Genomic DNA, 72,089 nt, shown 5'->3' with positions numbered 1-72,089 from the left:
AATAACGGGATGCAGGTTCCAGCGAAAGGTTGGAACCGGCTGAATCTCATCACTTATACTATATGTGCTCTTATAGCAGGATTTGTCCTCTCACGAAAAGTAAGTGGTCCTCCGAGGACGCTCAAAAATGCCCAAATGTCCCTTTTTTTCGCATTTCGAGTTGGTTGATTATACTTTCAACAAGACTTTTAGTAGCCATGAAACGTGCTGAATTGCTGGTTTGATAAGGTATTCCAACCAATTGCTATACTGGCCCCAGATTTGAAACTTTGGATTTTGCGCGGGGGAGACGATTTTGCAGCTTGAAATTACGCGGCTGTAATAACATTTCCGCCCAAATTTGCGTGGCTGTAATAGCGTTATTTGTAAAATTTGCATGACTGAAAATGGAGTAGCCTACTTTACCGAAAACCGTTAGCGCGACGAAAGTTTTGCGCATTTAGGCGGTTTTCCGCACTTTACGTTGATTTTACATAAAACATAAAACGCGCGGGTATGACCGCGGCCTCAGTGTTACTCCATGGCAGGCTATGTTCTTATTTCTTGCAGAAGCTTGTCTAGTTAGTCTATAGCAGTGGTTCGCAAACTTTTGTTAAAAAATTACGCAACGGTAAACTCAAAATAACACGTTGTTTTTAATTGTATCAATGGGACGGGTGCACTTGCTTCTTTGCTTATCAGTTATGTTAACCTCTAATTAACGAATCACTTTATTTGAGTATAGCAATCACGAACAGTTTTAAAACCGTGCCCACAGTGGCAGCGCAGCGCAAGCTGTAAAAACGTAATTCTCACTAGAACAACGCAACACTATGACGTCACAATAGACAATTTAACTTAAGCGTGCAATAACGTAAATGAACAACTAATCAGCTTGGTTTGGAAAAGTAAGTTGTCTGAAAATTTTATTGCACAAAAAATTATCTTCTTTAGGAGCGTCGTGTTCATTTTTTTGTTAGGTGCTTCGCGGTCCCAGAAAATTGTCTCGCGGACCCCAAAAGGACTGCGGACCCCAGTTTGAGAACCACTGGTCTATAGCATACAGGTAATTTCAATGATATTTTGTGTATACAATTTCATGATCTCGTTAAAAATGATCATTCCTTATTGGCAAAAGTTAAGGGAACCGCAAAGTATTCATGGGCTAAATCTAAAAAATAAATTTGATTTGTTGTTTTTGTACCTTTTGTCTGCAACTATTAAAGAAATGTAAAGCATCATCAAACTCAAACGTAGCAATTCTACTTTAGTTTTAATTGCCGGCAAAAAATGTCCTCTTTTTGAGTTCTGCAAATATGGTAGTCCTATCATCACTGCTAACAGCCACACTAAAAAGCAGCGGTCGTCCCACGACTTGTTCTTACGACGCAACAATGCAATTTTCAGACAAACTACCACAAAAGAAAATTATTACAGTTATAAAAAGTTAACACTATTTTACGTGCGAACTTCAGCATTGCACATTTTGAATAAAAAACACGTGAACTACTTTCTAGATAAGATGCAATATTCCATTGACAATAACCAGTAATGCTAACCGGTTCGCTGATCTCATAAAATTTTGTGAGACGGTTCGATAGAACCGGTACGAACCGGCTAATCCCACCACTGTCTGTATTACGTTAAAGTAAGATTGTAAATGCTTGTCTGCCATAGCCGCGTATGACGTCATAATCGTACGTTACGTTGATTTTCGTACTGTTTAACACAGGGGTTCTTAAACTTTTTTTACCGCGGACCCCTAAAATTTTTTTTGCTTTGCATGGACCCCGGTAGGCAGGAAATGCTCCAAAATGACGTCATATTATGACGTCACAATACAAATAGACTTCATAACTCTGTTAATTCGGTCAGAAAAATGTGAAAGGTAAATGGAGTCTAACTAAGCATTCAGTGCAAAACCGTTTAATTTTTAATTAAAGTGTTTTCTTTGAAAAATTAATTACTTAAGTATACACTAGACTAGTTCTTTAATTAGTCCTTCATGGACCCCCTAAAACTAGTACACGGACCCCAGTTTAAGAACCCCTGGTTTAACAGGATCGTCACCGTGCACTGTGTGACAATCATATAGGCAGTGCTGGCACAAGAGGACGGGGACGCGTTCCAACTAAACACCCATGCAACGGTTGATGTAGGCCAGGTTACATAGGTCGCTTAGTTGCAGCCACGATCGTTACAGTATGCTTCTTTCAGTTTATTTTTTAGCATAGAAGTAACTTTCAGTAAGACGTTTCGGTTGCTGCGCTACTCATCAAAAAACATTTAAAAAAACTCGAAAAATAGCATTTATTCCTTAAGGGGTCCGTTTTGCCCCGCCTTCCCCTATATATTAATTTTTCATTTTCTACTGTTTCAACACGATACAAAAATATGTGAGTATTTTATTTTACGAAGACGAAGAATTATATATTTTAAAGTTACGCAGATAAAAATAATTTATACCGCAATATTTTAATAAATTCCGCGTTTGAGGTGTTACTCTAACACTGTGTATGTATGGTTGCAGTGTTGTAAGAATCTGTGAAACTGTTTCAAACTGGTTAGTTTTAAGCTTATTCATTGTACGATCTTGTGAATAATGGGCTACATCATTTTTATAATATCACGGGGCAAACTAAAATGTTTAACAAGCGTTTATGGCAAAATTGTAGCAAGTAGACATAAAATCATTGTATACGGCATGCCAAACATCCCAACCGACTGATTAACAAATCTTGACAAATAAATATTATACAAACGTAATACGACACAGGAAATATGCATTATATCTACTTTGAGTTAATTCGTCTACTTTTTTTTAAGTTTAGAAATACCTCGCCATAATTGTCGAGGTTTACACCTAGTGGAATACAGGTATAATTTTGCAATGTAATTTAATGTACTTGAATGGACGCTCGCTTGATTCGGTTATCGCTGTATAAGTCGCAAATATTTTAACAGTTTCGAAATACAACAAAATGTCTGCAGTTCACTTGCTGCTTTTAACACATTAATGATGTAGCCTATGTTGAATTGACTACCATTGTTTTTTGTCATCACGATAACACATTTCATGAAATATTTTTAAGCCACTTGTAGGATCGTGACATAGTAAAGCAATTATAAAATCTATTTTACCGTCATAGACGCAGTTGTAACCCGAGTGGCCTAGATCAGGGCTTCCCAAACTGGGGATCGCGTAACGAACTTCAGGGGTCGCAGAGGGTATACCAAGTTTTCAGAAGTTTAATTCGAAACACGGTTGCTAAAACTGGTGTAGTTACGCAAAACATATTCTACATAAATAGGTTGAGCTCTGTTACTAAATAGTGGGACTTCGTAATTGACAGCGGACGAACGTTATCACGTGGCACAGCTGGATGCATAACTTTTTGTTTCGTCAACTCGGTTTATGACGCAATAACTCTGCGGGTCGGGAGGCTAGCAATGTTACTAAAAACACAGTTTAAACTAAAGCAGTGCATGCTAGTAGCTAAATATTAAAAAAATAATAGATAGCTGGTTAAAAAAATCGAACGATAAGGGTAATAAGCCTACGGCAGATGGTGTTGAAGCAGCGGTAGAGGCAGATACAACAGCGACTTGCACATTGAAAAAGCGCAAGTTCAATGAGAAAAACGAGGCTAGTCATGCCAAAAAGAGAATGTATAACGAAAGTTTTTTGCAATATGGTTTCACTTTCATTTCGGAAAACAATGAACACCGTCCATTTTGTTTGATTTGCAATCAAGTGTTGGCAAGTGAGAGTCTTAAGCCTGCGAAGTTGAAACGACATCTTCAAACCAAGCATGATTCTCATAGCAACAAGCCTGTGGAGTTTTTTCGTCGCTTACTGCTAACATCGGAAAGACAAAGACAATCATTTGAAAGTGAATTTGTAAATGAAGGGAAGTATACAAGAGCATCGTTTGAGGCTTCCTTGTTGATTGCAAAAAGCAAGAAACCTTACAACATCGGCGAAGAACTAATTCTACCAGCTGCAATTAAAATGAGCGCAATTGTTCACGGCAAAAAAGAGGCTAATGAAATGAGAAAAATTTCATTGTCAAACAATACTGTGTCAAGGCGAATTTCCGAAATCAGCGAAGATCAACGCGAGCAACTCATTCTACGAATTAAAGAAAGCCGTAAATTTGCCATTCAACTTGATGAGTCGACGGACATTACCAATATGGCATATCTTTTGTCATATATTAGATACATTTACAATAACGACATTCACGAGGATTTACTGTTTTGTCAACCATTGCATGAACGTTCTACTGGGATGGATATTTTTCAAAAAGTTGATGATTTTTTCACGGAAGTGGGGCTATTTTGGACGGACTGTGTTGGTGTGTGTACTGACGGAGCTGCTGCGATGACAGGACATACAGCTGGGTTTCATGCACGAGTGCGCGCTGTGAGTGATACGCCTATTACTTTTACACACTGTATGATTCATCGAGAGGCCTTAGTAGCTAAAAAAATTTCTCCTAATCTAAATGCTGTTGTGCAAAATGCTGTGAAAATTATCAACTTTATTAAGAGTCGTGCACTCAATACCCGTATTTTTGCAAATTTATGTGGTGAAATGGAATCGGAGTTTAAGACTCTTTTACTGCATTGTGAAGTAAGGTGGCTTTCAAAAGCCAAAGCTTTAAAAAGGCTATTAATGTTGAAAAATGAAGTCGTGATTTTTTTAACGAAAAAAAATTCAGACTTGGTCTGCTATCTTCGCAATGACAGCTGGCTGTTGAAATTATGCTATTTGCCAGATTTGCTTGAAAAGCTGAACGAACTTAATTTGTCCCTCCAAGGAGAAAACACCCATATTTTTACACTGAAATCTAAAATTGAAGCGTTCATCAAAAAATTAAACATCTGGAAACAAAAGGTTGAAACTGATTCATTTGAAATGTTCTCATCAACAGAAGAGTTTTTGGCTAACAATGATGTGGAATCAAACGTTATTAAGCCTCTTGTAATCGACCATTTGTCAAATCTGTTGAAACAGTTTCAGAAGTATTTTCTTCCAGAATTGAACAATACCAAATTAGATTGGATCCAAAACCCATTTGCAATGCAAAAACAAAGTACCGAGTGTTACGTGTGTATCAACACAGTAAACACCACCTAAACTTGTTAATTGTCACAAGCATATAATCTCAAAGTTCCACTATCATTAGGAGTTATTACGAATTGTTAAATAGGTTTTAAGACGGCGATAATTCTTAAGTGTTTTTGTATTTCGAAATTAATGTAGTTATTGTCTGTTTCTTTCTATCTTTTTCAGGTGTACATTACCACGACTTTATTTCGGTCATTTAGAGCATACAATGTTAATGTAGCCTGTGCGTGCGAGCGACATTCGCTGCCCGAAGCGATGGCCACTCGGGCGAGATAAGTGGACCTGTGTACTGTTTATCTTAGAAAATTCCTGCTGGCCTAGTCTGCAGGTCTTTGAACGACTGATGGACTTTTTTGTGTTTCTAAATTTCCAACTTGGCCAGAAATAGAATTGTTAGCGTGATGACTTAGCTAAATTGAATTGCATTTTGTGCTATATATTTGAGAACGATTCGGTTCTAATATGCCAGTTTTTGATTCGTGGTTATTGCAGTAACACCGAGCACCTCACTCTTAAATCTCAGGAAGAGCTTGCTGATCTATCTTCTGACTCGAAGTTGCGGCTTGAATTTTCTGGAAAAAAGCTTCACACTTTTTGGCTTAGCGTTAAAGCGGAATATCCATCATTATCTGACTCAGCAGTAACCGCACTCCTACCGTTTGTCTCGACGTATCTGTGCGAGTCAGCGTTTTCAACATTCACAGCAATCAAAACAAAATACCGTTCCAGCTTGAGTAACATTGAAACCGCCTTGAGGCCAGCATTAACAAACATTGAGCCAAGGCTGGATTTGCTTTGTAGCAGAAAGCAGTCGCACCCATCACATTGAATTATTATGTTTGTTTTTTTGTTTTGTTTGCAATAATTAAGCTACCATCGTGTAATCGTAATGTAGTAAGCTTTGAGCATCTGTAGCTTGTTTTCAGTTTCTGCCTTTCAATAATTATCACAAATGCATATTTCGCACTGTTTATCATTTTAACCGTGAAGGGTCGCGAAAAATTTTAGGAGATTAAAAGGGGTCGCGAGCGAAAAAGTTTGGGAAGCCCTGGCCTAGATCACCCGATCCGACTAGTTTGCATCGCTTTAGGCCGACATATAACTTCACTTCTTCGACCTTGAAGTCGTCCAGTGGATGACCACGAATTCAATGGTGGATGAGGCTTACCGCTTTATGCAGCTAGGTTATTCATCCCGAACTATCACAAATCTCCGTAAAAGTGATTTACCGGCAAACGGCTGACGAGGAAAGCAGTATTTGTTTGTTTGTTTGTTTTCATTCCACTCAGGTAACGATTTTACCCGGAAATGTGCAATGATGAACTACTAAAGTAAAAACACATAAAACCAGCAAAAAATAACTTCAGTTGTGGAATAAATTGGAAATACGAAAATGTAAACTTTTTAATATACCGGTATTACTTAAATGCAGAAAACTTATATTCGAGTTAAAGGAGACTCCCCATTATAGCGACCGGAAAGCCAGGAAAAAATGGCCTGAAAAGTTGTTTTATCTGTCAGCACAATTTTTTAAATTATTAAAAAGGCTGAAAGTAATTACATGATCAGACAATCCTGGCAGTCAGGGGAGGCAAGTGAGGCACCTCACCTGCCAAAGCAAAAGTTATATCAAAGAGATGTTTATTACAGAATAAATATTATTTGCTAAAGTAGTAAATATTGCAGGTTTTTAGGTGCTTTAATGTGTGTGAATTGCTGTGGCGTACTCCCTCTCCCACAAATGTTACGTTTCTATACCCGAAGCGTGCTTTATTTTTTCTATTTCTGTAATTGCGTTATTCATATCGAGCGTTCACGAGGCCAAAATCGTTAAAATAAGCGAAGAGAGGCAATGCCAAGCTGTGTCTCTCTTTAGATCTCAAAAGTTCCATACACTGCATTATGCGTGCCTTTTTTTCTAAAAATCGCCTATAAATTATGATGAACTCTTTAGCTATGATTTAGGCAGGCATGCCTCAACTGTGACGTCGCAGCTATGAAATCATTCTTCGTCCAGCTTGAATGCCCGCATAGTAGGTTACGTGTACGTACAGTCACTTCTTGCATTGTAAAGGATTGTTTTTTATCAAATTTATCTAAAATGGAGGAAGATTTAGTATCAACGCTAAGAGATTTTAAAAAAATAAACTTTCAATCCAAAGTTAAAGTTTGAAGGTTTGCATCAGACGACTTAACCAAAAAAAAAAACTCGCAAATTAATTTTTTAATACATGCTGCTATTTTTTCTTTTCTTTATTAGTAGGCTACTATACCGTTTTTGTAGTTAAAGAAAAATTATTGTAAACGTGACTTAAAAAAATATAGTGCCTCACCATCTAGGAACTTCACCGCATGTTACTGCTGGCAGCTATGTTTTAGTTATGATGAAGGTACTTAATTCGGCAAGGAAGGTACTGTGGCATGTAGGTAGGCTTTCAATCACTAACGTCGTCTGTTAGATGTATTATACAGAACTTTTGTAAAAGATTTAGTACATATTCAGATAATATGTTCCAACCAACTCATATTACAGTTTTCGGTAGTAATTCATCTAAATTCTAAACCGTAATTGCATAGTAACGTCATTACAGCCTATTCCCAGGACAGGTGCACATCATATGCACACCCAAATTAATAAATTAAAGAAAAAGGTTTAGTTGTGGTTGGATTCCAAACTTTAAATGTACATAATGGCACAACTGACAGTTCTAAATAGTTATCAAATAGAACACCGAAAGCCATTGCAGACTCACCGAATCTGTCGATCAATGATGCACGCAGGGCAGGCTAGAAAAGCGACTAGCCTGCAGTGAGGTTTGAACTCACGAACTCCGGTCAAGCCGGGACCTCTTTCGGTGTATTAATTATACGTAAGCCGTAATCGTTGGTCTAAAACAGGGGTGTCCAACAAGCGGCACGCGTGCCAAATGTGGAACGCGACCAAATAAAAAATGGCACGCATGTGCCCCTAAATTACTTATTTGCTATTTAGCCAATTGTAAAAAAATACCTTATTTTTATACAGTAAATCACTGCAATCACGACAACTAACAATTACTTCTAATACTATAACATTATATTGTAGTGGAGGCTAGTGTATATTTCAACAGGTTAGATATGACCACCGTGCTATCTGAACTCCACTAAATCGAAACTAAACAAACTGTCATAGCATTTCAAAGTGCATACTGTCAGGTCGCTTATAGATTTATTGTACATTCACATAATTTAGCATAGCTCGCTTTCAATAAAAGATCTTACAGCGCAGTAAAAACGGGTCTCGCAAGTAAGGCATGCATCAGTTGACTGTAGTGTTTAATCCAACAGCAGCGTGACACTATATAGCACAATAGCGACTGCGATGGAGATTAGCTGAGTCGAATGTCGGCTAGATTTGCCAGAACGGCCACGAAAGGAAATGAGTATCTAGGTGAAATATTTAACACTTTACCAGGCAAACACGCTATAATTACAAGCACAAACAGACATGCGTCGATTCTCTACATCATTTTCTTCCTCCCTGGAAAACAAAAAAGGTCTCGAGCAGTTCGTTGGGCCGCCCTTATTCTTTAAAATCTTCCCAGGATCCGATCACGAGTCGACCAGCAAACGCAGAATGTGTGACATTTGTGCAATATCGATCCAGCACGTATTGGAAATCGTGGTGTTCAATAGAGCGAAAAATGTTCATGAATTCCTTGTCTTGGCGGCAAACGGACAATTCCAGGGGTAGCTGATCGTACGACACGATGCAAGTCTGAAATTGTACTTAAAAGGCACAATAAACAACAATGCAAAACACTTTTGAATAGCCTATAATGCAGAAACTTATCGTCTTAAAACGCAGTTCGAATTTCAAGTCGCAAAACTGAAGTTAGTTGCTTAGAGTCTTTTGCTCTAGAATACCAATTAAAAGGGGGTAAGGTGCTAATCTCAAAAACGCGAAAACAAATTACATCGCCTAGTCCACATTAGATGGGTTCCCTAAAGCAGAGATAATAACCTTGGCGCAAAAGGTTATTCTAGAAAGTTACTCTCTGCATGCTAGTAACTTCATGTGGGCTATATGACGGTTATTTCACACCGTCTGAAAGGTAAATGAGGCATCAAAGGCCTTAAAAATCATGGGCTTATAATACCCAGAGCATGCTCGCTTGCAGTCACAAATGAGATAAATCTCACGTTATGTTGGGAATTGGCAACAAGGTTTGGCCTTCTGCTCTGTTTTCCTTCTATAAATCATAACGGTTAAGTGACGCAGGAATTTCAGACAAAGTGATCAGTTTATTTTGGGTGAGATATAAAACATCAATCACCATAACACGTGACCAGAGACAGTAGCCGCAGTGGCTTTGACACTTTAGAAGTAACGACTTCTGTAAGTGCTGGTTGAGATAGAATCTATCCGTTTATTGGTTTTGAGATTAGATATCACGAGAGGTGTTCGCAGTCAACCTCGATCGTAATATTTTCACCTTAAAAACTTTACCAAAAAAGGGCCATAATTTCGCAACAATAACTATAACAGTCTTGCGTAACCACTAATTTAAAGCGTCAAACGATTTTTTTCTGCATTACGGCTAATCAAATATCAAATTGACAAGCAATAAGGCTGGCATAAACTTGTTAACAAACGTTTCAACAAATCATAACTGATCGGCGTAGCTTAAAAATACTTACAAGCGAGAAACTGCGCTAGCAAACCAAATGAATACATACTTTCTATGCAACCTGACAGTATGCGTAAAATTTAAATCAGAAGGGTTTAATTGCGTGTCCATATCACGTCGGGGTCACCAATGTATATTTCAACAGGTTAGACATGACCACCGTGCTATCTGAACTCCACTAAATCGAAACTAAACAAACTGTCATAGCATTTCAAAGTGCATGCTGTCAGGTCGCTTATAGATTTATTGTACATTCACATAATTTAGCATAGCTCGCTTTCAATAAAAGAGCTTACAGCGCAGTAAAAACGGGTCTCGCAAGTAAGGCATGCATCAGTTGACTGTAGTGTTTAATCCAACAGCAGCGTGACACTATATAGCACAAGAGCGACTGCGATGGAGATTAGCTGAGTCGAATGTCGGCTAGATTTGCCAGAACGGCCACGAAAGGAAATGAGTATCTAGGTGAAATATTTAACACTTTACCAGGCGAACACGCTATAATTACAAGCACAAACAGACATGCGTCGATTCTCTACACTAGCATTCACATAACTATAAAGTTTGGTGTGAAGAGACAAAAAGCAAAAGTCAGTCTGCTAAGTTTTATTATTTGTAAAAAAACGCTTTTATTATTAGAAAGAATTATATTACTAAACTTTGGCAAGGGAAGAAGTTATAGCATAAAAAGTGGCGCGCCGGCATGTTTGAGTTGGACACCCCTGGTCTAAAAGCAGCTACAGAAGGGCTAGATCTCAGTTGTTAACACACGTATGTGTGTGTATGTTTCATTAAATAGTTTTCAAATAGTAACAATATACGAACTTTTTTGCTTTACATGTTAGGCACGAGCAATTGTAGCGAAAAGACAACGAAAACTATAGCATGACATCAATAGTTTGACACAGGGACTTCTAAAAGCTTAAAGAATGGCCATGAACACGAAGACGTAGTTGTAACAAAGGCATTTTTTCTTGACAACCCTGATCAGTGAGGCTACAGTAATTGTCGTTTCACATTAAGGACTCTGTAACCTAAATATTGGGGAAGGTTCCCGTTATGGTACCCTTTTTCAATTTGTTAAATTGTACGATAATTTATAGTTGCTGTCTCGAGCAAGACATTTATTGTACAGAGCGATAATCAATATAATGCAAACCCATGCACACCAAGTGCTCACATAAGGCTGCAGCTTGTCTCTAACCACGAGTGTAATAATTTCTCCACGCTCCCCTATTGTTTTAATATTACATGTGACGCATGGTTGCGCTTCGTGATACCATATCATTTCGTTTCGTCATTTTTGTAGGCTGTTTCAGTTGAATTCGTTAAAAGTTATTTTGCTTGTTGTTGACTGGTAAATGTATACCTAAAGGTGTTTAAGTAAAAGTAAACCATCAAGATAAGTTTATTTAAGTATCTGTATTTGTATACTGCAGATGTACAATATGTAAATTGTGGCTGTAAATGCAGTTAACTGTTATGCCTGAAACTGTCGATAACTCGGTAAGATAGTTTGCATTTTTACTAATTCTTGGTTGCTACATAAGTGACTTAGTTAAACTGAATTTGTGATTTATTTCCAGTTTGAAGTTTTGTTGACCAAACTCTTTACTGTTTCGTTATTTTCCTTCCACGTTTTTGGTGAGTTGAATTGTGCATTGTGACGTCATAGTGTTGCGTTGTGCTAATTATGTTTTCACAGCTTATTACGCTGCCACTGTGGGCTATATGTCACGGTTTTGAAACTGTTGGTGATTACTTCACTGAAAATAAAGTAATTCGTTTGAGGCTTTACGTTTTCCGTGGAAACTTCGATCACGATTGATATTAAACCTTGAAAGCAGAGGCAGCGTGTGGCGCAGCTAGGAACCTAGCCACTTCCAATACAGGCCGCGTTACAACGAGATTACAAACTGTGCTAAAAATGCGTCCGATAAAGGCCTACAATAACTAAATTTGTGACAGTAGCCTAATACCATGCCTACTTAATACCTCCTTCCAAAACGCTTAAACACGAATAGCTTTGCCTCTAGCTTTTTAATTTTTTTAATACCGTAATCGCTTATAAAAAAAACGTTGCTATGTCCAGCCTTGGATAAATTTTCTAATGATGGGATAGTGTGATTCACATGATGGGACAGGAAGCATCCGTTGTTTTACAATTACATTGATTAATGTAGCCTATACCACAAGGATTAAAACACATTTAACTTCACCTGCTTAAACAACTAACTTTAAAACTATCAGTTTAAATTTAAACAAATTTTACAGAAGTTTAGAAGGAATTTGTTGTGTTAAACGAAAATTCTAAAATAACGGGACAAGTGCGAACTTACGTGAATTAGTCGGCACATTATTCTCATTCTTTACCTTGACTCTGTTTTCAATAATTTCCTATATTTAATAGCTTTCAACATACAGCTTCATTTTTGTAATCAATTAAAAAAAAAATTGTTTTAATTCGAATGTTTTTTTTACGTTTAGTGATGGTTTTACTGCATTTGCAATTTTTCTTACAAACAGGTTGATACAGTCACATCTTTTAGTTGGTTGTATGACTGAACTTATTCTATGGCGAATGGAAACGCACGGCAGGCTTTACGTTTAGCAATATTTGACATTCCCAAGAGACAGCGAAAGACCGTAAGGTTCATCGAGTCAGCTGTCTCCTGGTTTAGATTCAATTCGAAAAAACTGTTAGAAAGGATAGGTGAGGATGCCTTACGAGAGTAATGTATTCAATAAAATATTCTGAAATCAATAAAAAATGTCAAGGCTTATTTTTGCCGAAAATAGTTTCATTGAAAATTAGCCGCGGGACGTAGTTTGCCCAGGTCTTCTTAACGTCAGAAATCGAAAATAATTTCAAACCAACTATACTAAAGTTTTGCTGACAAAAAACTTGCGATTTTTTTTGTATTTCCATATTTTAGTATCATCCCGGGGTTCTCAACTTTACCCCAGTTAGTTGAAACTAAAGCCTTATAAGCCGCTCTTGCTTTTAAATATCTTTAAAAATAAATCAAGTTACAATTAAAAACAGACTTTTTAAAAATGGGCTTTTATTTACCTCGCAACAATAAATCTTTGAAAACTACACTATTGCACTACAAAAACGGTAATATACTAAAATAAACAATACACATAATAAATTGACAAAATGGTAACTCACAACAACGTTAATGGGTTGCACATTCATTTTCATAATCATCACGCAAAAAATGGGTATATGCTTAATCTTCTTTAAATTATTTTTTTTAAAAAAAACCGTATGTCTAAATGTACACAATCAGCCCGGACATTAGCATACAAATGTACAACGTCAACCGGAAGCCCTAGATGTTGTTCAAACTGAAAAGTTTACTTTATGACAATGCACGCGCTACCACGCTGTAGACCTGTGGTACCCCCATGAACTTCCAATGCACTGAGCACCATGCATTATTTCTAACCCGTTGGGGTCCTTGCTCCTGGTTGATAACCACGGCTGTAAAAATATTAGTTCAAAAATACAATACCAAAAAGCACATTTAGATTTACGTTTATAAAAAGCACCAACGCTTTGTAATTATATGGTTAGAGCAGGAAAAAATACAACTTTTAAACCCGGCCTCGAGGATAAGGAGTGTTTTTTTTTACCGGCACGCCATTTCGGAAATAATTTTGTTTTAACGGAACCCCGTTCCGGCGAACTTTTTTACCCCTAAGACTATTGCAAAGAAATATTTAAATGGATGTAGATTAAGGTTTTTGAAGACTAATTAGGCACGCAACGTAAAATTCAGCACTATTCTTAGGAAAAACGCAATATTATTTTGTGACACTGTACTCTAAAATAATCACAAATCTTAGATATATTACCGGAATGGTAAATCCTGCTATAGAATATTTAAATGTTTGTACTTTTAATACATGCAATATATCTCACCAAACCAAATCCAAAACGGTTTTAAAAAAGTGAATAAATTTGGCCCAAATAAGGTAATAACTGCTTTCAAAAAAAAAATTCGCCATTAGTTACAAATGTATTGCCCACTATAAGTTGCGGTATAAAAAAAGGTGCATGCAACAAAGATATATATATTGTACACTATAAATCCCAACTGAAGAGGTGGTGTTTCACCAGCATGTCTCTGACGCCTTCTTTAAGACTTTCGGACGACTTGAAAAAAAAAGGATTATACAGTATTAAATTGAAATACAGAAAGGGTTTATTATACAGGGTAAATATAGTGGTTTAGGCTTTTTACGTTGGTTAGACATAATTGTAAATCTCCCCGGCTTGCAGACCTACTGGTCAGTTATAACACTTAGCAATATCTTTTGCTAATTTTGAACTTTCGCCTTTTCTATGTGTGTATCCACAGCTTAGCGCTGTGTGGAATCCCTGGACAATACAAGTTCTGCCAAAATATCTATTTAACAACAATGTTTGCTGCTTGTGCCACGTGGCCATTATACCACGATTAACACCTATTTATCCAAGTTATGTATGTTGTAGTTTAAAACGGAGTGAAATACTGCCCGTGTTTTCTTGAAGTAATAATAAATGTGAATGTATTTCTTTAAGGAGATTTTCCATATTCTCAGAATTTAAGTTCCAATTTCCTAATTGCACAACGCCAAAATGCAGAATCCGATACAGTTTCACTGTATTACACTCATCATCCAGTACGGCCCCTTATTATTGGGGGTGTCAGATAAAACGATACATCAGTTTACGTCTATCTACTGTTTATGTTATTTATTACACATTTGTAAAATTGCCTATAACCACAATTTTTATACATAAAATAGAATGCTTTCTTGGTTTAATTTTGTATTGTAGGTTTAATAGTTTGTGATTTACTTTAATAGTTGTTGACTTGGTATAAAAAGGCAACAACACTGTACATACCTCTAATGTTGTTGGTAGTTCAGAATCTGGGGGTAGATAGAAAGTGAACTTTGACAACAACCTTAGCTCACATTTAATTTGCACCCATCCAGGAGATAAAATAAATGACCATGGATGATACCACTTTTCAACAGTTGGCAGGCATGAGCACAATACTTCAAACCATAAATGTAAAACTTGCTCACTAAAAAAAACTTTGTTTATAAATGGGTGGCTAACCATAATAACAAGTATCTTACTTGAGGCCATGGCATATAAGTGATCGAAATTTCACATCCATTTGAGCATGAACATTGTTGTGTGACATGTTTACTGCTTGAATGCACTGCAAAAATACCTATATTTAACATTTAACAAATCAACCAGGTATGGCTATAAGTGATTTTTTTGCAAATGAAATTAATTGTCATGAAGAAACAGCTGCAATCATAACTGACATTATGATTCTACTTTTTTAGTAATAAATAGTAATCACTGTTGTGTTTATCTAGCCTAGAGAGATGAGTTTGAATATCACCCAAGTAGCATTTTTCTAGACTGGCTGCTAAATTGCCTGGTGTCTTGATATCATTCAATTATGGAAACATTGGATAAAATAATAGTTGTTTTTATACCCTGTAAAGTAATTCCTCGGGTGTCAAAACTTTGCCATCTTCATCCAATCTGGAACGTAAAAAATAAACTATTGGGGATACATCTAGATTCTACAATATAGATGTGTCCACATCCTAAAATCACTTTACAGAAGTTTTATGAAGCAAAAATTAAAATGTGATTGTTTTTTAATGTGCAATGAAAAATATTCTCCACCATAACAAAACATCAAATAATATCACAAAAATCTAATAATAGTACAACAATATTTGTGTGGTAGTAAACTAAAAAAAAATTCCTGGGTAAGTAAATATAATTTTTACTTCATACAGGATTTCTATCCAATTAAGGTAAGATAGTAGCCTGCAGAAGGATTAGAAATAAAGAACTACCTGTCTGCGCTATACCCATCGAGTTACTGAGGTATAGCAATGTGAGGGCCAGCCAATACAACCCTGCTGGGGTTGGGGTAAGCGCAACGTGTGTTGAAGGCATAGGTGTCGACGTGGGTATGCAGAGCATTTTTAGACGGCCTAGATTTCTGGTAGGGTGTTAGAATGCCCTGGAATTTGACCAAGTTACACTTGCAATAAGTGTGCAAATTTCACTTCTGAAAAACCATAGAGGATGTACCCAATATATTTTTTAGAGGTAATTTAACTATGTAAATGCAATTGTTTTGCGCTTTGCAAGAGTCGTACTTATGCATCTAGTAAGCAGCGTTTTAAGGGACTTTTTTATCCTAAAGGCGCCATGAATACCCTGAAACTATAACAATCATAGTTTTACTAATCTTGAATATCTTCATGCACTTTTCGAAGCGGCCCTAACCTTCCCTGAGAAAAGGGGAATAAAAAACGTGTGCATAAGACTTTTTGCATCAAGTATAAAGTAAAATAATACAACAGTGGCAATATAAAATACAAACTGGAACTTTCTGAATGAGTCAGGAATATATTTAAATCTGGCCTCAGCTTCTTATAACATCTTGAATGATAATACTGCATAAGTGTTGCGATAAAAGTAATCGATAGCGAGCATAGGTGTAAATTAGAAGGTAAGCAAAACATTGTTTGTAGGTCTACTTAGCCTATAAGGTTCTCAAACAGGGAGAATTTCGAAATCACATTTTTTTACCGTCAGTGGCCATATTAATGTTTTAAAAAGTATATTTTTGAGTTTTGGTATTTTATAGGCCAAGCGTCATCCGCAGCAATTTTATGCACATGTTGTTTTGCTTGACCTAAGACGTTAAGCTGAACTAAAATTATATAGAGCTGTCACGTCAATACACAACTTGTTTGAAATTATCCTAAAATCTTGCTTAAATTTCCATTATATCGAGTAACCAGAAAATACTTTTTTTTCTTGTGCTTTCCAGAGGTAGTAGACGTAATGTTAAAAATCCAAAGTATATTGGGTATAACTAGATGATATTTACTAACACCAATTTAAACCAAGTGTGCTCTTGGTTATTAGCTGCCACAGCTTATATTATTTTCGTTAAAGTATCATTTGTTAGGTTTATTACTAATAATTTGGTATTATACCGCCTAAAAGGCTCGAGGTTTTTTAAAGGTGATATAATCTCTTTGTATATTGACAAATTTACAGGTGTTGTTTTTCTTAGGGGGGAATTGAGTTTTTAATAAAGGTTAAAGGGTTTCACATGAAGAAAAAGGTCGAGTACAAAATTTAGGGATGCTCAAAGTGGAATATCGAATCCTTGGATTCGAATCCAATTCTGCCGTTTATTTCGGGTAATTGGAACCGATATAATTTAATGTTTTACCGCGGATTGTTGCGCATAATTGCACAAACGCGTGTGGTAAGTTGGCCTGTCGCCGCGGCGACCAATTTATAGTGCTTGCTTTAAATGTAACCTGGTAGTGCAGTGTCAGCGTTTTTTCGGGCGACCAATTACTTCGCGTCTGGCGATAACGTTCGTCTGATAATTAAGTGTCAATCGAGCGTTATTGGGCGAGCGACTAACGTGTAATGTCGAAGCGGAGTTCGCAATTTCCCTAAATGCGTTAAGTTGCAAAAGTAACACGTGCTGGCCATCGAGAAAATGCGTGCGCTATAGGGTTACTTAAGGTCAACTTTAGGCCAATATTCAGCGAGGTTATGCAGTTATGCACAGCGTAAATTGTCAAGTATTCGTTATGTCAATAGTAACTTTGTATTCTTTGCAGTACATTATTTGACTGCATAACAGATCAATTAGTCAAAAAATAAGCACTAAGACCCAACAATGCTTCTAAAAACTGTACCGAATTGCTAAAGAGTTCTGTGTGCAGTGTTCCATTGTACTCACTATTGGCAAAAATATAAGTTTTGGCAACAACCTGGACAGTGGACATGTATTACAGTTTACACAACTGCTTCAAATGACAGTTGTTAAGAATGTAAAACATATTTTATTATAATGTACACATGTTAGCAATTTGTTTGGGCGATTTATTGCTGTGATTGTGGGCCCTGTCCTGTGGGGTAGATTTAGATTAATCCATTCCCCAAACAAAATCAAGGTTTAATAAAAATATACTAGGATTCGCTATTCTCGATTCGTTATTCTAGATTCAAAACCTATTATTCTAGAATACTTTGGTATTCTACTTTGAACATCCCTAAGTACAATGACTTAAAATAACAAATAATTATTTTATGTGAATTTTTAGAAAGAGAAAATTTGGTTGTCACAAATAGTTAATTATTTGATATTTTAAGGTCATTCAATCACCAAGTTAGGTTATTACAGACTAAAAAATAATACGAATAGCTATGTTTCGGTGACTGTAGCCAATAAGCTCAGAAAAAGTGGACTTTGTAATAAACATTTCAAAGATGTATCATAATGCATGTATAGTAGTTCATTACCCTTTTAATTTATAGGCTTGATAAGTAGTAAAACTGCCAGACAGTTTACTGTCAAAAAACTTTCCTAAGATTCCTCTGCCAACCAGGAACTAAATAAATATCTTGTGATAATGGTATAAACAAAAAAACTTCTAACCTGAAAGTTTTGCACAAAACCAGTCTAGAAAAAACTGAATCGTAATCCTTTTCAATTTCTTGTGTAGCTGCTTCTTCAATGAATTGCCATGCATGGCAAACACTTCCGAGAAAAACTGGCCTTCTTAGGCCATGTTCGAATATAGCAGCAAGTGCTGGACATAACCTTAAAAAAATGACTTTTGTGTTATGTTTAAAATAAAACAAACAATGATAAATAAATATATATAACAACATATCTAAATTATGTAATGTTGCACGCAGCCCACTGTACTACAAAGGGTCATATCCTAAATGAGCAAAATTGATGACCTTACATTATTGCACAGTTTTGTGATACAGTGTCAAAAATGTTCAATTAAATAGAACAAAATGCTTAGTATGCTCAGCTGCTCACTGACATGCGTTTTTTCTTGTTTTACCCCTTATATAACATGTATAGGTAAGGTTATAAAGCAATGCTTTCCAGTCGTCGGTTTATGTCTAGTCCAGTCCTGCACAAACTTTTTCATTTTCGGCACTAACAAGGTTTACCATTTTTTGCAGCACAACTATAGAAATGTATTTTAAATGGGTTGAAAAGAGTAAGTTGGTCAACAAATTATTCTAAATTAAATAATCTTTCTTGGTCATAGATAATTATAAATAAATAAAGATGTTGCTGACAACATGTGGCCGGATGGTCTGGGTTCAAACCACTCTGCAGTAGATACCTAAAAATGTGAGTTTAAAAAAAAAATTATTAGAACAAAAATACTGAACTAAGGTGCTGGGTCTTTCTACAGCCCAGCTTGTAAGGACAAGTACCCAAGTCGTTGACCCAAAGGGTTCACTCGCCTACAGTGACCGGGATCTATACCTTCTGCCATTCAGACAAACTGGAACTGGAGAGGGAGGCTCGAAGGTTGATTGCACTTGCCCAAGGTGCCTCAAACTAACAGAAAACAATGAGTCACCGCAATTGTAACATAATAAGATCAAAACACCCAAAACGGCAGAAACCCCATACAGTTTGGGATCAAGAGACAACCCAAACTGTAGACCAGGGGTGGGCAATTATTTTTTTAATGCGGGTCGCATGAGCAACATAAAATGTGTGACGGGGCAGGTCAAAAAAAAAAATAAAAAAATAAGATCTCAAGTACACATAATTCAATGTTACATGTTTATCAACACAGTAACCACCTAAATTGGTTAATTGACATAAGCCTATAATCTCAAAGTTTTTATTATCATTAGGAATTATTACAAATTGTTAAATAGGTGTAGGATGGCGATAGTTTAAAAGTATTAAAAGTATTTTTGCATTCCGAAATTGCTATCGGTTTTTTGTCACATGACTTCTCACCTTTTTGTGACGTAATTTCCTAGCTTTGCGGTTAGCATGCAAAGGAATTGTTTATACTGGTTGTGCACTGAAAGCGGACGCACTTTCCGTCTTTGTATGGATATCTTGTAAAAACAGATTTGGCGTTCGGGGTGTGTTGCGGATTGCAACATTAATGCAATCATTAATTTACAATGCCCCTTTCATAATTAACTTAGGTGAATTATATCTCATATACCTAATATTCAAATCAAGTTTAATTCTTAATGCTTCTCGCGGGAGATGGTGAAAGTAGTATTCGCCCCAGGCTTTTTGGTGTTTACTACCGGCTTTTAATTACTGTATTTCTAAACTATCGCCGGTCATGTCAACATGGCGACGTAGCCTACAATGGCCGTAGCGTCCTTGTAAATACCATCCTTCAGATTAGCGTGACCGACGGGTTTGCGTGTTCGTCTTGCCGCCGATCTAGCCTTAACATACCGTCCGTGTTTGTGTCAGCCATTTTTATTGCCTGTCTGAATACAATAATTTGTACATTCAGCTTTCGTTTGGTATTATTGTGAGAGTAGACAGTCATTTAGCTAAACAGAGCATTTAACATTAGAAGTCACGTTATTCTAAATAAAACCTTATTAACGTTAAAAGTAACCAAACAAAGACGTTAAAGGGTCAAAACAGGTATATGGCGTCCGGTCAAAGCAGGTTTGCAGCCTGCCAAAACAAGGTTTCGCTTGCTAGGGCAGAGCAAAAACATGTTTATCCTATATATTGAGGGTAATTTGTGTTGTGTTCGCCAGTTTTGATCGTGTTAAATGCAGTAGCATGTTATGGTTTGATGAAAGTATTGTAAATAGATTTGTGTAATGCCAATATTAATGTTGTTTTTCTTTTCAAATAAATGGTATTTTTTAAAATATAGGTATAACTGTTGTGTCGTTGTGTAAAATGTGTTAAATTGTACACGGGTGACCTGTAATTGTAATTTGTTGGACCTGTAATTGTAATTTGTCGGAGCTGGAGCCGGAGCCATTTAATAATTGCCTGATGGCTCTGGAGCCGGAGCTAATGCTATTTTACGGTGGCTCCCAAGCCCTGGTTTAAAGAATTAACTTATTAAGTACTGTATTAAGTACTGTTTATTTTTCCTGTGTGTGTTATATTTTTTTTAGTAACCAGTTTCTTACCTTTTTTTGTAAATAGAGTTAAAATAATGTAATACTAGGTTTAGAGCAGGGCTTTCTTAACGGGATGCACATAACAAGTTTAAGGGGTACAAGTAAGCCATACAAAATAAGTGTTACATCCATAAAACGTATTTTTTCTGCATGCTCGCCAATTTGTTGCGCCAAAAATGCTGGATCCTCTACTTAACGGCCTGTCGGATGCCTGAACACTACAGGAGGCGTCTAATATAATTGTATTAAATGCAGTCTAAATACATGCTAATGCGAAAGGCGTAAAACGATATGTGGCCAGGGACATAAAGAGGGCTTGAACGTTTAGTGGCAATTTCTAATGGCAAACCTAATGCAAAATAAACGTTTAAAATGTGCATTATCCCAACAAAAGCATGCCAAATCAGACAACAAGAAATATTATGATTTAAACTGTTTAAACTAGGGTTGCAGTGGAAACCCCTGGTTTAGGGTTGTTCAAGTCAAACATGCCGACGTGCCAATTTTATCTTATAACTTGTTGTCGTAATTGCTGGGATTGCTTTGTATTTTGAATAAACAATGACAATTGGCTGTATTTTTTTGGGGGGGGGCTTGCATGCCATTTTTTATTAGGTCGCGCATGCATGCCTTATGTTGGACACCCCTGCTGTAACGTAACAAATTTTGGCTAACCTGTGATGTATATTGATTGTAATAAAAAATAATAATCTTTAAAATAGTTAACAATTAACATTTTAGTCAACTGCCATTGTGTAAACCGCAATGCATAAGTACATAAAAACAAAAAATATGATACAAATCCCAGATTAAATAAAATGCATACATACACATATGTGTAAAAGCACTATGATCTACCCCTTCTGAATTTTGTTGTTTGAACAATAATAATGGCTTATTATAGTACATTGTAAGTCTTCAACAAACTGACCGAATCAGTCAATAATATATGGATATTCATACAAGCCAGGTTAGAAAAACAACTAGCCTGTTTTGTGGTTTGACTCATGAGGAAAAATTATATCGGTTGCAAATACTGAAATAAACGGAAAAAATTGAAGTCTAAAAATCGGATATTCTACTTTGAACCTCCCTAGCGGTCACCCACTCTATATTTTAAAAGAGAACGATCCAAGTTGATGTTTATTGAAGTAAGGCTTTCTATTAGGGATGTTCAAAGTAGAATCCCAAGCAGGGGCGTATCCAGAAATTCAAAAAAAAGGGGGGGGGGGTACGAATTTTCAACTTAGGGAATTCCCCGTTGTTTTTTGTCTGACGTCATAAAATAGCGATGGTAATGACGTCATAAACAAGAAAAAAAAATCATCCGAAACAGCCAATTAACGTCCAACAAAAGCGAACATTTAGACGGAAAGCGAACACGTGCGTTATCGACAATCCTACCAGCTGCGAAACCACTTAGTGTGCAATCGTTAACTTCAGGCGAAAAACTAAACCAAGACCGTGAAATATGTGTGATTGATTTTGGTAGATCCCATGTACGGGACTAGGCTATATTACAAGCACGTCTTTCGCCATCTGCAATACTAAACGGAGATCGTTTTTCCCGGGTGTTTTTTCGATTAGCGCGACATATAAAACTATTTCGAAAAAATGGTCTAACTTTAATAGTTAGTTAATTTAGTTCAGCGTTTGATAACCGTTTTAAGGTTGGGCGGACCTGGCGAGCGAAGCGAGCACGATTTTTTTTTTGGTATAACGGCGTTTCTTTTAAATTTCTTGCAAGTTTTTATTACATTGCAGAAAATGAAAAATGTTAAAAAATATATGTCAAATAAAAGGGGGTGGGGGGGGGGAGGGTCCAAACCCCCAACCCCCCAATATTTTTGCCAATAGTGATACAATGTAACACTGCACACAGAACTCTTTAGCAATTCGGTCCTGTTTTTTAAAGCATTGTTGGGTCTTAGTGCTTCTTCTTTTATTACATGATCTGTTATGCAGTCAAATAATGTACTGCAAAGAATACAAAGTTACTATTGACATAACGAATACTTGACAATTTACGCTGTGCATAACTGCATAACCTCGCTGAATATTGGCCTAAAGTTGACCTTAAGTAACCCTATAGCGCGTTTTTTCGATGGCCAGCATGTGTTACTTTTGCAACTTAACGCATTTAGGAAAATTGCGAACTCCGCTCCTGTACAGTGACAAAAACTTGACCTTACTGTTCGCAAGGCTTTCCACTCACTAAATTTATTGGGATGTGCATCTGCTGTATTTACATATGGGTTGCCCAATGATACAAGTGACTTTTGGCAAAAAACTAGAACGTAAATCAGCATTTTCACACTAATACCGGTTAAAGTACAAATCAAAAGATTTGTCATACATACATGTATCTTGAAAATATTTAAAATTATAGCAAAAATATTTAAATTATAGCAAAACTTACCATCCTCGTACAAGGTCGGTTATAGCTTTATTAATGTTGCCATCTCCTGCCACAGTGTACTAAAAAAGTATAACAACACACATCCATCAAAATGCTCAAATTAATTCTCAATAACAAAATACATACAGTTTTGCTTCGTTCATCAAGCAATTCTACAAATTTTGCTGGAAACCATCCTTGTAACCCATTAACCTCTCCTACCCAGCAATGCTCATCTTTCATGCTGATAATCTGAAAAAAAATCAATACAAGATTGCAAAAAAAATGTATTGATATAAATAAAGTTTGAGATATCAGTTTCAAGGGGTGTTTAGGGGTTTGAGGGTGGTCAATAGTAAGTTGTTTTAATTATTACTACAAGTTTTGGGTTGAGTTTAACTTTTAGCATCTAGATAAGTAATATGCACCACAGTAAAAAAAGAATTGCAGCAAAAAATAAAATCAACCGTTTCTACAAAATGACAATGTTATAACTTTAAAATCAACCTTAAGATTGGCAATGTAATAGGTGAATATCTACATACCATCAGGTTTGTAATGGATAGTGTGCATTCCAATCTCACTTAAGTTATATTATGTCAAGGCCGGTATGCACCTTTAACATACTTACTCTGTGATACTGCAATTTAATAGTGCATAACAGGCCACAGTTTCTAGGCTTAAACAGTCTTAAAGTTTTCAGTTAGTCCACTTTAGACAAAAATCAATACTTACTTTCTTGATACATGTTGAATAGCCACAATTATTTTGATAAATCATCAGCTGTAAACTGCAGCTTCAGCAAATTTACATATGGGAACAGGTAAAACTAGTGGGCTTTTTGTCATGTCGATTTTTGGGGAATTTTGTTTAAAAAAGTTTTACACTGTTATGCTGAGATGTGTTTCACATATGACCTTGAATTGTTTCACTTTGTTTACCAACATAAATTCAGGTAAATTTTGCAAATTATTGCACTTATTGCAGCAGTAATTACTAATGACATGCCTGTAGTCCAAGCATTTTTTATCATTCCAAGGCAACATAGTGTTAAATTGGTAATTACCCTATTTAAACTGGGCAATTTTGTCTAGTCTAATGTGTTTATTTGAGCGCTTTATCTGTTTATTGAAAGAGTAAAAAAGAAAAAAAAGAGTAAAGTGAAACTGATGGTCACCCTCTTTAAGTTGAAGGAGTAAAACTTACTGTTATATGCTGTCAGGTCTTTACAGTAATAGAGAAGAAGGGCTGCATGCCGAAGCAGAAACACTATCACTATGCAATTTCCAAACAAAATCATTCTTAAATGAACCAATAATAAGAGAGAAAACTTGTGAATTGCAGAACTTAGAGCCAAGAACGGTTGATTTAATAATTGTGACTAGTGACTAATAATTTAATTGCAGCCTAGTGCATCAGGATTATTTTATGTGGAAAACAGTTCAAACTTCTGAAATTTTTTAAACAAGTTACATGATTCAGCATATTATAAAATAAATTTATTCAATCCATAAAAAAAACATTGCCAAGTGGCTTTCTATAACCAGTAAGACAAATGCAGTGTGATGAGCTATGGTGATCCCATTATTTTACCAGTCACCAGTGGACTGTTGGTTTGAATGGCTAGTTGCCTGGATGGGCTCTTACTAAGGCACAATGTGTATGTCAGAAGGAAAAACAGACAGTACCAGAACGAAAAACGGACAATGCCAAAATCTAAAAAAGGACAAGAAGGCTACCTTTAAGTATTGTTTGGTTTCAAGAGTATATTTATATAATTAAATAGTTTAACACTACATTTAGTCAAGGCGAAGTTGGGTATTTAGATCAGTGCTCTGCAACTGTTTTTCATTTGCGGCAACCTGACAGAGCTAAAAATTTAGTGTCATACTAACCAAACATATCACATTCGACCATAGACACAGAAGCAATATTCTAAAAAGTCTATAGCATAAAAAGGATTTATGCTGAAAGGTGCCTGGGCGCTAAAAAAGCTGTATCACATTTCTTTACAATTCAAGTTTGCGGTCTTCCTAATGTAACATAAGCTGCAAAGTCCTAAAAATTGTCCTTCTTACCATAACAAATCAGAACAAAGTTAGGGCCTAATAATAGAATCTGGCAATTGTCCTATGTACTTCTGTGCTTAATATTTTTCAGTAGAACTCTGAAATGAATTTACACAATGTACAGCATCTCCGAGTTCCAATCATTTAACAATGGTATTAAGTGTGTATATTGTATAGTGTCCCTTTCTGCTTTGGTATAACACTATAATGAGTAAAAAACATTGTTGCATACTAAAGATGCCCTACTTGCTTGGTAGTTTATTTAAAAAAAAACTGTTTAGAAATAATGACTTTTAGCGATTGAATGTATCATAGGTATAGAAAAAAATATGAAATTAAACCTGGATTATTATTGCATATGGTCTACACATTATGAAACATAAAAAGTTAATAAACTAGAAAATAAATACAGGAGCATACAGTTATAATGTCATTTCTTTTGAAACCAAGTTCATCTTCATCATTTCTTTCAAAATCTAATAGTGCTTTTGCTCTTTGATATCGTTGTCTCAGAATGTTCATGTATTGAACATGATCTGCAAGATGACTTTCCGGTGAATAGTCTGGTCTAAAATCCTAAAAACAAGGGTGCATATTATTTTCACCATTAAAGGGTGCATATTATAGTTAAAACATATAAGTGTTGATATTGCTAAAAGCAATTCAAGTTGAGTTACTGGTTTGATAAAAAAAATAAAAATATAATCAATAGTATTTATCATCATTTGGCAACTTCTAAAAAACAGCTTTATGGTTTGATACAAAATCTAATGCTAGTTTTACTGAAGGAGCATTAACTCAAAATAAAGGATGTCATCAACCTATGCTTGACCTACATTATTTGAGTTTTTGCATTTTATGATTTTCAGGCCTCAATCTGAACAACTATTTTAGCTTGTATCTCCCATGGTGTAATTTATGTATTACAACTGGTGTCATATATTGCATGATCTTCATTAAGGTTTTAGCAGGAGAGGATTTTGCATACTAAACACAGGTGTAAATTGGTCAAAATTGCGAGAGTTAAAATCTCTCTGCCCGAGAGTTAAAAACTCTCTCTTTAACCTTCTATATGAAATGTACCCATCATCAATAAATATATCAGATTTTTTTCACGATCTTTTGTTAATAATAAGCCCGTTTATTTGCACGTTTAAGCCGGATTCGAATTCGAATCTATTTCGTTAATTCATTCTCTCTCGTTTTGGTTCTGGAATGAATTAAGTTCTCTTGTTTCTTAATCGGACAAAAGGAGTTGTTTTCAATCCGTCCTCCGCTTAATCTGGTCGTTTCGCGGACGGCCGAAATCGTTTAATGTAGAATGACCTGCTTTAACGCAGTAAACATCACGCCACTTTTGGGGCATTATGACGTAACACGAACGGCTAGTCGTAAACAAAACAACAAGTTTAGCGCATAAGGAAAGAATATTACATACACTCGTTAGATACTAATTTGTGACAGAGGCGCTTATGGTCTAGAATCTACAAAATCGAACTTTATGGCCCACCCTCACCCAAATATTGTACATTGCTTTATGTCAACGCTGTGGTAGGATTCTAGGTCAGCGCCCAATACAGTTTTCATTAGTCATTTTTGGTACGTCTTATCACCTTCTTTTGTCCACTCTGCCTTGTATATAGCGTTGACCAGCACACAAAAGCTTAACTTTCCTGCACTTCATTCTGTGTGCCAGGTAAACTGAAGCACTATACCAGGGATGTCCAACCTGCGGCCCGCCTGATATTTACGTGCGGCCCACCACTTATTGTCAATTTCAGTAGCCTTTAAAAACAATTGTTTCGACCATCATCAAAACGTGTAGAACGCGCAGTATTTGATGTAGGCCTAATCCCTCTTATGTTTTTTCTGAGACTATAATCAAGTCTAATGTCGCATTTTAAAATCCATCGAACACTTTGTGCACACACCATTGCTAAGTAAGATGTATGTTTTTCTAAATGTGTGTTTTTCCGGACCGTTTTAACGAAATGTATAAGCCCAAAGATGAAAAAACTCAAATTTTTGCGCTTCGCCATAATAAAACTAATAAATAAGGCCGCGATTACTTGCATATTCGCGCATAAGTTCACTCTCCAAGAGCGGGTGTTTATAAGTCAAGTTGTTTTATGACGTCACGATATGACATAACTTATGACGTCACCCCTTTAATTTGAGAGGTTTGGCGGCCCATCGAAATTTTTAAAGTGGCAATGCGGCCCACTCTGCTAAAAGGTTGGACATCCCTGCACTATACAGTCAAAAACGTACCTAATCGGCAAACCTAACTCAAGTAATTCTTGCTTTTTTTCAATTTTAGGTTAATAAAAAGGAACAAGCAGCAATAGATTGCTACCGCAAGGAGTAGCCTAAGCCGAAAAATAGGTTGTGCGTCAGAGGTTTATTGGAATATTACGTAATAATGCATATCTGTGCAGTTTGTACACTCAAGCTGGCTTGAATTTAGCGCCATGCAATTACGGCACTGTAACGGATTACTTTTCAATCCAGATTGAACCTTAATCTAATCTGCCCGCGAAAGGTGCATATAAACGGGCTTATTGTAATGTCATGTACAAAGAAACCATTTTCACCAGGGGTTCTTAACTTTTTAAACCGGACCAGCGACAGGTCCAGGATTTCAGCTTGGTTGATAATAACGTGAAGTTATACAACAAATAGTAATGAAATGACAATTTTTCTGTCTGCCAACTAAAGTTTCATTAATGACGTTAGCTTCATCAAAGCTCATGTATGCTCTTGGTGGCCACCCTTTTAACACCGTCATGTACTAATACACACTTTACACTTTTTGACCTGTCTATGAACAATCGCTACCCTTGACACTTTTTGGCAAACGGTACAATTTATTGGAAGCTCTTGTTTCAAGACAGCTTTCGTCCTTGGATACCAAAATTTGTGCTACTTGTTTTGATAAGTTTAGATCCCTGATAAGATAGCTCAGCTCCAGTTTAATCCAATTTAAATGTCTCTGGAATAGCTGAACTACTTTTAAACACACTTCCACTGCGGTAAATTGCAGAGCTTCCTAACTTTTCATGAAACTCATCACAATCCATTTGATAATTAGCTCAGATGGTCCTACTGTTATTTATTTCTCGGGGAGTAGTGCAGTATGTATATGAGTTAAGCAATACAAAGAAACTGTGGCTTAGAACTCCAAACCTACTATTACACCTGCATCACCTGGTTTGCTTTCTGATGGTGCAGAGTTTCCTGATAGCTGAGGAAATCTATTCCTTCGTAAAGAACTATAAGAACATATACATGCTGCACTAAATAACGAGTGTTTTTTAATAGTACTGAAGACATAGGAGGCTACAAGTACAATTAAACATACTCGAGTATCTTGTTGTAAATAAGGAATGCATATTGATTAAAGAACATTTACAAATATACATGTTACTGATAGTTATGTTTAAATTTTTTAGCAGCTATTAAGTTAGAAAATACCCTCTAGCCAAAATAAAAAAAATTGACATCTCAAATAATCGAGCCAACTCCAATAAATTGGTGTTATTTTTGGAATTACACCGTTAAAATATCTTTGCCATTCAAAAAAAAAGTTTTATTTTGTTGGCCAGGGTAACAATAGATATACATCAAATTATTTTTTGCAATGTGAGAGTAATCCCAATATATGGATTAAAATTAGTACATCCTGTTATATTCACTATTGAGAACCACTGAAAAGCAAAAGCTTAGTTTAGGGTTTCGTTTTTTATAAAACAAAGCATTTTTGTATCAACACCAAGCAAGGCTAGCATGGTTTTTCATCACTTTATTCCCAAGTGATTCTAAATAGAGAAGTAACTAGACGGAAGTCAATAGCTACAAAGAGCTAAAACGATGACGTCACAATATTTTATATTTTGCTCCCCAATCAAAGTCCCCTAGGGGGGCAGCCTTATAAACCTCTTATGCGCACCTACATACGTCATGTGACGGTCATGTCTGAAAATTGGAAAGTTCTTCGTTGTTCACTCTTTATATAAAGCTTCAAAATAAAATGGGACTGAAACATATCATAGCAACCAAAAAAAAAATAACAGCAACTAGACAGGGTGTGCGGTTTTTGTATATTTTGCTAGGGGGTTATAGCGCGGTTCTACTATATTATACCAGGGGGGGTATAGCGCAGTTCCACTATACTTTACCAGGGTGTTATTCCTTGATTATTCTATATTCTTTCAACGGGTCTTATTTGTCAGTGTCCATATACTCCCAATGTTGTGCTTCCAGTTTCGGTGCTTTAGCAGGCAAAAGCGGATGTGGCCCGAAGTTGCGTGTTATAGGTTGGACATGGTGCACTTTTACAAGATTGATTGCCAGTGGTCTTAATATAAATTTGGCTGAGAAGCAAACCTATAACTTGTCTTTATAATTGAAAAATATTTGACAATTTTTTCTTGCACCCCTATACGCCTCTAATTGGGGACAAAAATCAATAGTGTGATGTGTTCGATTTAGTTCTTTACAGCTATCTACTCTAATCTAGCGGCATAAAACCTTCAATACAGAATTTGTTCATATCGCTTGCCTTATTCTGGCCGCGAAGCAGCTGGCTCCCTGCTGTGCTTTTTTTGTCCAGCACGTGCAAAATCCATTGTGCAAAGTGTCTCGTCTTAGTAATTAACTTATTGCTCTTACAAAACAACATATTTTACCGCCGCAAGTTTAAATAAAAAATCTGCCAGGCAGTGTACACCACTTTGTTTGCAATTTTTTTTCCATCAAAAAATCACTTTAATTTCTATATTTTTGGTTAATTATTTTCCCCCATGGGTTAATTATTTTGAGTTGAAGGTCAAAAGTTTGCTGTGAAGCAACCTATAATTTGTCTTTATAATTGAAAACTATTTAACAATGTTTTCTTTAGTTTTTTAGACACCTCTAAACACAAAAATGGCCGAATTTTAATTTTGCCCCCCTAAAATACTCCCCTATTTTCAAGAGGTAAAATGTTTATTTTAACATCAGCTTTAAATGGTTCTCTAACATTTGTAAAATTTTCAGATTTTTATGTCATTTTCTTCTAGTGTAAATATATCATTGAAATTTCCTAAAGTGTTGTGCTGTTTGACCCCCCGGATAAACAGTTCAGGGCTAATGTTTAAAATTTTGTTACTTAGCATTGTATATGTCATGTATCCATCATCAATAAATATATCAGATTTTTTTCACATTTTTTCATCTCTGAAAAGTGCCGAAAACCAAAATTAACAAAAAATGACAGTTTTACCCCCCTAAAAACCACCCCTTAGAACCTAGGCAATTTTTTTTTTATATTAGAAACAACTTTGGGAGGGTATTTAACAGTTGTGAAAATTTCATGTTCCAACTATGTTTTTTTCCTTGTCAAAAGTGAGCCATAAAAAATTGACTGAAAAAAAAAAAAATAAATAAATAAATAATTCGGACACAATGTGTCCAAAAAACAACATGTGTCCAAAAAAAAATTTTTTTTTTCGGGCCACATAATAACAATATATGTCCCGAAATTAATTTTTCGGCTTATAATGTAATTATTTGGGATGATGCTGCCGACCAATATAGGCTGAATAGAAATAAGTAATTCTACAAAGGGTACAATTAAGTTGGTGTTCTTTTATTCCTATGGACTCCCTGTAGTCCTTAAAAATAAAAGTTACCCCAAAGTTTTACCAAGCTAGCTTTGCAAAACAGAGTTTTGGAAATACATTCCTGAAAAATATTGTATTAAACTTTGAGAAGCAAAGAAATAATGTAAAAAAGACGCTTTGGTCCCAAAATTCTAACTATTTTTTAGACAGTAAAATGTGCTTTTTTCGATGTAATAACGAGTAGACATTTGACAACAAATACACAAGTCTGAAGGAGCGTTTATTCACTATGTTCACTCAAAGAAAGTCACAGAGAGCGCAGCGTCTCCTTCAGATGCCCCCTTTAGGCGACAAAATGCCATCAGCACTAATGGACGAAATGCTGATTTTGTAAGCAAAAGCATGTTTTTTATTCGAAGAACTTTTTCTACAACTCAATGTATATACGCACAAGGCTTGCTGGACAGACTTTTACTGATTACCGTGCTATGGCTTGGACAGCCAACGTTTTATTGTGCGCTAGACGCCATGATGTCCAGAATGCTTTTTCTACCAGCGTTAAATCAAAACTGCCGCAAAACAAGTTAAAGAAGTCAAGGGATAGTGCCTGAGTTTTTATCACGAACGATTTGGAAATAAAGCCAAGAGTTGTCGACCACCCTGTTCTTGGGAAGCGGGAAACAAGGAAGCCGCAGGCTGCTGCAACGGTCGGTACAACAGGTAGCCTTTTCCACATGTTTGACCATACTTCAGGTTACAGTTTTCTTGTCGATACTGGCACTGAGGTCAGCGTTTTTCCTTCCACAGGACGCGAACGCCGATTGAACCCTTCCGGCAAAACTCTGATTGCTGCAAACGGAAGCGAAATACGTACATGAGGAATGCGCCAGATTACCTTGGATTTACCTTTGGGCAAGTTTCAATGGGTGTTTGTTCTTGCCGATGTCTTGAAACCTCTGTTGGGCGCTGATTTCTTGCGGGCACATGCGCTTTTGGTTGACATCAAATCCCGACGCCTAATCAACGCCTATACATTCTCTAGTAATTCTGTTGGCAAGATAGAGCAATCAGCACCACAGTTAAATGCCCTTGCGAGCAGTGCGTCAAAGTACATGCGTCTACTGGGCGAATTTCTAAACCTCAACCAGTGCCCTTTGCATTACAAGAACATTTGGCATAAGCCTATGAGGCAGGTATAGCAAAAGGTGTTTGGGAGAAATCTCAATTTAATGATTATGGGACTCCTGCGGTGCCTGTGTGGAAAAAGCGATTACCGGGACAGGAAAATCGACGTATTCGTGTTTGTGGGGATTACTCTGTTACTGTAAATCCGCAATTAGAAATCCATCGGCAACCAATTCCATTACCTGAAGATTTAATGTGACAACTTGGAGGTGGACATGGTTTTACAAAAATTGATTTGGCCGATGCCTATAACCAAATATTGCTTAGTCCACGAAGCCAAAAGACACTTGCCTTAAGTACGCATAAAGGGGTTTTACTTCAAAAGCGACTTCCTTTTGGAATAAGTTCTGCGCCTGGATATTTTCAAGAAATTATGGGGCAGCTAACCTCTGACTTAATAGGTGTAGCTGTTTATTAAGATGATATTTTGGTAAGTGGGTCAACTGCTGAAGAACACCTGCAAAACCTCCGCGCGCTTTTGTAGCGACTTCACGACAGAGGATTGAAATGCAAACAACAAAAGTGTGTGTTTGCACAACCCAGTGTTGAGTATCTTGGGCATACGTTGTCACAAGTAGGAATTAGTAAAGGACAAACGGTCAGTGCATTATTAAATATGCTTGCACCAAAAGACTTAGCTACTCTACGTTCTTTTCTTGGTTGTGTTCAGTTTTATAACAAGTTTTTGCCAAACTTAGCTACTGTGTCTGAACCTCTTTACAGGCTTACCCGTAAAGGAATTAAGTGGGAATGGGGTAAAAGCCAAGAGGCTGCTTTCAACAATTTGAAAGAAATGTTATGTGCAGATACTGTTCTGGCACATTTTGACCCTTCATTAAAAGTAGAGGTTTCTTGTGATGCATCGAACGTATGGATTGGTGCAGTTTTGTTCCACAGATTCCCAGATTGCAGCGAACGTCCCATCGTTACCGCATCTAAGACGCTGACAAAGACACAAAGGAACTACAGCCAAATCCCAAAATAGGCACTCTCCATTGTTTTTGGCCTACAAAAGTTTCACCAATTCCTCTATGGAAGGAAATTTATGCTCCTTACCACCCAGCAACAAACGGAGCAGCAGAACGGCTTGTACAAAGTTTCAAGCAGGCATTAAAGAAATCCGACTTGCAACCACGAGCGGCATTGCCAGAGTTCTTAATGCAATATAGGCGAACGCCACTGGCAAGTGGTTATTCACCCAGCGAATTGCTGACAGGACGTCTTATCCGTACCAGGATTGGTGTTCTTCTACCTTCTCCAGCACATGTGGCTCAGGGAAGGCAAACCAAGAGCAACAACAGAGACCGACGTCCCGGCTTTAATATGTTTAAAGTTGGAACCCAGTGTTACGCACTTTGTGTTGGGCCTAGGCATACACAGGAACCTAAATGGGTACCTGCTGTTGTTGTTAAGGTTTTTGGCGAAAGAAGTTTCAATGTCATGGTCATCCCCAGCAGTCCTACATGGAGACGGCATTTGGATCAACTTCAGCAAAGGTTTTCATCGGATACCGATGAAGTTCTTCGAGGTGCGTTGGAGCCCATGCGCGCTCCAAAGGGGTATTACCTTCGCAACCCCAAAGATACTCCCCAGTGTCAATAATATGTTTTACTCTTTTCAAACAGTAAAGGGGGAGGTGTTATGTATTATTATTTATCGTTGTTTACCACATACTTCTACGCTTCAGTAATTACGTGTTATCCGCCATTGATTCTTGTTTTGCATTCGTGGCGCTATCAAAAACGTACTCGCTTCAACTTGCTACTTGTTACACTGGTACTCGAAAGTAAAACGCACTCAGTTAATCTTTTGCGTTGACAAAAGTTTCATCACCATGGTTTGCCCGTCAACAACGACACCTAAGCGCCATTTCGGAATTTACCACTGATGTACGTCATGTAGCCGGTAAGAAAAATCGTGTGGCTGATACCTTATCTCATGGAGCGCTTAACATTGTTCATTTTCCTTTCAACATGGACTACCTTTCATTGTCCAAAGCCCAGCTTGACCCAGAGGTTCAAGCTTATCGTACAGCAGTAACCAACCTTCAGCTTAAAAACATTGAGGTGGGACGGTCAGGTACAAAAATCTCTGCGATACGTCTCAAGACTCACCACGCCAGATAGTACCGAAATTGTGGCAGCGTGAAGTGTTCGACATGAAACATGGTCTTTCCCACCCATCCATACGAACAACGATGAAGCTGAGGTCTTCGACGTTCGTATGGCATGGGCTTCTGAAACAAGTTGGTTCATGGGCTAAAGCAGGGCAGGCTGGCAGAATCTTGCCAGCCTTCTGGTGACAAACATTTTTGGCGAAAGGGTTTTTGGTCGCGCCTCTTCGGTTTTTGGTCGCGCCTCTAAACTTAAATGATGTGTTCGCCTGAGGAATGTATGAACCTTGCCATGTTTTGGCGATAAACAAGGCTATTAATAAGTAAATTAGACAACAAAACGTAGTGCCGAAGGCGCAAAATTTTTTGTGACATTATGTCATTAACAAGTACACAAGGGACAAGTGAAGGTACAACCTTGGGCCTGGGGGTGTACGTACGTCGTACATGTCGGCTTTTCTTGCTTTAAAAGTGTTACATAGATAGCTGTTTTCAGGCAAACTTGTGTGAAAACGTCCTGCTCAAAACCAGATTGAAAAGCACGAAAAAATATTCTTTGGATAAATTTCCAATTTATATTGCTCGAAATAATGATATTTAGAATAAAATTTAATAGAAATTGTCACAGTCACAGCGCAACATGCCCCATAGTATGCATATTACCTTTGGGATAGATTTGTTGAAAACAAAGACACATAAACCTACCAAAACCAGGGTAAAGTTCGCGCGAAGCGCGAAAATTTTTTGCATTTGCGTAATTAAACAACCAAAAATATACTTTAGGCCTTAGGTGGAGAAGCATAGCCTGGTAAATCCTTAATATGCCGATGCGAATGTTATACCTGTACATTTAACAGGAATGGGGGAATTCAACTCAATATAGAAGTACTTGCCACTTCAAAGTAAAACTGCCAACATGTAACAATTGTATGATCAAAAGTGTGTACTTCTAAAAATAATAAACAGTATATATGCCTTACGCTGGCTTTTTCTCACTAAACAACACACTACCGTAACTTTTTTTAAAATAACACAACAAAATTAATTTCTGCCAATTGTAAATCAGATGTGATTAAATATGTGTGGAAACAACCACAAGGTATTTTGTAAATTTGATGTTAGAAAAAAAAAAATAAAAAGTTTTCGAAAAAATAATTTTTTTTTTTTTTTTTTTTTTTTTTGCACCAATTTCTTCGGTTTTCTGGCTAATTCTTCGGCCGACATAGTCGCAAAGTCGCAGCATTCTGAAGCAGGGATGTCCAACCTTTTAGCAGAATGGGCCCCATTGACACTTTTTCGATAGACGGAAAAACCTATTAAATTAAATGGGTGACGACAACTTAACTTATAAACACCCGCTCTTTAAGAGTGAACTCGTGCGTAAATATGCAAATAAATATCGGTCTTATCGCGCGTAAAATTAAGGTTACATGCCGTATCATGTCATGGTACGACACCTTTGGGCAAATATATTTCCTTAAAAAGGTCCGAAAAACACACATTTAGAAAAAAAAAACAATCTTGGTTAGCACTAATGGTGCACAAAAGTGTTTGACAGAAATACGACAGAAGACTCCATTATACCGGTAGTCTTAAAAAATATAAGATTAGGCCTACATCAAATACTGCGAGTTCTACACGTTTTGATGATAGTGAAAACATTGTTTTAAATAAAGGCTACTGAAAGTGAAAATTAGTGGTGGGTCGCACATAAACATCAGGCGGGCCGCGGGTTAGACATCCCTGGGCTAAAGAATGTGTTCATTGTCAACGTTCGAAGTCGGGACGTTTGTGTTATGTTATTGTCTGTAAGTAACTTTTGTTTCAAGTATTATAAGCGTCGGTGTGGTGTTATACAACTTTCTAATATAATACACTTGGTTGATTGGGCTAATTGTGTGGTCTGTAGTATAAACTCTTAGTATCAAGGTTATTTAATGCCCGGATTTTACGGACTCATGCGGTTGCGTCCTGCCGGACAACTGTTAAGGTTTAGGCGCTAGGCTTTAATACACAAGTGCGCGGTAGGGCGTAACACGGCCATCAAGAGCTAAAAGGTTGGGCACCCCTTCTCTAAAGAATATTTATCATTACTTTTTAAATAACAGAAGCTTGACGGCATGATTGAAAAAAAAAATTGATTTTATTTAATACATCCCCATTATGAATAAAAATTGGCTATTGGCCAGTTAGCAAGTAATATTTTCGCTTTTTTTCAGTATGGAAGTGTTTCAACCAATCAGGAAAAAATGACATAGGCACTTTAGTTATGAGCGTAACGATACCGACTTCAACTTGGTATTTGTTTGTATATTTAACTTTAGTTGAAACTTAATTTTATTAAACTAATTATGATGATAAACATAGAAAGTTAGCAACAGAGTGGTGGTAGAGCTTCTATTTTTGTTGAACGTAATGACAAGCTATTCTGTCTTACATGTCCGGCAGGCGCGTAGAGTGGCCATTTTAAAGTGGGGTGTCACTTGATCAGCAACCAAATCACCTAGGGTGTAGGTGTGAACACCCCTAGCAGGTACGGCGAAGCCAAAAAAATTTTACTTTTTGTGTATTCCATACTCTGAAAACAGCGATTATTAGGAGCCAAAGAATGTTTAAAATTGTCTGTTGACGCTAGAAAAATGCAACCTTGTTGACAGATTTAAATCACATAATTTCAATTAAAGTTGACCTTTAAGTAACCCTGTAGCGCCCAAATGTTATATGAGGGAGAGTTACTTTTGCAAGTTAAGGCAGTTAAGAAAATTGTGAACTCTACACCTGGCATTACACATTAGTCGCTCGCACAATAACACTTGGTTGACATTAGGCGAAGGTTATCGCCAGACGCAAAGAATTGATCACCTGAAAAAATAAGCGTTGCACTTTAAGGCTACATTTAAAGAAAGCACTATAAATATGTCACCGCAGCGACTATCTAAACTTGTCACTCGCGTATGTACTATTAGGTGCAACCATGGCGGTAAAACTTTAAAGTATATCGGTTCCAATTACCCTCAATATTCTACTTTGAACAATCCTAGTTGTCAGAAAAGTTAAGGTTGCTTATGAACAAATTTGTAGATACTTGTAGTTCAATTTTGACGACCTTTTTGAGATGGAGAACAATAAAAAAGTTCCACTAGAGCGCGACCCGGAGCGAAGAGCGCTTGACAGCGTAACACTAATGAGCGTACACCCGGGATATTAACTACTCTGTGGATGATATTAGACAGGAGTTCATATCAAAAAAATGAAAAAGGATAAATTAATTTTGCTTAAAATGCACATTGCTGTAGCTTACACCCTGTTTTCTCTACATCGTTGAGAAGTCTGTTCGTTTGAGGTATAAAATATCTTTTCATTATTAGGCCTGTTTGAGAGTACTTGAGTCGGTGACAGGCGAACTGAAACAACGATAACAAGAAGGGGGGTATCTACTCCTAGACACCCGCCCCCCCAAGGTACACCCCTGATGTCAGGTATCAGTAACTGCAGTTTAAAGCTTCAAATCTTCAGCGTCACTTCAGTCCTTCCATTCTTACATCAACCGGGAATACACAAAGGGGACTGAACTTCCCTAGTGTTAAATCTGTAAAGGGACTTGTGGGGCTTTGTACAGCTCACCAAACATTCCATAGTTTTGGAACTTTTACTATAATTGTCCACGGAGCACAACTTTTAGATGTGGAAAACAGTTTTTGGTAGAGAAGAATAAAAAACCTTTGGAGCTATCAGACCCAGAGTGGATTGAATTTCATCCTTTTTACTCTACATTCTGAATCACTTGGATAAAAAAACTTTAAACTTCTACCTGACATAGTCTATAAGCATATTCTAATACCACAGAATTAGTGTACATTTGGCACAATTATTTTTTCCTTTACAACAGCTTTGATTTAGCTGACTTGCAAAAAAGTGCAGGCTCATAATTTAGCGTACTGATAAAACTTAATAACTGGCTACTTAGACAATATTGTGTATATACTAAAATCTCACACATATTTTGCGTTCTTGGATTAGGCTCCCAACTAGGGATGTTCAAAGTAGAATATCGAATCGTTGGATTCGAATCCAATTCTGTCGTTTATTTCGGGTAATTGGAACCAATATAATTTAATGTTTTACCGCCGATTGTTGCGCCTAATTGTACAAACGCATGCAGTAAGTTGGCATGTCGCTGCGGCGACCAATTTATAGTGCTTGCTTTAAATGTAACCTGGCAGTGCAGTGTAAGCCTTTTTTCGCGCGACCAATTACTTCGCGTCTGGCTATAACGTTCGTCTAATAATTAAGTGTCAATCAGGCGTTATGGGGCGAGCGACTAGCGTGTAATGTCAGGAGCGGAGTTCGCAATTTCCCTAAATGCGCTAAGTTGCAAAAGTAACACTTGCTGGCCATCGAGAAAATGCGCTATAGGCTATAGGGTTACTTAAGGTCAACTTTAGGCCAATATTCAGCGAGGTTATGCAGTTATGCACAGTGTAAATTGTCAAGTATTTGTTATGTCAATAGTAACTTTGTATTATTTGCAGTACATTATTTGACTGCATAACAGATTAGTCAAAAAAGAAGCACTAAGACCCAACAATGCTTTTAAAAACAGGACCAAATTGCTAAAGAGTTCTGTGTGCAGTGTTGCATTGTACTCACTATTAAATGCAATGTATGTGGTACCTATCTTTGATAGTGCACAATAAACTTGTAACATATAAATAGGAAGAATTGCCAGTATTACAAGCTCTACACCAACTCTATCAGCAGAAAATTTTAACGTTACAAAAGATAACTAATATCAATATAATGGACTAAATACACACTATCACTAATCATATTTTTCGGGCTTTAAAGCATGACACTTTTAAGCATTTAGCGAATCCAGGATTTTTGGGTGGGTAATCCAGTTGTTAAAAAATCACAGCGTTTAATTTTAATTATCTCTTAACAACAAACAAAATTAGTAACATTCCCATTGCTAGGTGTTTTTACTCAGAGCAACGCCTCAAACCAACCACCTACCTTTAAAAAGTATTACATATTACACATTTTAACAATAACTCACCAGTCCAGAATAGTCTTCAACTTGACAAAAATGACGAACTATGTTTGATATAGCTTGTTTCAAATTGGAAACCAGTTCTGTTTGTTTTATGTTTTTAGCTTTTAAGTTTTCAAACTCTTCAACAATTCCGGCCCCTATTATAGAAGATTTTTTTTACAAAATGTAAAATAAATTGCCAACTTTGAAAAACCATTTTTGTTTTAATAAATATAAACAAAAAATATTTTATATAAAATAGTGAGTAGTACAGATGTTTTAACCAACCAGTAAACAGTTTTCCAATAAAAGACCTTCGGCGTACAACTGGTTTTCTTGTTGTCTAAAAGACAAAAATAAATCCAATAAATGGTTAAAGTAACACACCAAAATTTAACGATGTCTTCATTATCAGGGCACTTTATATTTAAGAAAAATAAATACATATACCTGGGTTTCAGCTACAACGTTTTTGCCATGTTTTGCTATTAGATAAGCTTGGTGTTTTTCTCTATGTGTATTAAGAACAACAGAAGACAGAGATCCTGCAATTTTAGTTGATGTCTAAACAAACAAACAAAGATTAACTTATAAAAGTTCAAACTAACTGTTTTTTTTTCTTGTTTAATAATTTTATAATGAATGGCTAATAAAAAATTTTTCACCTTACAAAAAAATGCTGGGGGAGTATGCTGGTGCAATAATCTGCCATAAAACCGAAGAAATTGATGCAAACAAAAAATTTTATTGTTTTTTTTAAAGATCCATTTCACAAAAAACCTTGTTGTTTTCGCACGTATTCAATAGAATACATTTTTAAGCAAGAAGGAACACTCTGCACTACAGTTGTAAGTAATTAATTTTGTTGTGCCATTCTGAACAAAATAACTTAGATTGTTTAATTATATAGCAGTTTTACCTTGAGTGGCAACGCTTAAATACTCCTATATTGATTTAAAAAAGCAATTACATAAGTTGTAATTCCAGTTAAATAGACAAGTATATCATTCGCATGGGTGGATCCAGGGGGTATTAGGCCATGCTTCTCCACTTAAATAAACTATATTTTTGTCCGCTCTTAATTAAATAACAATAAATACATTATTTCTTTAACTATTTTGGGTTTTGCTTTATAACTGTTTTTGTGTTGCACAATTCTAATCAATACAAAAGCACAATGCATACTATGTCATGTAGAACCTTGGCAAACAATTTCCATTATTTTGGGTTATAAATGACTTTATTTCCAGCAATATGCAAATCTCTGTTATGTGCCTAAAAAGTCTGACAATGCTACATAGTTGGCCTTTAAACAGGAAACTTACTCTAGTACCATGTTAAATTTCTATTTACATATGGTGAACAGCAACATAGTGGCAGTGCAATCTATGGGCGATTTATCTTTGAGGCCATTTGCGTTAGTCTCTTTATTAAACATTACTGACAAAAATCACATGGTGAAACTTCCAGAGTGAAAGAACCCTTTTTGCATCAGCATTTTCTATTTGTGGCCTATGTCATGTGACTGATGAAACACACCAATTGATAAATTGACGGATACACTGGCCGTAAAGCTCAAATAAGCTAAAAGTGCTAAAATTGTTGCTTTATTTAAGCTTCCTACAAACATAAAAGTGCCCAAATTAGTATTTTTCAGTTCCTTTTCATTGAAATAATGCCTAAATTGAACATAAAGAATAGTCATTTTCAATATACCGAAAGCCATTGCAGACTCTTCCGAGTTCGAACCTCACTGCAGGCTAGTTGTTTTTCTAGTCTGCCCTGCTTGCATCATTGATCGACAGATTCGGTGAAGAGTCTGCAATGGCTTTCGGTATACTAATGATTAGGGTGATTATTTTTTGACTTGTCAAAATTTTGTCAAAATTTACGCGTTAGGTCAAAATTTTGTCAAAATTTACGCGTTAGTTAAGTCAAAATCGAATAAAAATGCACATAAATCGTCCAAAAAATAAAAAAATAACTATAGCCAGCTTTTTGAAATTGGTCGTTCAGTTGTCTGGAAATTTATCGTTCAATTTTACCAAAAAAAATTAGTTTTAATTTATGTTCAAGGTCTTTTTAACCGTATTATATCTTTTAGAGCAATATACGGTATAAAAAATGCATGATTAAAGGTGCCTAGGTTATTTAAATCAATGTATTTCTAACAGGTCAAATATTTGTCAAAATAAATTAGTTTTAGGTCAAAATTTGTCAAAATTTCAATTTTTCAGGTCAAATTTTTATTTTTTAGGTCAAAAAATAATCGCCCTACTAATGATATGTAAGCCGTAATCGTTGGTCAAAAAGAAGCTTCAGAAGGGCTAGATTTCAATTGTAAACACACATATGTGTTCATGTTTCATTGGATAGTCATTTTCAAGGTTCAATTACCTTTTATTATACCCAGATTAGGCACAGGGTGAGCATACATACATAAAAACAATATCTTACTTCAAAAAGGCAGTCAACATCATCAACTTTGTTAGGCACATTTGATAGTGCATTGAAGATCTCTGCAGAATTGCTTAATAGCAGCAAATTATTTTCCTATAAAAGTAAGAAAAAATGTTATGAAATTAGTTTGTTCACTTATAAACATTTAACAGTGAAATTTTGAGCACATTCTTCAAATGTAAGAAAATTAAAAAAACAAGTTTACCTGTAATTTTAGCAAGGCGATTGCAATCCTAAATAGAACTATAGAACCATCGAGAAAGAAATAATCCCATATTCTCAAAAGTATTTTTGTATGAACAACCCCAGAAAACATTGTGATAAACCAATGAAGACTGATCAATGAGATTTCTAAACATAGAATACACTGACCAACACAAATATTTGTGCATAACTCCAAAATCACACTCACATTATGCAATATCAATTATAATTTTAGAGACCAACTTATATCTTTACAAAGAAATATTTAGGTAATCCTAAACCAAAATACATGTTGAAAGGCATTTAACATGTGTGCATTGGCTAGTACACATTTATCTCTTTAGTTGCAAATCAAAGTTATTTTTAATTACAAATGTTCTTATGAAATTATAAAAAAAAACGACAAAACTTGCACTTTTCTCATTGGCGAACGAATCAAGCAGAAATAAAATAAAGCATAGATACTGCACTGAATGGCTGCATGCTTCCCTTTAAATATATTAGACATTTGGCCCTTGCTTTTTGTTTTTGCACTTGATATTGATACAATAGATTTGTAAGTGGTGAAGCTAAAACAAAAGCTGAAAATTTGGAATAATAATGGTGTAGCAAACCGCAAGATGTTTTATAGACAGTTAGTTTTGTTCAGTAAATGCAACAGGTATAAATAAACAATAGAAGGTCATAGACTTAACAAATTTAGAATCGGCAAGAAGGCCAGAAGAGAAAATTAATTATTGAATGAAATATTACCGATGATGATATTTCTTAGGGGGAACTAAAATACTTGGTTAGGGATTTAAACCTTTTTAAAAATCAATGAAAGAAATGTTTTACGAAAAAACAACTATATATCTTCATCTTCTGTAGGATGTTTAAACTGATTTCATAAGTTATTTTAATAAAGAGCCTGAAAATTTTGGTGCCTATTTTTAACAGCACAGAATACAGTTTGAAATTTATTCTTCACCACAGCAGCAATGCAAGCCGCGTTCATCTAGCAAAATAGTATTTTACAGGGAGATTCATAATTATTCAGGGGGTTTGAGCACCCAAAGTTTCTGCTAGAGGTGGCTCGGGGGGTCCATTCCTCTTAGTCATTTTACAAGACTCCACAAAAATATGACAAAATTAAACTTGTTATACAAAAGATATCCTATTAGCACCACAAATGAATCATATGTGTTCGAAATATAGATTATGCTTACAAGTTTTTTTGTTTGCTTGTGGCAAAGCAAACACAGTATAGGACAAAAGAAAAATTGGCCTTTGAAAGAAGACATAATACCTGGGCACAAAATATTTAATAACCATCGAACAAATATAAAGCTTTTATATAAAGGAATTTTTTTAGTTTATACTGCCAATTGGGTATTGTTATATTTTATGCATGGTGGATGTGCTTTAGGTATTTTATAATTTTTTTACCCCGCAGCAAAAACAATAGACCCGATAGAGAAAAACTAATTGCATTTTTGATATAAGCACCCCAAAATTACCTAAACATAGCTTGCAGCGTTGTTGTACAACAAAAAATGTATTTGTTAGCCAGTGTTAGTTTATCATAATATGTATTTCAATGCCTTCTTTAATTTACCACATGTTAATGAAAACAATTTTCATAGAAAATTTTAAATAAAATAAAGAAGTTGAACATAGTAATAATAACATTTTATTTCGAAATAGGCTGGTAAAGCCAGTAAGTAAACATTTTTGTCAAAAGATTTTACAATTCTTATTTGGCAGTCTGCTTGTGACAATTTTAGCAATGTACTCAAGAAGATTGTATAACTACTACTTAATTATAAAAATCAACCAAACCGCTAACAAGCCTGGTGATAAAAGATTTCGCTAACAGCTAGTTCAGGGATGATCCTGCCTGCTATTGAAAGTGATGCCTGCAACCAGTATGGTAGAATGCTGCAGACTTGGCGACTATGTCGGTCGGAGGATGAGCCAGAAAACTAAAGAAATTGTGCAAATAAAAAAACTTTTGCCTTTTTTTTTTTAATTTGTTTTTGAAAGATTGATTTCACTCAAAAAAACTTGTTGTTTCTACACATACTTAACCACATATATTTTTTAAATGCAGAATATGTAGAAACACTACGCATTACAGTTTGGCAGGAATATTTTTTTGTGCCATTCTAAAAAAAGTTACTGAAGTGCGAAGCATGTTTTCTAGTGGGGAAAAGCCAAGGTTAGGCATAATTTAAAAACTACTCAATTTCGAGAAGAGAATTTTTGAGTGTTTGGAGTTTTACTTTGACTTGGAAAGTACACCTATATTGAGTTTAAAAAGCAATTGTGATATTCTTGTTAAATAGTCGCCATTCTTGTTAAATAGACAGGTATATGAGTATGACATTTGCATGGGCATAATGATGATGTACTAGGCCATCCTGTTCCATTTAAGGCTATATATTTGGCTGTTTTAATTACGTAAACGCAAAACAATATTTTAGCAAACTTTGGCCTTGTGTTGATATGATTCTGTAACTGCTTGCAACATATCTATTCAGCCCATAACCACTAATCATACTATGGCATGTTGCACTTGACTGTGTGCCTCTAACCTGGGTAAACAATTTCTACTAAAATTGATTATAAATATGATTATTTCAAGCACTATATTTAAAAAAATTATTTTTGTTTGCATTATTCTGATTTTGTGCTGCATGTTTGCAACTGAGTTCACCGAAACAAAGCTCATCTATGTAACAGTTTTAGAGTAGAAAAAGCAGATATGTGCATGCCCAGTTTGTAGTTTGGCATGTACCAGGTATTTGTATGTCACAAAAAATCTGGCGCCTTCGTTGCACCTTTTTGTTAACTAATTCACTTGTTAACCTTGTTTATCACCTAAACATGGCAGTCTTCATACATTCCTCTATTTAACTTTAGGGGTGCGACCAAAAAACCGAAGAATTTATGACAAAAATGCTTGTCACCAGAAGGCTGGCAAGATTCTGCCAGCAACCACCATCCAGCAACCTCTTTTACAAACTGGACATAAGGCCATGCCCCGTATTTTAAACTATACGAAAATGCAAAAATAATTCTTGCTTCTTTTTTTTGATTTGTGCTTCATGAAAATCTTTTTAAAGTACATAGTGTTTTAACGAAATATTTTTAGACCAAAGGCGACATGCGCAAAACAACTATTTAACTGAAAAATGTTCATACCACAGAACTGATTTACCAAAATTAAACCAAACAAATGCATTTTCTTTTCGCCCATTGCTGCACTTTTTAGTATTAATTAAGACTAATTTCCAATTGCGTAAAACATTTAGATTTGCCCAATTAAAAGTTATTATAAAACTTGTTAAGATGTGTGTGACCGGCAACCAGGAAAAGGTTGCCGGCCCATGAGCTACTCACTAACTAAATAATAAAGAAGATGCAAAATATACTAACACAAAATTCAATGAATTAAAACAACAATTATAAAACACTTTATGGATATTTATTTAACTTATCGGACTATGAATAAATCTTTTCAGAGGACTAAAAAAAACAAACATAAAATTTTACTGCCTTTCAAATGTTTAGCAAAGCAAAGCTTTTTATTGTCTTGTATAGAACAAAATATGATGTGCACAATGCATTTCAAAAAAGTTGTATACTTTTTAGCAGGAATATAAAAATAACAGAACATGCCTATTTCATGGTCCTGCAAGAGTTGATCTATCTGGGGGGTGTATTGTTTAATAAGCTGCCTGAATACCCTTTGATCAGCATGAAGTCCAAATAAATTAGGTCCAAAATAGGAAGCAGGAAGAAGATCCTCAATAATTGCACACATTATCCAAAATACGTCTTCTTCTTCCATTAATAAAAGAAGGTGTGAAGCAATCTGGAAATTGTTGAAAAATGTAAAAGGTATTGTTTTTTTGCTGGCAAAATTCTTTTAAGGTTTGGTTGGAAATTTTGGTTTATTTTTTACAATGATAATATACACTTGAGTTAAACTAAACAACAAGCCATCTTCTGAGCAAAAATGTCATTTGCATTGCGCAACAGGCTAAACATGATGTAGTTTAAGCACAGAAATAGATTAAAAAAATAAATTTAAAAATGTTTTCGGAAAATAAAAGAGATTCAAGATCTAGATGGCTGCATTTAAACAACATAAAAATGTTGTGCAAGTCACAATAGAGCATACAGAATGGTGTTGCATTTTACACATCACAGTACAAAACACAAAAAATACTTGAGTTTTGTTTTTTCTAGTTAAAATTGCTTTTACAACAGCATTTCTTAGAAGGCACCATGTAAAACAGAAAATATTGTGGAGGCCTGGGTCAAAAAATGGGTCTGGAATGCACATAATATGAGTTTATCCTGATTTTAAAAGCTGTAAATGTAATGATTTGACAAGCTAGTAGTAAGGGCTGGATCCAGAATTTTTATTTTTAGAGTAAATTATGAAGTTTTTAAAGAAGGAGCCAAAGTATAAAACAGTTGAAATTGTGCGCCAATTGGTGCAACTCAACAGTTTGAAAGGGGCAAGGTGTTGAGCGAAAAAAAAAATGTGACCATTTGGCTTCAAGTATAAAAAAACTAAGATGAAGATGTAATTTAAGAGGACAGGACACATTGGGAACTTTGTTTTAAAAAAATATTTGATTATTATAATAGCATTTTAGTCTAATCGTTTGTAGCGCAAAAATGTGTTTACTTGGTTGAAGCAAACTTTAAATTTAAAAGGAGACATTTTGATATGATGACAAAGTTGCAAAGACTTTGTAATAGATTTATGCATATACAAGTCACGACAAAAATGGCATAAACAAAGTTTAGGGACATTATAAGAAATTGGCAAATAGAGTCGCTATATTATTTTTTGTTTATTATTTAAAGATGGAATACATTTAAATCAATCATAGCGTAAAACCATTTCCTCATAAAAGTGACATAGTACACATGGTGATTTTTGTCTGAAAAGCTACCATCAAAGGCAAAAACATTCTAGAAAAAATGAGATATAGTTATAATAGGCCAAAAAAAGTATGGGGCATTGAGCACACTTATGGATCCATCTCTTTATTGTAGAATATTTTATTTCAAAACACACTAACAAGTAGTTACAGAACATCGTCAAACTGAATAAAAAAATGTGCTGCTCTAACTAACACAACTTAAGCTGCATACAATGCAATGGGATGCCGCTGATAGTTTGATAGTTTATTGCAAACCGAAGTGGGATGTCACTCTATATAAAAATCATAAATTATTTTTTCTCAAAATACTTATAGTTATAAACTATTGTTTTGGGATATAATGTATAATGGATATTCAACAATATAATAGTGCTGATATTCAATAACAAAATTTATATTAGTTTAAAAAACTGACACTTTTAATTAAGTTGAAAACTATTTAATTTTCATAAAAAAACATATATTACTATTTTTACGTAGTTGTGTAACTTACTGTTCCGGTACCTTGACAATATCCATTCTCAGGATAAAACCAAGCAAGTCCATGTAAAATTCTTCTTAATCTTTAAACAAATTATAAATTAAAAAACACCAATTTTTGTATAATACAAACAATTGATTACTTAGGTGTTCCTGAACTGTCCAAGCTTGAAAAACATGCATTATTTGGAATTGTTCGGAGCAAATCTTTTTCAATAGCCTTTGAGATGACAGCTTGTGTTGCACTTGTAGCACTGACAATAATTTCATTATATGAGAGTTTGCTGGTTGTCATTTTGCGCATAGCACCAGACAAGCGTAACCAAATCTAAAAACAGTCAAATAATTCTACTCAACTATTTTTACAAACAAACTTATATATTCATCACAATACAAAATACAACCTAATTGGTTCACTGAAAGCCATCACAGACTCAACGAATCTGTCAATCAATGATGCAAGCAGGGCAGGCTAAAATAACAACTAGCTTGCAATGAGGTTCGAACTTACGACCTCTGGTCATACAAGGAGCGTCGCTCTACCAACTGAGCTCCACAGGCTCAGAGAGAAGCAAGTCAAGAAACAACCATATGCCAATGCTTGCCACATTCTGTTAGTACAATCAGTTTCATATTGAAAGGGATCAACAGTACTATATCATATTCAATGAAACATGCACACACATATGTGCGTTAACAACTATGATCAAGCCCTTCCGAAGCTGCTTTTTGACCAAGATTACGGCTTACGTATCATATCATTAATACACTGAAAGCCATCACAGACTCAACGAATCTGTCAATCAATGATGCAAGCAGGGCAGGCTAGAAAAACAACTAGCCTGCAGTAAGGTTCAAACTCACCTCCAGTCATACCAAGAACGTCACTCTACCAACCTGGGGTTTGGTTGGGGGTTCGGACACCACCCTTTTCGTTAGTGATATTATCCTTTTTGTTTGTTTCTGTCAGGGTTTACCAAATCGTCAGAATCGGATTTACCAAATCGTCCGAATGTTGTTTTTCATGTAATTTGGCACGCGTCTCAATTTAATGCGAAACCAAAATCAATAAAGCGCCGCTTTTCGTCTTTTGTTTGGTTGAACGCAAACAAAGGCTATTTTTTCTCGTTCAGGTTGGCTGATTAGCAAGGGTGTATTCGACAAATGACAACACTAAATAAAGCCTTCTTCCTTTTTCATCTCGCTAAAAACGTTGAGGTTTATGTTATATCTTCCGTTAATATCCGAAAAAAAAATATCTGTCTGGTGGACAAATAGTATTTAGAAGGTGAATTTCCATAATTCTTATGATGCCAAAGGAAAGACAAGATGTGTTGAATGACAAGTAAGCAGTGATTAGGTGACTATTGCGTCGCTTAAGGTGAATCTACACGGCGGATATTGACGTCAGCAGCTGATTACAAGTAAAGGCCAAAAAAGGTCTTCCAGCAGAACTTAGGACTATTTAAGTTTGATAATTTGGGCACTTTGTTCACTTATTTTCAGCACTTAAATTTTGAGCACCTGTGCACAAGGTAAAAAAATTGAGGGAACTCTGCTGACAACTTGTTTAGGAGTATACCTGTGCACGCATGCTATGTGGAATTCCATTTTGCACAAGTTGGACTAGTTTATCTGATCGAGGAAGATCAGCTTCAATTTTGTCCCATGTTAGATGTTCAACCTAAAAATAAAAGTAGAATTTATAATGGCAAACTAAATGTGTAAAACAAGAAATTTCCTTGCCCTTACAGTTAAACGTAATGATGATATTGCAGTAAATATATAGCAGGGTTAGGATTATGCACTCGCCCCTCTGGGCGAGTGCTGATTAACACCCATTCGCCCGATTGGTGAGTGGCTTAGGCGAGAAATTAAATTAGTTGGTGTTGGGCACCACTACTAAGCGAAATATTACTTAGCGCCAGTTATTTCCTTAAACACTAAGGCGCAAATACATTCAACACTACACAAATAATAAGGTTAATCGAAGTCACATTCGAAGCTCGTAATAAAGACTCTTTCTCTGTTTTAAAAAATCGTAGCACTAATGAGGCACTAACTAAATTCAAAAAAATGATCCTTGAAAAACCAAGAGACTCGACACATTGGGTACATCAAAAGCACATTGCTAGATAAAATAATGTCTATTACAATTATTTTAAAAGGAAATTATTCTGCCAAAAGACTTCCGTGCAGCTGGAAGTTTTCACAAAAACCACATAAAAAGAAACAAAAAGCAAAATCGTAGATCCAGTGTAAAATTTTGCTTGGTGTTACTACGATGATCATATTGCAAAGATAGTATACATTCACACAAACAGACAATTTATAGGAAAGAATTGCCTAACTTGATAGACTTTAACTTTTAAGTTTTATTTTTTCTCCCCATTTCCGAATGCACATGCATGTCACCAAATTAGGGGAAGGAACAGTCTTAAACCACAAGTGGTTATTCAAAGAGACTGACCCTTCTATTTTAGCAATATTTTAAAGATTAAATTTGCCAAGAAAAAAATTGCAAAGAAACAATCATATAAAGACAATAACGAAAAAGGAAATAATTATATCAAACACAATTACGCACATACAATATAAAATACATACATTAATGTTATAATTAAAAATACATCAGTATAAACGAAACGTTGGGCAATTACAGAATTAACCATGCATTAAATATCGCCTTGGGCGACAGTTATTCAATAATTAATCACATGCAACACGGTGCAACGATGATTTTACATAAAACAAAGGCAAAACACTCTGTGGAGTAAGGTATGCCGAGACAACAAATATACCAACAAAAAACCGCTGGACGCTGGGTTAACAATTGACGTATGACGTTTAGTAGGGTCAAGGTATGAAAGTTTTAATTCAGATTTAAAAACAAACATACTTTTGGTTGCAATGTGCGGTACACTGCCCCATACTTGTATATATTTGTATATTCAAGACTGTTTACCAAATTTTTTCACAGGAACAACAACCTGCTTAGCAACAGCTTTAACAATATCATCAGTGCACTCATTGGGTGAGGGTAAAACTCCCTTTAATTTATTACTCTAAATTGTTAATATGGATCTTACTTTTAATGAGTTGATTTTGCACTTCTTATATTTGTATATTTAGTTCAGCGTTTTTCTTTTTTTTAATTTAACATCTACATTGTTATTTGCAAGCTTTTTTCTATTAAATCAAACTTGTTTGAAATAAAATCTTGATTTTTTTTTATTGAATTAGGTTAAGTCAGAAGAGAATTCAGTTGTTGTTTTTTTATATATTAATTTCTGTAGCACAGTTTGAGTTCACCAGAAATCTTAAAAAATGGGCCATGGATCCACCAAATATATTATTAACACAAGAATTACAGTGTGGTGGACATACCTAGAATTACCGCATGCAGTCAAAATGACCATTTGACTAATAAAGAAAAAAATGCATAATAATTTAGCTTTGTTTCATGCTAGAAAGTTTGTTTTACTATTGAGCGACCTAAACCTTTGTAGGTATTAGATTGATACGTTGTAGGCTCCATTATAATATTATGTTCTTTAATATACTTCATAGGCAATATCTACGAGTGATGCATTGTGTACCTTCAACATGCTTTTAAGCTGCGTAGAGGGAATTTGTGTTTTGTTTGTTTTCTTTACAACTAACATCAACATTAAAATTGATTAAAAAATAATTAGTTTTTAGAATTTTTATAATGCTCTTGTTACATGGACCACAAGTAGCTATCTAAATAATTAGCAGCGCTCAGCACAATCCACATATTCAACTTTCACACAACTTCCCACAACCTTATCTACAATAACAACACATTTTTACAGTTTTATTTTGTTGACAGTTCACATTTGGAATTACTTTTGCTTTCTGCTTCCAGCAACCATCTAATTTTCATTTAAAAATTTATTATCAAAATTATGAACTCACAGGTAACTAACGGTTCAAGCTACTGAAGCAATTGTTACATGGTTGTTTTAAAATAATAGCACAACAAACGGCTATTTGTCTTAATTCGCCAAAATCTGTAGAATGCCTATTATTTTTTCAGCATTCTAATTATGTTGTATAAAACTTAATTAGCATTAAAAAAGTTGTAGTCACACCTTTGTATTAAGTGTAAACTCTAAGTAGGCCTGCCATAAGAGTTTTTGTTGATTATTCTCTGTCCAGGGCACTCCAAGAACTTTACTGCTGTTAGGCTCTGCACCATCTAAAGTAAAACAATATGTATTTTAATCAAATGCAACACAATTTTTTTTTTAAATATAAAGTTTCAATAAAGAGGAACTATAACAAAGGCAACTAACCTTCAAAATCAACTCTAAAACCCAACTCATCATATCGGTACTCTGGTTGATCAAATTCATGGTCAACCTGAAACAAAAGTATTGTAAGATAAAACAGATTCAGTGTTGACATTTTGCACACATCCACTTGCCAATGTGAGTGCAATACAACGCTTGAATAACAACAAATCAAACAAACACAAGTAGATTTAAGTTTTTATAAGCAGAACTAGTGTACCAGTGTTGGTAAAAAGTCCAAGGCATTTAATAGTCGTTTGAAGATACAAGGCCAATCATACAAGAACTATTTAAATGTACAGTAAATCAACGGCAGGTCAAATCATTAGTGAAAAACAATTAAGACAAAAATATAACACAGCGTGCTATCATTTCTGGCAAGTGTTATTTTTTCGTCCAGGCAAATACGGATTGTTAATCCTCTTGCCCGACTAGTGAATGTAAATTTAAATCAATATGAACTCTGCTGATATGGCCATCGCAGAATAAACGATCTGTCTATAAATGACGCAAGGGAGGCAGGCAAGAAAAACAACTAGCCTGCAATGAGGTTCAAACTCACGACCTCTGGCCATACTGGGACCGAGGCGAGAAACAACCACATGCCAATGTTTGCTACATTCTGTTAGTACAGGCAACTTTACTGTAAGAAGCCATTTGGCTTTGGACTAAATAACAACAATTTATTTCATAGTTAGGGTTGCTGTACGTTGTCTGTGTAACTGTCGTGATGCCTAATAAAAGGATGTTAAGGAAAACGCGGCGAAAAAATTGGAGACAGTGTAGCCTACATTGCAACACAAAAATGGTGATGATTGTCCCTTGACTGTTTGCCTCTAAATGTGTTTGGAGTGAATTAACGAAATTCTACCCACAATAGGAGTAACACGGATACTTAAGCATGTCATACATCTTTTAAATAACGAAAACCCAAGACAATTGACGATTAGGAATAACCCTCAGATATAAAACTTTAGGTTGTAGCATCAATTGTTTAGACTTGCATGATAGCGGGATATTCAAGCAAATACGAAATCCCGGTGCTAAACAATGTCAAGTGTAAAAAAAATTTCCATCGGAAATAAAAATTGCCTACCCTTAAACAATAAACGCAATATTTTGCCAACTCTGACTAAATTTTCCGTGGTTAAACACATTGTAAGACTCCATTAGGCTTTGGCCTCAAACACTATCAATAAATACTTGGGAAGGTTTGTTGTACGACTTCCGTGTAGGTTTTCTGATGTATGTGGCAAAATTTTCCAGCCTTCTGACGACAAGCCTTTTTGGCAAAAATTATTTGTTTTTTTAGACCCGCCCCTAAAGTTAAATGCTGGGTTTGCCCAAGGAAAGTATCAACCTTGACATGTCTGGGCCATAAAAAAGGGTATTAATCAGAAAACTAGTTAAGAAACAGTTTCAAACTAGGTAAGAAATTGAAAAGCACTAAAAAAAATTCTCAGTATATTGCTCGAAATAATGATATGAATAATCCAATTTAATAAAAATTGTTTGCCGAAGTTTAAGTCACACAGTGCCTGATGCATTCCAGAACCTTCCCATCAAAGATCGTTGGCAGGAAATGCTGGTTCTAAAGTACGCCATTGATGTGTACAATGAGAAATATGACATTTCTAAAATATAACAATTATATATTGCAAAATTTTAGCGTAAAATTTGGGCAAAACGGAAACCAGTTGTGACACAGTGCAACATGCTATAGTATGCATAGTGCCTATTGGATAAATAGATTTGAAAACAGAGATACAATCATAGCAAAACAAGTTTTTTTTGCGTTTATGTAATTAAAACAGCCAACATATAGTTTAAGCCTTAGGTTTAGAAGCATGGCCTGGCATATCCTCAATATGCCCATGCGAATGTCATACCCGTCTATTTAACAGAAATGACTATTGTGATTGCTCTCTAACTCAATATAAGAGTAGTTTGATTAACTAAATTAATTGTAAATATTTAAAAGTAATTTTAGTTCAAGGTATAGTTTATTATTTTAGTTTAAAAGGTAAAATAAAACTAGTTGTTCATGTCTGTAGAACTCGATTTGGGCTCTCATAAATTCTCGAAGAATTTAATCAAAGTTTTTGTAATAGTTAAAAATAAGGACTTAAGTCAAAAAGAAAGACAATTCTTACAAATAAGGACAAAGGGTTTTAAGAATGGCTAAAACAAAATTAATTCCTACCAATTGTAATGCATAATGTTTGTACATATTCGGGCATTTAAAAAATATATGTGATTGAATATGTGTAGAACCAAACACAAATCTTTTTTCGTGAAATGGATGTTTAAAAAATAATATTAAAATATTTTTTTCTTTTTTTAAATAAATAATTTTTCGCATAAATTTCTTTGTTTTTTTGGCTGATTCCTCAGCCGACATAGTCGCCAAGTTGCCAGCATTCTGCTATACTGGTTGTGCGTTACCAAACTACATCCAACGTAAAAATAATCGTGTTTGAAAATGAAAATCGCCTGACGCTTGCTTGAGACACGCGCTTGATGATCCGCCTTTCTCTCATAGAAAGAGAATAATTTTGTTCAGTCGGAGAGCACTAACTTTCTTTCTATTTTAGCTTATCGAGCCACTTCTTGCTCAGTGCGAGCAGAGTGTGCTACATGTGAGCAGCGTCTCTCTGTCTGTCTTCATGTAAACATACGACCGACCGGCAAACAAAATATTCCATTTCTTAAAACAAATTTATGGAAAAGAAATCAATCCATAACTATTTTGGGAGGAGGTTGGCCGTTTATTTCCACTTGGTGATAATTTACAGCAAAAATTGCTGTAATTGATATTATGTTTACCAGCGAGTTGTGACCAACATAAAATTGGCAAATGTTTAAATAAATACTTGATTTTATTAGCTTGTCTAAAAGTCAAACAAATATGCATATATTGTCAGTGTAATTCTTACTAAAGACTGTAAATGAACCAACTTGGCTAAAGGAATATTCTACATTGTTTTAACGATAAATTGCTTTACAGCTTAATGATTTGTTCAGTCATGCATTAAAATAAACAAACAGATTTATAAAAAACTAATATTGGGTACAGGAAGCACAACACAGGTTAACAATAACCAAAGAAATAACAGCGGTAGGGCCAATATTTGCAGACTGCACGCCAAAGAGAATTTTAAGTGAGAACCAAACCTGCGTAAAGTACTATTCTAGATGAGTTCACACCGATTAAGTTTGCATCCTAATTGAGTTTGCAAAAAAAACAAAAAATCTCGGTTGAACTTTTTTTATTGATATTTACAATTATTTAAATGTACTCCAGCAAAAAGACGCGAAATAGAATAAAATGAAGGCCAGAATAAGACCAAAATACCAAAAGTCAGAATAAGGTATAAATCGAATACAGTGAAGTGGGGTAAAAAACGATTTTAGCTAACTTGTCTGTCTAACTTTGTGTTTTAGCAGCAGAAGTGTATTTTTTTTTATTTCTAATTAGGCTGATGGGTAATCTGCACTTGCATAGGTTCTGGGACACTTGTTATATTTTCTAAAAATATTTTTCCACTAATTTCAAGTTATAGAAGGTTAAAATAATGAGTTAAACTTATTTCCTAATGTTAAACAAATTTAGATCAATTGACCTAAAAAGAATAATTCAAAAAGTTTAAATTTAATCTATTTTGCTTATTTGAGCATAGTAATAATTCATGTGGTATTAAATCGGATTGGGTACATTTTGTTCAAAATATTGGGTATCAATATCGGAATAATTTCTTAAAAAGTTTCACTTTCTTCTGCCACTAAAGTTACCTGGTATTTCATACTTTTTGGCACATAGCTTTCAATATCCTGAATAAGACTAACAAGTTTGGTTATTTTACCTATAGTACATGCCTGTTAGTTGTCTACCTTAGTATTTTTAGCTCATGGTCTACAAACAATCCTCAATGTATAGCTCTGGTAGGGTTACATATTTGCTAGGCATATTTAGTTTACTTTATAAACCTACAGATTACAAATCAAAATTATGGGGTAAAAAATACATTGGGTTAAATAAAACAAGTGACTATGCAGCTAGTTTTTACAGGTCGCAAAATGGGTTATGACCCCACGCATAATAACATGTTTCGACCGTTGTTCTATGTGTTTCAGAAACGCATGTTAGCCTACAGGCGAAACACTTCACAATCTGAAAACCGACTACGTCGTAAATATGCTGTATAAAAATTCCGAAAAAGTATTGTAATCAGTTCTGATTTCGAATGACATCAAACTATACTCAAACCAGAAAAATTAGATAAAATGAGTTGGAGTGCCTATACTACCACTTCAATCACATATCGGAATCCGATATTATTAGACATCCCTACTCCTGACTTCAAACAGGAGCAAACAGCCTGGGGCCAAAACAAAAAACTAAAATTGTTGATGCCAGACCAGTGACTTGAACCATTTAGGTTTATATTTTGATGAATATGTGGACTTATTCCTATAGGACCAGGTCTTGTTACAACCATTTTAAGTTTTATTCCGCTGTAGATATAACTGTGTATATGGTTTAAGTATTTTTTACCATGTAAATTTTTATCCAGCTTTGCATGAACTTCTTTCTGTTTTCACTTTGTTATTGGTGAATTTTAGGAAACTTTTATAAATTCAGCCTAAAGACACCATGCAAGCTCTACATTGCTCTACATTGCTCTACATTGCTCTGCAATGTTATTTAATAAATTACAAAGTGCAATTTCTTTTTAATTAAAGTAGGAGTGGCCAACATATCGATCGCAATCGCCCAAGGCGTAGTGTGGGGTATCTAGGAGTCTTGACACCCCACTTTGGACTCTCAGTAAACAATGATCACAAAACTCGAACTGTGATTGCTGCGATGTTACACTAGCAACATTGCACCTGGCATTATAAACCCGTCGCTGTTTATTACTGCCAGATCCTCGTTATCGTTGTTTCCTTAAGATCTTCACTTGTCATCAAGATAACGTAAAAACAAATAATTGGTGAGATGAGCTGCCAATAACGTAGAAATCATTAAATTATATATAAAATTAATACATAGATTTTTTTAATATAATTTAATATCACGTCGACATTTATTAGCGTCAGGCCGGTCAAGAGCTTTTTGCCTCAGGTTGCTTGGTTAGGTGTATTAATTAGCCTCAATTTCGTAAAGGAACAAAAAGCTGTCACGGTTGTAATACACAGTACCGTTCCATCTGCAATAATAAAATGTGAGGTAAGGAAAAAAAGGGCAATTTGAAAGAAGCGAACATACATTTCCATATGACACTAGCCCTGCATGATTTATCGATGCCAGGTCTGTCAAACTTCAATTTTTGAGTTGGTAAAAACGCGAGCAATTTATAGTTGTTTGTGTTTAAGTGAAACATTGCACTAACAACTTAGTAATTTTTAACTTTGGTGTAACCAGCTACCAAGTCGATTGATTTGTGGGAATGGGTAATATTTTGTCTGACATCCACGGATTTCTTAAAAAAAATTGCTTCGTCTTCCTGGAAAGAATAGCACTAATGAAATTTCCATTTAAAAAGCCGCTCTACATGAGCGTGTCAATGACAAGCCAAAGTGGATGGATCCACATGACCTACCTAACGCCCGCATAATAGATGAAACTCAGTAAACTTAAATCCATGCTAAATCTTGAACTCCGAGTCACTATTTGTTTTATTTTGTTGAGGTATACAATTTATTTGTAGCAGTATAGTTTTTTTGGTAAATCTGTAAGAATATCTCTATAAAAATAGGTGATTTATAAGTTACGCTCCATTTACAGCGATTTGTTTAAACTTTAAACATTCTTTATTTTACTGACAGCGAAGTATAACAGTTTAGTGACACCCTGACAACGCAAATTCATAGTGTTTTATTTCAAGTGGACAATTTTTGCAGTTTCATTCACTTAATAATATTAATCAATGTTTTAAGTGACCTGCAAAACATGGAATGTTAATTTTTTGGGATACTGCCAGGTTCCTAAGGGGTGTTTAAACCTCAACCAAAGCCCCCTACTTGTATGGGTTTGGTAATTGTGTGACACATCTAATTTAAACTATAAATGCTATTATATTAACCAATATGCGCATCTCTTTTATTGCCTAATGCATCTCATATCATTTAATTTAAAGTTTTCTATTTAAAACTAAATAAACATTGTTTTTTCTTAGACTGAATTTTAGCTGCATTTATGTACGGGTACTTTCCAGAACAGCAGGTGTTTTAAGACAAATTAATGTTATTACGTGACTATCATCATCCCTGAAAATTTTCACAGCCCCTCTCCAAACAAAAATCCTGAATCCATCCTTGCACATATCATAGTGCAATTTGAAAAAACCTTGCCTTCCTTAGCATGAAAATAGGAAAATCCAGAATATAGGCAAGGAGAAATTGTGAGATTTATACTAAAAAAATAGTTTTGTTAAACTGCATGATCTTTCTCAGATGCTAAGGATGAAAACGGTGGTGCAGAAGTTAGCAGCCTAAAAAAAGGTCTTCCGCAGAGTCCATTTGGGCACTTTTGCGTCTGATAATTTGGGCACTTGGCACATTCATTTTCGGCACTTGCGCAAAACTTTGAGCGCTTGGTAGATGTACAATCAGAATTTTATGCACACTTGGTGTTGACTTTTTACAACGGCCAAACTTTTTTTTGAATTAAGGTTTTTTTGAATTAAGGTTTAAGGGGTGCACCTGCGACAGAATGCAGACAGCCAGACTTTCAAGACAACAGTAATTAATCAAACAGCTTACATGTAAATCAGGATAAGGTGTGCAGATTGTGTGCAAAATGGTCACAAACTAAGTTGTTCCAAATCAATAAGAAATATGTGTTTTTGCAAACTACATGTATCCAGCTATTCAGATATGGAATATTATGGACTTATCAAGTAAATTCAGAATTTCATAAGCATTTTTATGAGGGCATCCCATTGTGAAAATATAGCGTTGTGGACACTACAAAATAGTGATACCAATTTTACCGAAATTGTTCAAGTACTTTTTGAGATATCAGCGACTGAAAATTGGCTCTTTTTAGGCTTTTTCCTGGTCGCTCATGCATAACATTTAACTGCAAATTTTGTTTGACCTATTATGAAGGTGTTTTAAATGGTAACTAAAAAATTCCAACGCATATCAGTTCTCCGAAGTAAGCAGATTCTAAAAAGATATATTGTTGTTTGTTTTTGTATCACTACAGGCCACCAAGTGGCTAGTTTCACACATGACTATTTGTGATCAGTCATGCATGACAAAACTTTGATCGCTTATAGCGAAAAATACTCTACTTCGATTTTTCTGCAACTTAGCTTAAATGAAAGGTAATTTTGTTGGCTTTCTACCCTCCAAATTTGTAGTGGGATATTTGAGTAGAAATTACAAAATTTCATTGCTTTGTAATAGATTGCGAAAAAGCTTTATGACGCACTATAATAATGTATAATTATGAAATGTGATTGTCTGGTGCTTCCAGGAAGTCAAAAAAACTTATAGGTTTGCTGGTACAGCAATGCACACTAGAAGCCAATACATAGACCAATAATTTCAATCAATGTATGGCGAAAATTGCCAATAATTTTAATGATTTGCGACTGAAAACTTTATACACAATCAGCGCACAATACTACTTATACTAACAGAGGAGGATTCTATACGATGACAAAGAGAAAGATACTATACAATGTTAAGTACAAGTATATATGTATATTGGAAGACACCTCATATTCAAGTAACAGACTACCAAGAGCTTAAATCTTTTGCAATGTTATTGCAAAGCACCGCCCCTCATTCAGTTACACCAGGGGTTTTTAACTAAGGGAGCCATAATAGTCAAATATTCTTTTGTGTTTTCATGAGAGCCACAAACATCTAGCTATATGTTGGCAAAAACTAGTAAATTGTAAAAAATGTTGATTTTGCATTCAAAAACATCAATATGTATCTATTACATGTATTAAATAATAATCAATAGAATATAACACTTTGGACTCCTTAAATCTTACCAATATAACAATATACATTCATGTAAATCAGGATAAGGTGTTGCTTTATCTATTGCCCATGTTATGAAATGGTATCAGTAAAAAAATGATGATAAATATTGTTATCAGCATTTGTTCCACTTTCCAGGGCCCCAAGTTGAAAGTGTTTGATGCAAAAAGTGACACTATGACTTCAAATGAATGGATTACTGCAAACTAGAACAGGACTTTACAATATTTTTTTAGTGTTATCTTTAAGCACTTTTGCAAATTCCTATTAATGATTGACTGTCTTTTTAATGAAACATGTGAACTTAGAATTGTAACCAAATACTTTAAATGCTGAAAATTCATTATTTTTATTTCCAGGTTGTTTGAAGGAAATCCGTGGAGAGGTCCCAAATCTATTACACTTTATATTGACGCCATCTTTTGTTATGCATTTTCTTTCTTTTTCATGTACATTGTAATTACTGGCTATATAATTTCAATTTTACATAGTAATTATGACACTAAAGTCCATAATTAATTCATTGTTGTTGGTAAATCATTGTATATAAATATTTCATGAATAGTGTAGTCATGTTCCACCCGATGCCGATTTGACTATGCAACACCTCAGTGTCATCAGTTTGATGTAGTGTCCACAATGCTATCATATCTATAATGTTGTATTTCCAGAAAGAATTCTTTGTAGGTCCCCCAAAGTGACATGGGGTGTTCCATCATTACTTTTTAGCGATTATTTATTATGAATGTTCTAAAAACAGTTCATTATTGTGCAAGTGCTTTTAATGTTGCGGCCACTACATATCGTTGCGGACACTACAAATGGCATATTTATTGAGAAATTTGGAGGTGATGAAATAAAAAATAAACCATCCTATGACATATATGCTAGGACCAATATCAGTGATGTTTGGACCTACAAAGAATTCTTCCTGGAAATACAACATTATTGATATGATAGCGTTGCGGACACTACATCAAACTGATGACACTGAGGTGTTGCATAGTCAAATCGGCATCGGGTGGAACATGACTACACTCAGGCGTGTAGCGTGACCGTTTCAAAGGGGGGGGTGTCCCAAATTTTCAACTTGGGGAATTCCCCTATTTTCCGTCTGAGGTTAATGAATAATGACGTCATAAAACGGGTGTGACGTCATAAAATAGCGATTGTAATGACGTCATAAAACAATCTAAGCGGAAACAACTAACGTCCAGCATATTCAAACACGAGCGTGGTCGACACTCCTGCCAGGTGAAAAACTAAACCAAGACCGTAAAATACGTGTAATAGTCGAATTTTTTTACTTTTAGCAGCGCAGATTCTTAAGTTCCATGTACGGGACTACCACCTGCTTTTTGCCAATACTAAACGAAGATCGTTTTTCCCTGGTGTTATTATGCGACGATTAGCGCAACATCTGTGCTAGCTGTGTGCCAAGTCACCTAAAATACAAGTTGCGGTTGAGGGAAAATATGTTGTGTCAACTGCACACTAAACACGTGGTCTTAGAATATGCTTATAGAGAACAATTTTGCATTAACCATCATTACAAAAAAGGGCGACTTTAAAACGCTCACGACAGTCATCATTATACCACCTTTTAAGAATCTGATTCAGTTCAAAAAAATCCGTTTTTAACCGATATCTAATATTAGAGCAGAAAGCGAACATTAGCTGCGCCTAACTTCGACCTTTTAGTGTAAAAAAAGAGACGGTTTGACTTAGCGAACTGTTAATTGTCGAATTCACACTTAATAATTAATCAGGCAATCTCAACAATTATCAAAAGAGATAAAATATATATTGCGTTTACGGTCGACCAAAAAAGACAAAAACGGAGTGTTGCGTTAGATTTTGGTTACAATAGTTTTTTTAAACCCCAGCCCCCTGGATACGCCACTGTGTCACATGATCAGTAACCCAAACCAACTAGGGGGCCTGAATATGGTGTGAACAAACTCCAGTAAATACGAGCGAAGCCCGAAAAATTTTACGTTTTGTGTATTCTAGACGCTAAAAATGGCGATTATTACGAGCTTACGGCTGTTTAAAGTCGTCTATTTGACGTTAGAAAAATTGCAACACCTCGTTGACTTATTCACGTCCGATTGTCAAATGATTTCAATTGCGCGCAAAACGCTATGGAATTGTGGTGTTAGAACAGCCTCTGTGACGTAACAATCACAAACTGTTGCACTTCGTTGTCAGCAAACTTAACGATGTTTATCAAACAAATTTGGTGATATTTGTAGTTTAATTTCGCCGATTGTATGAAGCCTGGCTTCAAAATCGCCCTTTTAGAACTCTGTATAATTAGCAAATTATTCAGCTGAAACTGAGCCAGAAAACCACACAAACATGGCTTATTACTGACGGTAAGACGGCCATTTATTATTAGTTTAGCGGAAAGCTATAGTTCGCGGACGTTTTAATCTATGTTTCAAAATGCGACGGCCAAGCGCTCTTTTTCGAGATTGAGGCTAATAAAAAACATTAAATAGAGCGACCTGCGGTGAAGACGTTTGCTGTACCTTACAAGCTTGTTTTCTACGTTGTTGAAAATATTTGTCCCAATAATAGAAAAAAAATATATTAAGCTTGATTAAGACTAGAGTATTGTTGACAGATGAAATGCTAAATGAAACAACGATAATGAGCGGTGATTAGGGGGCGATAAGCACCAACATGTTTTCAACGCCAGGTGCAATGTTTGCAATGTAACATTGCAGCAATCACGGTTTTAGTTTTGTGATGTGATAATTGTTTACTGAGATTTCAAAGGGGGGTGTCAAGACTCCTAGATACCCCCCCACGCTACGCCCCTGACTACACTATTCATGAAATATTTATATATGATGATTTACCAACACCAATGAAATAATTATGGACTTTAGTGTCATAATTACTATGTAAAATTGAAATTATATAGCCAGTAATTACAATGTACATGAAAAAGAAAGAAAATGCATAACAAAAGATGGCGTCAATATAGAGTGTAATAGATTTGGGACCTCTCCACGGATTTCCTTCAAACAACCTGGAAATAAAAATAATGAATTTTCAGCATTTAAAGTATTTGGTTACAATTCTAAGTTCACATGTTTCATTAAAAAGACAGTCAATCATTAATCGGAATTTGCAAAAGTGCTTAAAGATAACACTAAAAAAATATTGTAAAGTCCTGTTCTAGTTTGCAGTAATCCATTCATTTGAAGTCATAGTGCCACTTTTTGCATCGCACACTTTCAACTTGGGGCCCTGGGAAGTGGAACAAATGCTGATAACAATATTTATTATCCTTTTTTACTGATACCATTTTTACTGATACCATTTCATAACATGGGCAATAGATAAAGCAACACCTTATCCTGATTTACATGTTACTGTATTGTCTTCCTGACAGCACGTTTGCTATTGTGTGCCCTATAAGAAGAACATATATTAACAGAGGACGCACTGGTAAAACATGTATAAATAATTTCAACTTACCCTATTTAAATTTTCAATTAGTTTGTGTGGTTTCATAGAAGCAATAACACCAGAAAATGGACTGCCAGATATAATGTTGTTTGTCTGCAGTATTAAATCCATATCTACAAGATACAACAATACTAAAACTGTATATGATATGCCTAATAAGGACCAATCTTGGGAAAAATATAAAACAAATGTTTCTCAACTGATGTGGGTCAAATGAGTTCTATAAAGTATGTCATTTGGCGAATCGGGGTGTTTAGTTAGGGGTAAGAAGGCTGCTGGCTCTGAAGACGAGAGCCGACGGCTGCCTAGTCTCTTACAAGTTCTTAATCCGACTCCAAGGGAGCAGGCCGCTAGAATACCTGTCCTTAACTTCTTGTACTCTCTAGACAAAGACACTTCACTCAGTAGATGTTGCCCGTCGAGTATATTAACAAATCTCAGCAGTACATACGATAAACGGAGCGGTGATTCAAGCCGCTATTAGACCATTGTCATTTCGGCGAAATAATTTTTTGCAATTTTTTTTTTTTTTTAATTATTTTTTCGCCGTTTACCACAAAGTAAAAATAATATAAAATGAAAGATAATGCAAAATCTAAACAAATTATTAGATAAAAATGCCTGAAAATTCATTAATGCTAATCATAAAGAATGAAACACAATATACCAAAGCGTTAAGCATACCAAAAGTAGTTCTTACGAACTTTTTTTTCAAAGCTAATTATTTAAAAAAAACACTGGGTAATCAAAGGCGATTTTGAAAACTATCCGAACTGAGGAAGTTTATAAAAATCGCTGTGTAGCTACTATAGAACACACTAAATAAAATAACATTAGTCTCTCACTGACCTGATTAAGAAATTTACAGCGAAATGGCTTTTTCGAAGCATAATTTTTGTCAAAAAAATGTTGACATTTTACGCGTAGACAATATATCAAGGGCGATTTTGAAAACTATCCGAACTGAGAAAGTTTATGAAATTCGCTGTGTAGCTACTATAGAACACAATAAATAAAATAAAATTAGTCTCTCACTGACCTGAATAAGAAATTTACAGCGAAATGGCTTTTTCGAAACCTAATATTCGTTAAGAAAATGTCAATATTTCACGCGTTTTAGAGAAGAAATCAAGGGCGATTTTGAAGACTATCCGAACTGAGAAAGTTTATGAATTTCGCTGTGTAGCTACTATAGAACACACTAAATGAAATAACATTAGTCTCTCACTGACCTGATTAAGAAATTTACAGCGAAATGGCCTTTTCGAAGCATAATTTTTGTCAAAAAAATGTTGACATTTTACGCGTAGACAATATATCAAGGGCGATTTTGAAAACTATCCGAACTGAGAAAGTTTACAAAATTTGCTGTGTAGCTACTATATAACACTCTAAATAAAATACCATTAGTCTCTCACTGACCTGATTAAGAAATTTACAGCGAAATGGCTTTTTCGAAACCTAATATTCGTTGAGAAAATGTCAATATTTCACGCGTTTTAGAGAAGAAATCATGCGCGATTTTAAAGACTATCCGAACTGAGAAAGTTTATGAATTTCGCTGTGTAGCTACTATAGAACACACTAAATGAAATAACATTAGTCTCTCACTGACCTGATTAAGACATTTACAGCGAAATGGCCTTTTCGAAGCATAATATTCGTCAAGAAAATGTTGACAATTTACGCGTATAGAGAAGAAATCAAGCGCGATTTTGAAAACTATCCGAACTGAGAAAGTTTATGAAATTCGCTGTGTAGCTACTATAGAACACGCTATATAAAATAACATTAGTCTCTCACTGACCTGATTAAGACATTTACAGCGAAATGGCTTTTTCGAAACCTAATATTCGTTGAGAAAATGTCAATATTTCACGCGTTTTAGAGAAGAAATCATGCGCGATTTTAAAGACTATCCGAACTGAGAAAGTTTATGAATTTCGCTGTGTAGCTACTATAGAACACACTAAATGAAATAACATTAGTCTCTCACTGACCTGATTAAGAAATATACAGCGAAATGGCCTTTTCGAAGCATAATATTCGTCAAGAATATGTTGACAATTTACGCGTAAAGAGAAGAAATCAAGCGCGATTTTGAAAACTATCCGAACTGAGAAAGTTTATAAAATTCGCTGTGTAGCTACTCTACAACACACTAAATAAAATAACATTAGTCTCCCACTGACCTGATTAAGAAATTTGCAGCGAAATGGCATTTTCGAAGCATAATGTTTGTCAAAAAAATGTTGACATATTACGCGTATAGAGAAGAAATCAAGCGCGATTTTGAAAACTATCCGAACTGAGAAAGTTTATAAAATTCGCTGTGTAGCTACTATAGAACACACTAAATAAAATAAGATTGGTCTCTCTCTCATCTGATTAAGAAATTTCCAGCGAAATGACTTTTTCGAAGCCTAATATTCGTCCAAAAATGTTGACATTTTACGCGTATAGAGAAGAAATCAAGGGCGATTTTGAAAATATCCCAAATACTTTTTAGAAAGCCTGATATTCGTTCTGCATATTACTTAAAAGAAAACACTAATCGGTTCATCTTCGATTCTGCAGTTTCGCAATAATATTTAATTGTCTCCAAGTTTTTAATGCGTTTTCTGCTTTGATAGTTAGATGCTAGCCAATATATTTTTCTTAGTTTGGTGAATTTTCCGAACTTATTTTCGAAGAAAAAATGAATATGTTGTTATTTTGATAGTAAGTTTCAATTTTATATTTTTATTGCAATAAATTTTTTGTATTTTGTGATTCTTCGTATTTAAAAAAACGCATAATTCGTTTTTTCATTACGTGACAATGGTCGTTGTGTTGTAGAAAACATGCTGGATTCAAATTTATCATTTTTTCTTATTTTGTTTCTTGTCGTTTAAACGTTGCATTAGTTAACCGTGGTTAAATAGCAGTGTTTACACTTAGCAGTTTTATCATAGTTAATCTGACTTAATCAAAATGTAGCAAAACACAAGAAGCTGTTTAATAAGTTAAATATTACAGATTTAGAAATTAGTTTCACGTGCTCAAACTAAATTAACACAGCTACATGTTACCGTAAATTTGTTATATGTTGGTGTCAATTTAAGCATTTTTGGCAGGGTACTTAAATTTCGGTAAATTTTTGTATCCAACATTAAATGCCTTATGTGAATATAAAAAATGTAGGAAAGGTTTAGTGTTATTACTGCAAGTTTAGGCATTATCCAAACCCACTTTTTATATGGTAGACATAAAACATTAAACTATAGCGTTTGGCCTAATTTGATCAAAGCTGTTTAAAACAGGGAGTCGAACCGGAACCGAACCGGACTTTATGAACCGGTTTTGGGTCAATTTTATCCGAACCGTAACCGAACCCGAACCGGTTTTTATAAGATTTTAAGGAGCCGAACCGGAACTGAACCGAATAATTTGAAAGTACCTGAACCTTAACCGAACCCGAACCTGTAAATAAAAGCGGTTCGCTCCTGCATGACGTCACAACTTCTATTTTACAGAGTCAAGTTACGCCATATTCGAAATTTTATTAAAAAATATGAATATTGAATGAAAAAATCGTTGATTTTTTATTTTTTAGATATTTCAATAACGAGTTGCTGTTTTTTAATAGATCACGTAACTTAGATTTGAGGGGGTGGGTCCAGATTAATGAGTCTTCATTTATATAATTGCCAAGATGAATCGACCACACTCCTACAAGATTTGAGATGGCCTGTCTTCGTGAGGCCATTCAGGTCCAATTCTTTCCTTTAGTTCAGATACATGAACAGTCAATTTTTGCTGTCTTCAGTCAAAGCTGTAAAAGCCTCTCTTCTGGTTCAGTCACAAAAGCACTCAAGTTTGCTGTCTGAGTAGAAGCTATATAAGCCTCTATCTCTCTCCCTCTCTCTGGTTTATATTGATTGAACACGCTATTTATAGACGAGAATCAGTTAAGAAAATTTCTGCGATAAAGAAAGATTTACGTCATTAATTCTTATAATACTTAACAAAATATCACGTGATAACAAGGCGTGGTCTAAACCTTTTTCTCTCGACTCTTATAGACGGAAATAATATTTTTGTCCAAATATGGCTTGAACAAAAGCGCTTCGCTCTACATTGCGACGTAACTGGCGTTCGATTCTAAAATAATGGATTGTTGACAATAAGGCGAATTTCAAAACAAAGCGCTCACATTAAACGGATATACGTAACATCACATACAGCTCTGACGCATAAAAATTGGTGTAACAAGGCATTCGTTGCAAACTCTAGCAAGATATATCGGCAATCGAATTTAAACAAAAACTTTCATGACGCAACATTAAGGCGATAAAACAAAGAATTAATTTGATGTGCTGACGTGTTGCGACAAATACTCCCTTTGCAAAGGTTTTGCAGTCATTTCGAATATATAGGAATGACATTATTTTCCAATTGTTTTCGTGTGTTGTGTTTCAGCTGTTGTGAAATGCTTATGGAGCATTGGACGCGAAATTGTCCGATCATTTAACGCATTTGCGCAATTGTTTTTGGTTCGATTCCTGATTCCTCGAGAAAATTTTCGTTTGTGCCTGAACTGGCAAGGAGGATTTTGATGTCAGCGTTCGCTGGTTGCTTGAAATGTGTTTCATCGACACGCCAGAGCAGTTTGCTGTGGCTTTTTTGCTTTTCAGGAAATCTGTGCGGCTTGCAGGTGAAAATCCCTGCGCGGTGCGTTGCAATTCTGACGTCACCAGGAAGCCGTTGTTTTGCGCGTTGCATCTCGATCTATCGCTTTGTCCAACGCTTGTTGTGTTTGTTTTCTGAAATTTCAAAATATTTTTCCGGCAGATGTGTGTTCGAAATTATCTGTAGCAACACTCAGTATTCAAGTTATTTATATTTTGGTTATAGACACACATATTTTCTATACTTATATATATATATATAGGCGCGACAGGTTACACTTAAAGTTTGAGACAATTAATTACTGGAATATATATTTACTCACGTTACACATCTTTTGCAATTCAATACCATTTTTAAATTCTATTGATTTTTAACATTGAGCAACATTTCCTTAAAAATTTGCATTTTTTTTTTTAGTTTGCACAATTCGTTCAATGTAAGTTTTAAAATAACGACGCATCACAAGAAAATACGCTTTGAAATTGCTGCTTTTTCACTATTAATTTTAACAAAGGCAGGTAATGGGCTTATCCCTAATTCGTGTTTATAGACTTACACGATTTTGAAGCATATATTTCGCGTGTGGAAAAAATCATTATGCTTTTCTTCGAGGTATTTAGACTCGTGTTTGTTTTTTAACTACCTAACTAAACGCGGCTGCGTATAACGAGAGTTCCCTAAACTAAAACCCAAAACCGTACCAAATATTTAAAAGAATTCGGAAATTTAACACAAAATTATTTCGTGCACAACAAAATTAAATCATGATTCACAAGTTTAACGCGTTGATTTCAAACTATTGAGCTCCAAGCACAAAAATTAAGCTCTTTTAACATTTATCAAAATATCGTGCGATCGATGTTTAAGCTTAGACTTCATAGATATAGACTATACATAATTTGCGAAATGCGATACATAATGGTTTAATAAAAAGTCGCACTAAAATAATTTACAGACCTTTCAGTCGATATTTTCACTTATTATATATATAATTTTTTTTTTTTTTTTTTTAAATGTATAATAGATTTTTCACCTGATAAACTAGGCAGAATCAGTTATTGTGAAATCCATAATTCCGTTTCGTTTTCCATGATTCCAAACGGTGGTGATGTCTTTATCGGCAACGCTTGTTTGTATTTCGTGTTTCGAATTCCAAGCAAATGCTTTGCTGACGCTATGGAGCGTCTCTTCACGTATCTTTCGATGAGATTAATTTCTTCTAAAGCTGGCTTCTTGCAAGTTCCAAACATGACAGTTTTTAGGCGGCCGTTTGTAGGTGGTCCATACAGATTAAGGCACATATTTTTTCTTTGAGCTTCGTTTCTTCAGTCTTCTTGGGAAAGTAGTTTGCAGGTGGTTCGTTCCTCACACGCGGGCATCAATTTGAGGGGGTGGGTCCAGATTAATGAGTCTTCATTTATATAATTGCCAAGATGAATCGACCACACTCCTACAAGATTTGAGATGGCCTGTCTTCGTGAGGCCATTCAGGTCCAATTCTTTCCTTTAGTTCAGATACATGAACAGTCAATTTTTGCTGTCTTCAGTCAAAGCTGTAAAAGCCTCTCTTCTGGTTCAGTCACAAAAGCACTCAAGTTTGCTGTCTGAGTAGAAGCTATATAAGCCTCTATCTCTCTCCCTCTCTCTGGTTTATATTGATTGAACACGCTATTTATAGACGAGAATCAGTTAAGAAAATTTTTGCGATAAAGAAAGATTTACGTCATTAATTCTTATAATACTTAACAAAATATCACGTGATAACAAGGCGTGGTCTAAACCTTTTTCTCTCGACTCTTATAGACGGAAATAATATTTTTGTCCAAATATGGCTTGAACAAAAGCGCTTCGCTCTACATTGCGACGTAACTGGGGTTCGATTCTAAAATAATGGATTGTTGACAATAAGGCGAATTTCAAAACAAAGCGCTCACATTAAACGGATATACGTAACATCACATACAGCTCTGACGCATAAAAATTGGTGTAACAAGGCATTCGTTGCAAACTCTAGCAAGATATATCGGCAATCGAATTTAAACAAAAACTTTCATGACGCAACATTAAGGCGATAAAACAAAGAATTAATTTGATGTGCTGACGTGTTGCGACAGATTAAATGACTTACAATTCAAACATTATTTTCTACATTTATCGACCCACATTTTGAGATTTAACGCAAATTATATTGTATCTGAATCGGAACTTTATGAACCGGTTTTGAAATAGCGATGGTCGAACCGGAGCTGAACCGGAACTTTTAAATTCCTCCGAACCGAAACCGGAACTGAACCGGATTCCGAAAAAATTCTTGAACCCGAACCTGAACCGGAAAAGTTTAAATTTTGTTTGTCTTGAATTACCAACTCAGACAATAACACTTAAATCGATCAGCAACACAGTTTTGTCATAAATTTAGCATATAATTAAATACATGACCCACTTGAAAGTCTATTGTTACATTGAGGTTAATAGAGTTCATTTAAAAGGCCTTTGTGATGCAATAACTAATCATAAACACCAGGGGAAGTAGGTTTTAATCTCTTCTAGCTACGAAATTAGGCTTCGAAAAAGTCATTTCGCTGGAAATTTCTTAATCAAATGAGTGAGAGACCAATCTTATTTTATTTAGTATGTTCCATAGTAGCTACATAACAATTTTTATAAACTTTCTCAGTTCGGATAGTTTTCAAAATCGCCCTTGATTTCTTCTCTATACGCGTAAAATGTCAATATTTTTTGACGAATATTAGGCTTCGAAAAAGTCATTTCGCTGTAAATTTCTTAATCAGATGAGTGAGAGACCAATCTTATTTTATTTACTGTGTTCTCTTGTAGCTGCATAGCAATTTTTATAAACTTCCTCAGTTCGGATAGTTTTCAAAATCACCCTTGATTTCTTCTCTATACGCGTAAAGTGTCAACATTTTTTGACGAATATTAGGCTTCGAAAAAGTCATTTCGCTGGAAATTTCTTAATCAGATGAGTGAGAGACCAATCTTATTTTATTTAGTAGGTTCCATAGTAGCTACATAACAATTTTTATAAACTTCCTCAGTTCGGATAGTTTTCAAAATCGCCCTTGATTTCTTCTCTATACGCGTAAAATGTCAACATTTTTTGACGAATATTAGGCTTCGAAAAAGTCATTTCGCTGGAAATTTCTTAATCAGATGAGTGAGAGACCAATCTTATTTTATTTAGTATGTTACATAGTAGCTACATAACAATTTGTATAAACTTCCTTAGTTCGGATAGTTTTCAAAACTCGATCTTGATTATCCAATAATTCTTTAAAAGATATTAGGCTTAAAAAATTCAATTAGGTGAATATGCACTGTTGTTCATATCATTAAGTTTGTATTTTATTGTTTAGCAGTGTGTATACTTTAAGGTAATAAATTGCCAGTCCTTTTTTAGCTAACAATTTACTTAGATTTTGTTTTATCTTTCAATTCCTAATATATTTGTTATGTGGTAAACAGCGGAATTTTTTTTTAAAAAATCCTTAAAATTACAAAAAAATTATTTCGCCGAAATGACAATGGTGTTTTGCTCGTGTTGGTTTGACCATTGTCATTTCGGCGAAATAATTTTTTTTATTTTTAAAAACACGTTTACCACAATTTTCTTTCGCATATCGCACATTAGCGCCAAAGAAAGACAAAATAAACAACTTTCCGAACCGAGGAATTTTCTTCAATTTTAACACAACAAAGCAGACACATGTCTTAACTCAAATCCACTTTCATTTTCATGCAGCTCTTCAGGTATTTTCAACGAAATGGGTTTTCGTAGAACACTCGTTTTACTGTCATATACGGCCTATTGTGATTTGGCGAAGCGTATATTGGCGAGAAAGCAACGCCAAATAAAACAACTTTCCGAACCGAGGAATTTTCTTAAATTTTAACTCGAAAGAGCAGACACATGTCTTAACTCAAATCCACTTTCATTTTTATGCAGCGCTTCAGGTATTTTCAACGAAATGGGTTTTCGTAGAACACTCGTTTTACTGCCATATACGGCTTATTGTGATTTGGCGAAGCGTATTTTGGTGAGAAAGAAACGCCAAATAAAACAACTTTCCGAACCGAGGAATTTTCTTAAACTTTAACTCAAAAGAGCAGACACATGTCTTAACTCAAATCCACTTTCATTTTTATGCAGCGCTTCAGGTATTTTCAACGAAATGGGTTTTCGCGGAACACTCGTCTAACTGCCATATACGGCTTATTGTGATTTGGCGAAGCGTATATTGGTGAGAAAGAAACGCCAAATAAAACAACTTTCCGAACCGAGGAATTTTCTTAAATTTTAACAC

At 35.2% G+C, this 72,089-nt stretch overlaps 1 protein-coding gene across 1 annotated transcript; it reads right to left on the bottom strand.

The window, feature by feature from the left end:
- Positions 1-13,320: 13,320 nt before the first annotated feature.
- Positions 13,321-63,416, bottom strand: LOC146168216 (small G protein signaling modulator 3 homolog). Its single transcript, XM_083389296.1, has 20 exons — positions 63,103-63,416; positions 51,610-51,676; positions 51,406-51,512; positions 48,873-48,974; positions 47,434-47,618; positions 47,304-47,373; positions 45,528-45,723; positions 41,866-42,011; positions 41,658-41,753; positions 39,651-39,764; positions 39,489-39,543; positions 39,225-39,358; positions 25,685-25,840; positions 23,343-23,447; positions 23,217-23,275; positions 18,294-18,458; positions 15,298-15,346; positions 14,923-15,008; positions 14,684-14,867; positions 13,321-13,948 (listed from the first exon to the last, which is right to left on the bottom strand). The coding sequence occupies exons 1-20, from the start codon at positions 63,202-63,204 to the stop codon at positions 13,877-13,879; spliced, it is 2,250 nt and encodes a 749-aa protein (XP_083245422.1). The 5' UTR covers positions 63,205-63,416; the 3' UTR covers positions 13,321-13,876.
- Between the last annotated feature and the right edge of the window lie 8,673 nt (positions 63,417-72,089).

The sequence above is a fragment of the Ascidiella aspersa genome, chromosome 1 (genome assembly GCF_963924565.1).
Source record: "Ascidiella aspersa chromosome 1, kaAscAspe10.2, whole genome shotgun sequence".
NCBI classification, from domain to species: Eukaryota; Metazoa; Chordata; class Ascidiacea; order Phlebobranchia; family Ascidiidae; genus Ascidiella; species Ascidiella aspersa.
The sequence above is the reverse complement of the archived record's forward strand: the minus strand, read 5'-3'. Positions and strand labels throughout refer to the sequence as shown.

What these genes read in the sequence shown, in the direction of transcription:
- LOC146168216 (XM_083389296.1), bottom strand. Translation starts at nt 63,204, where the DNA reads ATGGATTTAATACTGCAGACAAACAACATTATATCTGGCAGTCCATTT. An exon ending in AAAGAAATGACATTATAACT is followed by an intron (nt 23,448 to 25,684) that starts GTATGCTCCTGT and finishes ATTTTTTTTCAG; the next exon opens with ATTATCAGCATGAAAGATGA. An exon ending in GTTTTGTGCAAAACTTTCAG is followed by an intron (nt 15,347 to 18,293) that starts GTTAGAAGTTTT and finishes TTTACGTTCCAG; the next exon opens with ATTGGATGAAGATGGCAAAG.